The sequence below is a fragment of the Ambystoma mexicanum genome, chromosome 8 (assembly GCF_040938575.1).
Source record: "Ambystoma mexicanum isolate Mex_15411 chromosome 8, UKY_AmexF1_1, whole genome shotgun sequence".
Classification (NCBI taxonomy): domain Eukaryota; kingdom Metazoa; phylum Chordata; class Amphibia; order Caudata; family Ambystomatidae; genus Ambystoma; species Ambystoma mexicanum.
This window is the reverse complement of record NC_090929.1, coordinates 233409006-233481094: the sequence shown is the minus strand read 5'-3', so window position 1 is coordinate 233481094 and position 72089 is coordinate 233409006.

Below are 72089 nucleotides of genomic sequence, written 5' to 3'. Positions count from 1 at the left end.
CAACAGCTACTAGCAAATTTAGCACACACTCCTCCTTCTATAGCAGTTAAAAGGTCCAGAACATGACGGTTCTGGAGAGCCACCAAACGTAGTGCCCTCAACTCTTTTTGTATTGCATTTAGGCCTTTTGCTTTTGAATTGCCGAATTGCAGCAACCCATAACGTGTGAGCTGAAGCCACTTCACATTGGCTGCAGCCTGCACACCTGGAAGCAGCAGGGAGGTACAGAATGTGGCAACCTTGGAAAACAGCTGAAATTCATCAGGGATAATGGCCACATTTTCAGCACTCTTTTCAGTCCAGTAGTTATTGCTTATTCTCTTTCTGCCTAGCAATTTTCGCTTTTCATTTTGCTGCACCACTATCTCCCTTAGCGCAAGTTCCACGGCAGTGCTGTATTGAGCCACCACTAGGACAGGGCTGTGCACTCCAATCAGACGGAAGCTGGGCGTAGGCCTTCGATCCACAGGCACACCACACGTCCATTATGGCAGCTGTCCCCTGCATCAGCACCACACTCCTCATCACCTTGGCACATCCGGTATTAGTCCCCAGATGGGTAGACCCACTGGACCTGAAACACAGAGGGGATCTTGAAAAGCTCTTTATGTCAACTGGTTGGTGTCTTTCATTTAACAAGGTCAATGCATGTACATATTTTCCATAAATTGCCTTACAACTGCCATTCACTTTGGCTGCCATGCTTTTTTCATATTCCACCAACACTTCAGCATGAGATTGCATTTTTCCCCCCTCCCATTTGCCACCATGCCATACTGCCTCTTTCATTCTCATTAATGGTCTTGTGTGACACCAGGGAATGCTTTGCCCATTTTTATTTATGCACTGCAATCTTTTGTGTTCACTCATTTTTAGCTCCCCCCTTTTAGAATCTTCTGTTATATATTCAACTATCATATGTTTTGTCTCTCTATTTTCAGCCATTCTATTTAATTTCACATAACTATCAGCATAGACATTTCCCCTTTATCCACCCACTGGACTGTGCCATTCCCTCCTTAGAATAAACCCCTAGGTGCATTAGGCATCCTGCTTCCTCATAAAACACACCATGAGGCAGGAAGAGCTTGGGCACCCCTATTACGTAAGGGATGAGTGAACAGACGTAGCATGTGTCGTTCACCCTTTCTCTTTCGACACATAACATTTCATTGTACCAGACATTTCCAGATGATACACTTTGCCCTTTTTCATGATGAAAAGCCTCTTCATCAAATTAAATTCCTTTTTCCTCTATTCACATTGTCATTTAACCGTGTACCACTTTTTTCTTTCAAAACCAAATAAAACAAAAATCTGATTTCTATACTGATGCATGTTAATATCATTTCACTCTGCTAAAAAATGACTCCCCATAATGCTGCTCTGTGCTTCTTTTCTCAATGGGAGGTGGTGCTCTTGTCCATGCGCACGTCAGTGATGTGAACCCATCCCCGGCGACCTTAAATTTTCAATGCGTTGGGTGTTGCGTAAGTCACTTTATGATGACCTGTGAAGGGCTCCTCTTTCCACTTTCTGATGTAGTTTTTTACACACACACTGTCCCCTGGATAGAGAAGTGCCACTTGCGGAAACTGCTCTCCTTGACCACTTGTTTGCTCTACCTGAGCTCTTGACCTTGTCTGTAGGGATATATATTGAAGCGATTTTGTACCTTCTGGGAGATACGTATGGAAATCCCCCCCCCCCAGAATGTTAGAAGAAGAATGTGCATCAGAGATTGTACTTGACAAAGGTATAGGCACATGCATTCTATGACCTGTAACAATCTCGTTTGGAGTGAAATAATGATCGCCTCAGGTGAATTGCGCAAAGCAAAAAGTGCAAGAGGCAAGCAATACAATCAAGATTTTCCAAGCGTTTGTGTTAGCTTTGCTAAGCGTTGTTTTTTTAAGCCATTCATCTTATCACCCAAACCATTGGCTTGTGGGTGATGAACCATGCACAATTTGTGCTTCATCCCTAGGAAGTTAGTGACCTCTTTAATCAAATAATTTGCAAACTGCAGACCATTTTGAGAGCAAATTATATCTGGGATCCCCCACCTCGGGAATGCCTCCATCACCAAGAATGTTGCTGCTGAATGGGTGACATTATGAGCACATGGACCAGCCTCAAGCCAACGTGAAAACAGACCCACCACAACAAGCATGTATCTGTGAGAGGTACATCTATGTTGCATATCGACAGAGTCGATATGCAAGTGCCGGAAGGGCCCCTCCGGTCGCAGCAATGTTCCTTGTACTACTCTTAAAGTGTGATCTGGCAGAAATGTCTAGCAAATCATACAGTTGTTCACAAATTCAGAAACATTCTCATATAGGTTTGCCACAAACCAGTCTTCACTTATCCCCACAACCACATGCTCTTTCGATGTGTGGGCAGGGTAGTGGAGCTGTCCTAATGCTATTTTCAACAACTGTTTTGGCATTACCACCTTGCCTGTGCTATCATGCTGCCAAATTAGATCGGTTGGGGACAAAGAACATCATCTTTTCTTCCACAATTCTTTTTCATCATTTGGTTCTTCTCCCTGCAATTCTTTTATTTGTACTATCAGGGTTGCATTATATTTTCTGGTTATTTATCTTTTTCCTTGCTAGTTTTTATCAATGCTATAAGAGGTATTTTTTCTCTTTCGCCAGGGAGCAGCACATGTGTCTCTTCTGGCAGATATGCTGCTTCCTTTACAGCTTTGTCTGCTTTTTCGTTACCCAATGAAATAAAATCTTGCCCTTTTGTGTAGACATTGTATTTTATTAAATCCAATTGTACTGGGGGTGGTAGCACTTCTAATAAATTACTCAACACTGGTGCATGCTGTACTGGTGTGCCATCACTTCTTTTGAACCCTCTCCTTTACCACCTTTCCAGTCCTGAAAGCAAAGTGGATGTTACATATGCCGAGTCTGAAAAATATATCAACTTCTTTTTTCATTTAGTGCCTCAATTAATGCCACCAGTTCTGCTGCTTGCGCAGAGTAGTGTGTTGGCAATCATGTCTGCAAATTCACTATCAACTCCTCTCCCTTGTGTATTCCACGTTTGTGTGCCACTACTGCCGAACCAGAATGTCTTTGGCCTGAATCGTGATCGATACTTGAGCTTCCATCAATAAAGATCATGTCACTCCCCTCAATTACTTCTTTCTTAACTAGGGGATTCCCCTTATTTCTGTCTATGCATGCCACACAGTTGTGTGCATAATCACCTTTCTGAAGTGGTTCAGCTATTAATTCTGCTGGGTTGACCACCCTGCACCTCACCACTTCTATTGCAGGGTTCGTTAGTATGATCTCATACCCTGATACCCTCTTGGTTGTCAGTGTTGATTTGGATCTTTCTAATATTGTGAACAATGCATGTTCCACGTACAAAATTGCTGGGCATCCCATCATAATTGTGGAAGCTTTCTCAATTGCCAATTTAGCAGCAGCAACTGCTTGCTCACATGGGAAGTGTCCCTGCACTGCATTACTGGATCTAGTGATCCACTGTAATAAGCCAGTGGCGTGTGTCCCTGTCCCTTCTTTTGTGTCAGTACAGCTGTCATGACCGTACCATCTCAATGGGAAGACAAGTGAAACTACTCTCTGTAATTGGGAGTAGCCAATACTGGTGCATGTGCTAACTCATGTTTGAGTTTGTCAACATTTTCACCCATTTCAGCTGTCCATTTTATGCTGCTTTTGTTTTTTGAACTTCTTTTAGTGTTTGCAGTAATGGCCTAGTATAAGTGGAGTAATCGAAACCCATACCCTACAATAGTTGCACAGCCCTAGAAACTGTTGCAATTCTTTCATTGTCTTTGGACTGGGTGCTTTATGTATTGCCTGAACTCTCTGAGTTGTTATTTTTCTCCCATCTACTGACACAATCTGGCCCAAGTAAACTTCTTCTTTTTGACAATACTGCAATTTGTCTTCGTCCACTTTGTACCCTTTGTCAGCTAGCAATGTAAGTAGTGTCACTGAATACCTTTTTCATTCCTCTTCTGTTGTGCTACACACTAAAAGGTCATCAACGTATTGTATCACTCCACTTGCAACCTGTAAATTGCTCAACTCCATTTGTATTACTCTGTTAAATATGCTGGGTCCCTCAGAGTTCCCTTGGGGCATTCTTGTGTGTTCAAATCTCATCTGCGATAAGAAAATGGCAGTGATATACCTGGAGTCAGGATGCAGGGCAATAGAAGATAATGCATTTTTCAAATATATAACTGTGAAATAGGGTGCCTTTGGTGTAATGCTGCAAAAAATGGTTGCAGGGTTTACAACTAATGGGTATTTTGCCTCAATAATTTTGTTAAGAGGGCGTAAATCCTGTATGAAATGCCACTCCCCTCCTGTTGATTTTTTGATTGGATAGATAGCCGTATTGCAAGTAAATGTGGATTCCTGTATTATACCTTGCTGCCATAGGGCATGCAATGTCTCATATATGCCCTCATCTGCTTATCCTAATAGGGGATATTGCTTCACTCTTGGTAACAGAGCACCATCTTTTAGTTTAATGTGTACTGCCCCCGCCCCTTTTCGTATGCCCACTTCATGGGGTCCTTTTTGTCCATAGGTCCTTTGGAACTTTTTCCCGATCCTCCTCACCACTGCTTCTTCTAGATATAGCAATGTGTGTGTGCCTGAAGTAACGGTGGAGTGGCACCGTGGTCTGGACAGCAATTCATTGGCCAATCAAAAATACCTTCTCCTCAATTCCTGGAATCCATCCCATCCCTGCAGCATCTGCACCCCATGCAAAAGCACCTCTGTGTGTGTGGACATCCCTCTCGTGCTGTGTGCATAGTATGCCTGTATCAACACTGCTACCCTGGCTGGTAACAGCCCAGGTGTGATGCACACATCCCCTTCTCTGAGAATGAAATTGTGGTGTACAATTTGCTTAGCAAGTCTGTTCCTAGAATGTTGATAGGTGTGTCTTTAGAATACAATAATGGTGCTACAATGTGCTGCACATTTACAGTTAATGGTAAATCTTAAGTCAGAGGAACCTTCAAAATTGTATCTGAAACCCCTTGTGTGTCCAATTGTTTGTTGGATAATGGGAATCCCTCTTCCTTGATCTGTTCGCTCCAGTATCTGTGAGAAAGGAAAATACCCTCTGTCCTATTTGAACTGCTACCTCAGGCTCCTCTTCGGAGGTCTTCAGTTACTGCTAGACAGGACACACTTGCACTTCCTCTGGGCACCCCTATTTGGAAAATGTTTTTGCAGAGGACGTGAATGGATTGCCGCCCACCACTGTCACTCCTGTGTATTGGGTCACTGCATTCTTTCCCAGTATTGTTACTTTTTCTTGTACCTTTGTATATTCTTGAAGTATGCTCACTGTACCTTTGCGTTCCCGCCATCCCTCCTCCTTGCACTGGTACTTGTCCCTGGGTTGGTACCTGTGTTTGTATTTGTGTGGGCAGCAATTGCACTTGCTACTGTGGTATGACCTGCATCTGTTGGGGTGTCTGTGTCTGCATATAAAACTTCTGTTGTTGCACTCCTTCTTGCTGCCCTGTTTGTGGAATCAGTGGGCATGTGTGGGCAAAATGACCAAAGTTGCCACACACAAAATATTGTCCTCCAAAACGTGGCCCTATATCCCTGTACCCAAATCACATTCCCCTTGAATAATATGCTCTCCCTGTTTGATACTGTCCTGTGTATTGGTTTACTCCTCCCATATATGAAAATCCAGGCTGTTATGTATTTACAAATACAGGCTGCTCATGCAACTGAACTTTCCCCCAATGCTGATTATATGATGCTTGCGTGTATCTTCCTTGCTGTGTTACCACTCCTACTGGAAGCCCCCCTTGTTGGGCGGGTGGGACAACAACTGGTCTGTGAGCACTGCTCCTTCCATGCTTATTTTGGCAATTTTTTTCTTCACTAATTTTTCCTGCTTTCACTGCATTGTCTGCTATCTCTTTATCTTTATCCTGCTTCCTTTAACAATAGTGCACAATAGTTGCCTGTACCTCAGGCCATCCTTTCGTTTCTATCCCAACTATTTTTTGTAGGGAAACCTGCACATCCGCGGGGAGTCCCTTCACTAAAATGTGATAAAACAAAGGTATTTTATCGTCCCAGGACTGTTTATTTTCCTGTGTCCACATCTCTTGTATGGACCGTATATACTGTGCGGGGTCCTCATCTGGCTTCATTTGTCATGCTAATATAGACCCCATATGTGACGTATCTGGATACAGCTCTTTCAGAGTTTTCTACATGTGTGCTTGATAATTGTTAAAGGGTGCTCCGTCATGTATGCTATAGTTTAACTTTAACCCACCAAATCCTGCTTGTTGACATATTTTGGCACTTCGTTCCCCCACCAATAGCACCAATAAACTCTTAATGTCTCCTATGCCCAACAGAATCCCTGCTGTTTCCTTCTCAAAAACATAAATCCACTTAGTCGCTCCTGCCATTAGTGAAGGTAAACTGTAGACCAAATTATTCATGTCCATCGTCTGCCAAGGTACGTAATGCACTTCACCTTTTGCTAGGGCATCTATGTTCGTGCTCTGGATTTATTCCCTCGCTGTGGTCTTTTCACTACTGCCATTCTAGCCTTTCTACTACAAAGCCTATTTTCCCAGTCACCCAATGATTCCTCTCTTTCCTCTTCTTCCCCTTCATTATTTTCTCCTCCCCCTGCTCACACTTGTTAGATTGCATGTGTCGAATTTATCATCCCTATGGTCACTATCACTGTGGTCCCCCCAATCTGATAGAGTGCGATCACCCTCTGTTGTATCTAGTTCGCCGTTGTCCAAGTCCTGTCCCCAGTTATCAATGTTAAATGTTATGCATCCCGCTGTCCATCCCTGCTTGTCTGCTGTCTTTCCTTGTTCTTTCCCTTTTTTTTCTATCTCCCTTTGCATTGCTTTTTCTGCTTCTCTGAACGCTGAGTCAAGCTGCTGTTGTCTGCTCTTCTAAATGTCCACTAAAGATTTATTTTTCCCCTTCTCATCCTTATTCACACTCATCCTTCTTTTTGTTTATTGTTTCCTTACCTCAAGATGCTCGCCTAGGATTTGCATATCCTGCAGCTGGTTTCAACAGAGGGTACATTGCATAGGGAGGGGGTGGCGAACTCCCCTTCTTCTCCTCCTGTCTTCATTTGTGGCTTCTGAGTCTCTCGCCCAAGCTCCGGAACCTCCTTCTCTCCCTCGGCTCCGTGGCGGATCTACACTGGCTTCCTGCTTTCGGTTGACTTGCTCCCTGTGCAGGGCACACTCCATCTCCTTTGTCCAGCTGGTTGCCCAAGCTCTGGCTTCTGTCTTCTCCTTGACCATGATAGATCTGTAATGGGATGCCTCTGCCAGCGGGCAAGCGTCCCATTCGTTGCGCTCTTAGCGTCCCAGTCCCACCAGTGTCTCACAAAGCTTCAGGTTCTTCGAGGCAGGAGCTTTCTCTTGGTTCAGATTTTCCTCGTCTATTTCAGGTATGTTCTGACCAATAGAAAGTCTCTGTAGAATAGGCCGCTCGCGATTGTTTCTGAAGGTGATCTTCATTCTTCCTCTTCCCAGTACTGATCTTGTGAACTCCCAGTTGGTCTCTCCTTCAGCTCAATACATAGGGGATACTAGGTCCCTTTTGGAGTCTACACTCTTTCTCGTCCCAGTACTTTCTACATTACAGATATTGCAGGGTACACTAGGGAGGGTGTTACAGGTAAGGGGGTAGGAAGGTGTGTTAGGATTAGGTGGGCTATGGGGATACCATGTTCTCCCCAGGTCATCACTAATCCCATAGGGGGTTTCCCTTCCCATGAAATCCACCCACTGAGTAACACCCCCATGGGTACTATCAGGTAGCGGCCTCAGCTCCCTAGCCTCATGGGAAGGGGCTTCCCTTAAGGGAGAAGTGATGACATCCAAGATTCATCACAGTAGTTATCACTGCTGTGGTATCCTTATGAAATGAATGTGTTTCTAGAACAAAAGGCTGAAGTAATGTATCCATGTATTTGCCGCACGGTTCCAAAACAGACCCACACAAAGATACAATAGGTCTGCCTACGGGGTTATCAGGGTCTTTATGCATCTTGGGCAGTGTGCTGGAGAGGAGCAGGTGGACATGTTTACCCTAGGTCCCGCTTCTCACTGCCATCATATTGGAACAGAAGAAGAAGGTCTATATGTGGGACACCCTGTATTGTTCCTATACCGCATAGAGTGTATGAGAGATGTTATGCACTCAGACAGCCAAAGAGAATGTACCCTCGCACTGAAAGTGTAGAAGGAAGCCGCATGGAAGGATGTCAACACCACCTATGGACATCATGGAATGTTAAAGAGAAAGTGCTCTCAGAAATGTTATTGTCCCGAGCGATCATGCATGTGTTTTTAAGCATAGTGTGATCGATCGTAAAAAACATTTCTATGCATCTTACTTTAGTTTTCCTCACTTTAACACATGTGAAAACAACGGGTTGGGCGCATTCATCTTGTGCTAATCTTATCCGTGGATCCATTGCCCTAAGTTCAAATGCCCTTGTGGGACACTAATTCATATCACCTGCCCCTGAAGCTGACATCACTAGACGCGTACGCCCCTTTCCACAACGTTCATGCATATCTTGTGTCAAGGTTCTCTGCACGCAGGCTACTGATGTGTCTCCATGGCAATGGCCGGACGCCTCTTTACTCAGTAAGTATAAACAGACCCTGTCTCATCAGACAACATCAGAGTTGCTTTCTCGATCATTTCACTGTCTTTTATTGGATCTCCTGTGACTTGTTTGTGCTCTGTTCAGCTATCTTCTTTGCACGAAGCCCTTGCGAACAAATACTTACACTAGTATTGCTATTGATTTCAATCGTTACTTGCATTTTATTTAAAAATGTGTCGTATAATGGCAACAATACAGCCCTACCCTGAGTATTCCAAGGAGGAAGTAATTGAAAGAGAAAGATGCAGAAATGATGGGGAATCGGACGATAGTTAGGAAGATGAATCAGCGGAGCATGAGCCTGAGCCTAGTCGCATGGAAGACGTTTCCACCTGGTGTACCTGCAATCGCTGTGAGGTCATGCCAACCGAGGTGGATAACTGCTGCTGCAAAGAAGACTCTGGATGCTCGACCTACATATCAGAACAAGACACACCACCGCTATGCGTTACCGAGCTGCACGACATCAAGGAAGCCTGCCTCACAAGGTCTGTGTTGAGGATTATGATGGTGCTTATGCACAAACTTAGTGCAACAGTTCGCCCTCACAATCCAGGTAATGAGTAAGTGTACCCAAGATGTGATTTCATTTTGAACACTGATCCGACTAACATTTCATGTTTTTCTCCTACATTGTCATAACTTTGATCGATCACTGACAAATGAATGCCATTTATCCATGAAGTAACCTTTGTACGAGCAACTATGCCATCGAATACAGGGTGAATTTTCAAGTAAGGGTTGTACACTTATCAGGTTAATTTAATGACAGTATGTATGTTTCACTTCCACAGGTGGTACAGGCTAGTGGCCTACCGTTCATTTACATGATGGCTTTATGGGAGGCTTGGATTCTGTGTTCGACGAGTAATACCCGCCTGTGTCGTTGGAGCCATTCGCGCCAAATTCTCCAGTGACAGCAGACCGTATAGGGGATTTTCACACACTGTGATGCAACCTCAAGTATACAATTTGTTTTTTTTTAGCCATCAACATCACCAAACTAAATAAAATCCAAATGATCATATATGAATAGTTGTTTAATTTTTTCAGTACATCAAGAACATGCTCACTCATTTATGAGGGACATAAAAGAATGGTTGGTGCCTTTTTACAGTCACCTCGTCTGCATAAATCCATCCACACTCCATTATGCCCCGCTCTGGTACTGGGATAATGGGAACGGCCAGGGTGCCACACACCATGTACCCTTCAAAAGGGTTCTTCTGTGCGGTCACCATTGTTCTCATGGCCTCACCAGACCCAGTGTCTCCAGGCTCCCCTCTTCAAGACCCCGCCTCTACAATCCACATAAGTGTGTCTCCCTTCAACAGTGTCCCGGGCCTTTTGCGCTCACCTCATGTCCATCCATCCAACCCCTCCCCCCCTGTATCAATGCCATTTCGCACCTGTGGCCATGCGCTCCCAAGGGAGCTGGGTGGGTGTGAACGGCCTAGGTGCCAAACACCATGTACACTTCAAAATGGTTCTTTTGCATGGTCACCATTGTTCTCATGGCCTCCCCAGACCCAGTTTCTCCAGGCTCCCCTTTTCAAGACCCCACTACAAACACACATTCACATACATACCCACTTTTCTTATCCTTTATAGACATGTTGACATTTTACAGGAGAACATCTCTTGAGCTCTGCAAGGTATCTCTTTATCGTGCTACCTGTTCCCCGGCTGCTTGTTCCCCTGCTTGCTGAATCGGCTTGTTTGTTCATCCAGGTAAGGGTAGGTCACCAATTTACTCCTCTATATTCATCGATAGATGATAACAAATTTTAAATCTATTTAAACCTAATGTACCCAGTATTGTAATTTTAATTTATCTCAATGACTTCACCATTGTCCAATGTTTCAAGTATTTTGATCTCGATAAATAGCAGATTGCATCAGTGTCCATTGTAATGGAATGGACCTTTTGTGGTCCATGTTTGTAAGCATGTTCCCTTTTGATGCATGAAAGCGCATTCAGCAGACGAGTAACACGGTACGATTTGCGGTATACCAATCAATTTTGTAACAAAGCTATCGCTGTATTAATTCGACTAGGTTACACATGTTCTCCTTCTTTAACTATCACAAATATTGTCTAGAAAGCTGTGATGTAATTCCATCAATCACATGCATACAGTATTTTTTTTATTATTATTTTTTTTCATACAGATCTTACAGACTTTTCAAGAATGCCTGCTTGTATGGCTTTTGGTTGCCCTTCGAGGAGCCATGCCAAAAGTCCTGGCACAGTCCTGCATACATTCCCAAAGGATATTGATTTAGTAAGAAGATGGATTAATTATTGTGGTTTTGCAGTGGACGAGATTGAAAGTAGAGCACAGAATGTCTTCAAGGACGTGAGGGTCAATCGATTCGGCAACCTTACATACATTGTTGCATAGACCAATCCACTGCCATTTTGTTCGCTATAATTAGTACTATGCATTTTTACAGGTAGTTCAAGGCATGCCCTACAGATAAGGGGCAGCTAATGATGTGTTAATTAATATATGTTCTATTCTTAGATATGTTGCCTTAACTAATCCCTTCCCTCAAAAGGTTTTATAATTTGCCACTTAGAATGACATCCTAGATGACGCATATTGGGGGTATAAGACCTCTATGTAATCAAGCTACTGTGTGAGTGTGCATGCATCAGTCCGATGCCTATCAGTTCTCCCTGCTTTATTAAATGAGAATAAAGTAGTACATTGCCATATTCCTTGAGTCTGTCCAATTATTTGGTCTGAGATCATTATTTGTAATTCCATCTAGCACAAAAGATGCTTCAAGGGGCTAGAGTACATTTTGGTAGCAGTGTGGATGGTTACAGTCCAATTGACCTAGGAAAGATCAAGATCCCTGGATGCCTGGCTGCTCCCGCCATTAATCAGAAGACCACAGAGCTTCCTGTGGATATTGGTGCGCAGAGTCACGTGCAAGAAGATTCAGTCAGCAGGAGCTGCTTTGATTTAATTCCTGTCCGGTCACCACAGGTGCCCCGTGGATGGAAGGCAAACTGGTCGGTTGAGAGAGAGAGGACCTCGAGCTGAGTCACGGATGTAAGTAGAACAACAAAAGTGGCAAAAATAGGGGGAGGGATTGTGTTGTAAATAATATGTATAAAAAGTAACAGGATTATAAATAGAAGAAGTAGATACCTCGATTCCTGGTTCCAAGGGGGCAGAAGGGTATGCACTAAAGTAAAGACTCCAAAAAGGGGTGTTAAGGAATCCTGAGGCAAGGCCCGCAGAAGAGCCCATATCGAACTCTGAAATGGATTGAAATGGAGAACGGATACATTTAATAAAATAGTAAAGATTTTGTTGTGTTTAGACTAATAAATATAAAATGATAGTAAACAAATTAAGGCGATTGGTGAACATTTGGAATAAGAAATTGACGTCAATCAGGAGGGTAAAAATGAAAGGAAATTAATATACAAATAAAGAAGAGACTCTTAAAATGCTATTAATAAAAGAACAACATAACAAAACTTATACAAAGTGCAAATGAAGGAGCAAACATAATATCATTGCATAGATTTTTAAATAAAAAAGTAAGCAGTTAAAACATTTCTTTTTGGGATTATAAACAGTGATTGATGGTGCCTGCACCAATTGATTGGTGTAGTATATTTGATCAAATAAAGAATTGAATGAAAGAATGGGTAAGTATTGACAGTCGAAATCGACTCGTCATCATGGGGGACACTCCTCTTTTACATCTGTGAAGGACATTGCCAAGATACACAGCAAAGATAAGGAAATATAATTCGGAATGGGTCAGAGTCACGACTAATAAGAAACTCATGCTGTGGCCTCAGGAGGGTACGCTGTCGAAAACTATATTGCGGCATATGACAACTTCTTTGAATGACACATATAAGGGAAAAAAGTTACAGAAAAGGCTGGCCATTTTAGAATTATGAAAGATGTATCAGAGTGAGAAAGAACATCAAGCCAAGAGGGAGTGGATGCTCAATCAGCATAAAGGGGGGGGATAAAAGGCCATCAGCTCCCCTTCCCCCTTCTGAAGATAAGAGCATAGACACAGAGGAGAATGGATTTTACTCTTTAAAGGAATTAAAAGCAGCATCAGGCTTTGTCAATGCAACATATGCGCCCACCGCTTATAGCAGCAAGGATAATGCTGAAGAGAGCAAAAGCAGATAACGCAAAGATATATTAACATGCGATGAAAGTAAACAGCGTGATGAGAGAAAGGAGCAAGACAGACAAATGGAGATAGAGGAAGAAGCAAAGAAACAGAAGGAAAGAAAGGATAAGTCTAAGGGAATAACAATAGCACAGAATGAATGGATGGGAGGACAAATATTGCTTAAGTTAGATGATAAGGGCATTGATGGGGTTTGAGAAAGAGAGGAAAGAGAAGAGTGGGAAAAGAAAGAAAAGGAAGAGGAAAGAGCATACAAAGAACGAAGGGACAAATAATGCAAGCGAAGAAAAGAACGAAGAAGATATGAGGCAAGGAAAGAAAAGGAGAGATTAGAAGCGAAGAAACGAGAAGAAATAGAAGCCCAAAGATTGAAAGCACATAGGTTGCAAAGAAGGCAAGAGGAAGATGAATTGAGGGAGAGGAGGAGAAGAGAAGACGAAATGAACAGGAGTAAGGGATTAAAAGATGACGATGTTATAGGAGCATAGTGCCGATGATGTACGAGAATGATTGGAGGAAGAGAGAGGGTCACAACAGCCCCGTAGGAAGCTGTAAGGAATGCCAAGATCAGCATGGGCTGATGGGCGGGACACAGAAGATATAGCGCAAAGACTTGGGAATTTGTACAGGCAAATAAGGGACAAAGACAGGCATAAAACCTAAGAGAAAGCAGCGGAATCCCCATTAAGGGGAATTGAAGGTAGGTTAGATGACGTCATAACAGACGAGCACAGTATGGTGTCTTAAAACAGGTTAGATTGCGATGATTTGGAGAGGGATAACAGCCATACGAGTTGGGGCATAATGATGTCAGATGAAAAAATGGAGGAGAATGAGAGGGCGCAAAGAGAGGGTGCATGCAGGTTTTCAAAACAATGAAGTGCAGAAAAGGGGATAAAATGGTCAGACATGGAGGACCCTAAAAAACAAACAGAACCAACACTATATACTGAGTGACCACAAGCACGACTGGGCAGTACAGAGGATATATTCCTGCCATATGTAAGAAGATTAAGATAACTGCCAGGAAGGAGCAAATTGACGAAAGTAACCCACCTGGAAGACGAGGAGTGTAGACAAGTATGATTATGGACCGGGATATTCACAATTCCCATTATTAGAGAGGGGGGAGGACGAACACAATATATACCTTGGCCACAGATGGACAAAGACAATTTAAGATATAAATTGCTGAGTTTGAATTTTGGTGCAGGAAAATGGATTTATGAGTTAGAGAGAATCAGGAATTACGCTAGCTATAGGTTACGTAAAAGGCTTACTAGCAGCTATTATAGGGTAGAGAGTTGACGACATTTGGAAATGAGCAGAATAAGCAGTTGTGACTGTGCAAAACATGACACACGATTGAGAGACATTTAATAATTGCAGAGCAGAAGTATGGTGGGTGCTCAAAGGGCAATACCCTATATATCAGAATCTGTATAATTGATTGAATTTATAAAACCAAATGGGAGATTTGATTGAATGTCGACTATACAAACATTTGTTTTATTTTGTATAGCCGAAAATGTCAATCAAGTCTCCCATTCAGTGCCAATACAGTGAACAAGGGGAGCAGGGGTTGCAGGGTTGTCCCCTGCACCCTTGTTAACTGTAGTGGCTTAGGTGGTTGTAGGGGTGTCCCCCGCTTCCCGAAAAATAAAGTTGTCAAAAAAAGAAAAAAAAGGGGTCCCTACGGCGCCGGTTCCCAATCACCAGCAACATCCTGTTCTTCTTGCCCCCCTCCTGGAGAGAAGCGACTGCTTCTGCTCCAGCATTTCAACATTTGAACTTCCTGGGCTTCGTTCGAGTACGGCACGCTTCTGCTTTGAGATCTTTTTTTTTCAGTTCTTGCTTTCTTCTTTATACTGTTGACTTCACCCTCGTGTAACGTCAATACCATCTTGGAAAGACTCTGACAATCCTCATGCCTACAGTGAGTCACCTTGTTACAGTACTTTGGTGGTTTTGCATATGGTTATTCAATATGCTTCTCATGTTCGTCTTTGTCCCAGTATGTGTTACATTTGTCACAGTCATGGATTTACAATAACACATGGTTTCACTATCAATTGTGGACAAAAAGAGTGACCATGATGGTAGGGGGTTATGTATGGCTTTAAGGAGGCTTTTCACCAGATGGATGTCCTTATCCCCAGGAGGGAAGGCCGTCTCTATGAGGTCCTCCGGCTTATTGGGGTAATGGGTTCACCTCCCTAGCTTCATAGGTAAAGGCTCTTCTGAGGGGAGAAGTGACCAGACCTGGCAAACTGTCACCACCCAACACCCATTGCGAGCGCATGACCCAAGTGAGAAATGGCTTTGATAAGGGAGGTTATGGGTTAGTAAGATGCACGCAGAATAAGACCTGCATCTTGTGAAAGGACACATACATTGTTGATTGAAGGGACATGGTATTCAAAGGGGAGTATGGAGACACCTTCTCCGGGGTGGACAAGTGTCAATAGATACAAGAAAACATTGGGTTGTACATTGACTTAGGCTCCGGTGGATCTGCTGGCCCAAAACACCCCCAAAATAAGAAGGCATGGACAAAGTGAATTGATAAGGGAGAAGTGTTTGGCTAGATCGAGTCTGATTAATATTGGTAACATATTCATGGCAGTCCCAATAACATTTGTTGATCTGGCTGGTATAGTATACTATTTTAATTAGTAGACGGATATGTATTGCTGGTATATGACGTTGGTGACTTGGACAAACCCTTCCATTCACTTGTCATCATATTACTTCATTACTATCACTTCATATGACTGTCAAAGTGTAAGGATTGTTAGCATTTAATAATTTAATAAAAGACTTGTGTATTCATAAATACAAACCAACGAAATTTAGGGTACGTGAAACAAAGACTTAACATGTTAAGAAATAATAAGAATAAGAAATGCAATCCCCCTTAGAATTCAAGTACGGAATATTTGGTAATGTGGTTTTAGGGTTTGTTCCTTGTTATATGTTGTTGGGGAACATATCAAACAACTTGAAAGTCGTTAGTAAAACTAAAAACTTTAAATGAAATGAAGTAACTTGAAATAATTAGAAAGTAAACAATTCCAAGATATTAGAGACATATATTTTATATTGAAAGTAATGAAAACTGCATGTTTAAAAAAATGTTTTAAGGTAAAAACAAACTACACATTATATAGTCCTGGTAGTGGTACTCTCTGTATAAATTCAGTGTATTTTCTGGAGAACCTGGGAAATTGTTCACGGATTACTCGAACAACACAGCCAGGTATGACACAGCAAATGCTGAATCCCAGTCTTCCATGAACCCACCACATAAAGGGTCTATAGACCACAAGCCACATCGAGGGGCTCAGGAAGGACTTTCCCAGCGCAGGCAGGCGCAGTAGGTTTTGATGACGGACGCTATCCCTCCACATTGGCCATGGGAAGCACAAATGCTTTGGTGTCCATTGCCCAGCCTGCCTCCCTGCCCCTTCAGCATCCCTTGATCCCTCCCTCAGCCCTGTCCCATGATTCGTTTGTTTCCTTGGTCAGCTGACCCAGGCACACATATTCCGGGTCCCCGCCGGCGGATTCCCTTTCTCTCCTCCACATTGAGGGGCTCAGGAAGGACTTTGCCAGTGTAGGCAGGCGCTGTAAGTTTTGATCAGGAATACTGCTGCCCCTCCATGCTGGCAATGAGCCACATGAACGCTTCGGTGTCCATTGCCCAGCCCTGCCTCTCCTTCCCTTTGGCATCCCTCGATCCCTCCCTCAAACCGTCCCCCAGCCCTGTGATTTGTTAGTTGCCTGGATAAGCTGACCCAGGCACGCATACTCTTAAGTGTATCCCTCTCGGTAGCCTTGCCCGGGGAGCCGGCTAAGGGCTCAGGCAACAGGCACTTCCTTTGAGTGCCTACCTGACTGGCAGAGGTGGAGGCGTTGGACACCTACTCTCTTCCTGCCTCAATGCCTCACAAATCTCCAATGCCACATCCTCTCCTAGTGCTTTTGAATTCACCATCTCTACTATTGCTCTGCCTCTGTCAGTTCGCAAAATCTCCATCTATCGCCCTCCTACTCCCACTGGGCCATTCTTTGATGACCTTGGGCAACTCCTTGATTCTCTTTCCACTAAACAACACCTACTTCTCTTAGGTGATTTTAACCTTCCCTCTCCAACCACCTCTCAGAAGTCTTTTCGTAGTGACCACACTCTCCACTCTGTCCGCACCCTACCTACCCACAAAGGGGGTAACTCTTTGGATTTCTTATTCTTCTCCACCTCCCTCTCAGCCACTAATACTACTGTCACACCATCCATATATAATCACTCAATTGTTTCCACCACCATCTCCTTTCCACCCTCTGACCCTCTGACTTGTTTCACCTATTACGAAAAGGAAATGTAAACCTTCTGCCATTCCCCCCTTTCTCTCCAACCTACAGTTCTCACTCTGCTCCTTCACACCCAATGCCATTCCACCAGCACTGCCTTCTCCAGCTTCCAATCCCTACTATATGACTCATTTTCCTTTCACTTCCCACTGCTATCTTTCACCCTTATGTCTCAGCATCCTCAACCATGGGTCACTCCATGCATACACTCATTTCACATTGAGATGCATCAGCTGCTGTGCAAATGGAGGCATACCCACTCGCATGAGGAGCTGGAACTCTACTTCTCTGCCCTGAACTGTCTGAAGTCCACTCTTGATAGCGCTAAAAGGGAACTCTACCTAACCCTCATTGACTCTCACTCTAACCATCCTTGCCGGCTGCATGGCCCCCTAAACTCACTCTTCACTCCTACTAAGTCCATGACTGTCAACTCCACTCTCACAGCTAATGACCTAGCTAAATACCTCACGCAAAATTACCAAAATTAGAGACTCTCTCCTGACCCTACTCACACTCCCTCCTCCTACATTTTACACTCTGCCGACTCAATCATCATACTCTGCCTCCATCTCCAACTTTAGTCACTCTAAAACTGATGAAGTGCTATCTTTATTGATGTAAGCTAATCCCTCTGTGCCCCATCAGACCCTCTTGCTCCACAGCCTATTGCCCCATTGGTGGACTCTCACTTTGCTGAAATATTCAACCTGTCCTTTGACTCTGCTTTCTTTCCCTCTGTTTTCAAAACAGCCACGGTCATTCCACTCCTAAAAAAGCAAGGGGCTGACTGGAACATACCAGCTAACTTTCGCCCTGTTTCTCTCCTTCCGCACCACTAAGTGCTCAAAAGGGTTGTGTTCAAGACGTTGTTTCTAAGACATCCACAACCTTTGAGACCTCCTACAAGCAGGATTCCGCTCCTGTCACTACCCAGAAACTGCTCTCATGAATGTGTGCAACTTCATTGCCTCTGCTAAGCATTCAACTCCATCATCTATCCTAATTTTCCTTGACCTGTCTGCTGCCTTTGACACTGTCAATCACTCTGATCTGCTTAATACTATCTTTCTTCTTGGGATTCACAGTCGAGCTCTTGTCTGGATTGAATACTACCTTGCACCTCACCAATTCTCTGTCTCCTGGAGCAAAAACACCTCTCGCCTCACTCCTCTAACTGTTGGTGTTCCACAAAGTTCTGTCTTGGGTCTGCGCCTCTTTACACTCTACACTTCTTCCTTTGGGTTCTCGTACCAACTCTTCATGGATGACACCCAATGCTTCTTCTCTTTTCCCAAACTCTCCTCTGATCTCTCTATCAAAAGGTCCAACTGTCTCTCTGCCATTAAATATTGGATGGCTTTGCACTCTCTGATGTTAAACTCTACCAAAACAGAGGAACTCTTCTTCCCTGCCAAACGCTCTCTTGCATCTCTTCCTCTGCCTATCCAGTTCGCACCTGTCACTCTCCCCTACTGTTCTTCAGCTAGAAATCTCAGTGTCATCTATAGCCCTTCTGACACCTTCTGTACTTTCATTTCCAAAACTGGAACAGCAGCTATCCTCAACCTCCTAAATATTGGGAAAATCAAGCACCTCCTCACTTTCAACACCACCCAGCATCTCTTAATCACTCTTGTCTTCTCTAAACTGGACTATTGTGCCAGCATCCTCTTTGGTCTCCCCAACTATGCTTTCTGTCCTCTTGACATGATCATTAACTTTGCTGCCAGGACTCTCTTTGAACTCCCTCACTCCAAACCTACTTCCTCCTACCATCACCAGCCGGGATGGGTGATGATGCAAAACAGGGGAAGATTTTAATTTCTTCTCCTGGTTCACAAATCTATCCATGGTAAGGCACCACTGTATCTATCCTCCTCTATCCAAATCTACAAGCCTTCTCGTAAGAAACAGTCCACACGGGTGTGTTCAAAACCAAGCTAAAAGCCTACCTCCTAGTCTCTGAGTTACCCTCTTAACCTACCTCTCATCTGCCTGCTAGCTAAAATAATGTCTTCACTTCTAACCTCCATCGCTCACTTCCTCTGCCTCCATTCTAGCACTTCACCCATCATGGTCATGTCCCGAGCATAGCTGGCCATACCGCCTACCTGCACTGAAACATGTCTAATGTTGGTTGTCCTTAATCTACGTATTATCCCTGGTGACTGTTCCATTTACTCCCCTCCACAACCTGGTCAGAATGTCCCTCAAACTCACCTCATTGTAAGAAGCTCTCTGCTTCCCTTCAAATCTGATTTCTTATCTATTGTATTTTCTTTTGTGATCAAAAGAACATTGTTCCCCTGTATATAAATTAATAAATAAATTAAGGGTTGTAAAAAGTAATTAAGACCTTGCCTGTTCACCCTGGCGCCCCAGCTTTGCAGGATGCTACGCTAACCATCTACTGCTACTTCCAGTTAAGGGATGTCTTCAAAGAACCATGCTACTGTCTGTATGCTATCAGTTTTTATTAGTGCAACTTAACCATTACGTCCCTTTAACAAAGTTTTTTCATTGAATTTCATGTGTTTTTATTAGTCCAATTTAACCATAACGTCCCTTTAACAAAGTTTTTTCAGTGAATTTCATAGGTTTTTATTAGTGCAACTTAACCATAATGTCCCCTTAACAAAGTTATTTCGTTGAATTTCATAGGTTTTTATTAGTGCAACTTAACCATAACGTCCCCTTAACAAAGTTTTTTCATTGAATATATACATATATATATATATATATATATATATATATATATATATATATATATATATATATATTACATGGCTTGCGGTAGTCATGGTTAAGTTGCTCATCTCATAGGAAGCACTTTTTGGGCGGCATATAACTTTGCTTCCCCTGGACGGATCCACACCAAACTTTGCAAAAGTATATGGCCCACTCTGAATATTTTTGCAAAGTTTGGTGAGGTTTGGTCCGGCGGGGCAAAGTTATAGGGTGGTCCCAAAATTTCTTTTTTTGCCGTAGACTGAATGTGGAAGAAACTTTGCTCATGCCTACAGCCCAAACCGCTGGACGGATTTTCACCAAATTGGCGGCAGGAGTAGTGGCTTGGTCCTGAAAACGTGTTTTTGTAAATTCGGTGAAAATCCGTCGAGTCATTTTCTTTAAAACAACCAAAAAGTAGGTCACAAAAAATCTGTGATATCTATGTCCGCTCCGCGGACACACTTCCCTGTTCGATTGGTTAATCGGCTTGCGTCATGTCCGCAGACATGCGACATGTTCGCTGATTGGATGGTGAAGAGCGTGAAGTGCGTCAGATTTTTGGAAACGCCTGCCTCTTGGATTCGCGGACATCGGCCGGTGTCCGCGGACATCACGGTAAAAACATTAGAAAACACAACATTGCACTTGTCAAACTTATCAAATAATCTCTGGGGAGGTGAGGGGTGATGAGGATGGGATGGGATATGGCTGCAAGAAGCAAAAAAACTGGTGTTTTGCCACGAAAGTCTGCGAACAGGCCGGATGTTCGCAAACAGTCCTGTAAAGTTCGCAAACACCTCAGCATTACAGTGTTGGTGAAATGCATTTCTTGGATGGCTTATAACTTTGGCGCCACTTAATGGAACTGCATGTAGTTGTGAAAGTATATTTCTGACCTGATTCTGAGTGAGTTTGCAAAGTTTGGTGTGATTCTGTCATGAGGGGGCAAAAATTAGAGGGGGCGTCCCAAAATAATGTAAAGTCTTATAAATAAGGTGCCATTTGACGGATCAACACTTAGTTTGGGAAACGGATAATACGTTTAGATATAAATGTTTTTACAAAGTTTGGTGGGATTTCGTCAAGAGGGGGGAAAATTAGAGGGGGGGTCCCAAAATAAAGTAAAGGCTTATAAATGAGGTGCCATTTGACGAATCTACACTTCATTTGGCAAACTGATAATAGATCTAGATATACATGTTTTTGCGAAGTGTGGTGGGATTCTGTCAAGAGGGAGCACAATTAGAGGGGGGTCACAAAATATTGTAAAGGCTTATAAATGTGGTGCCATTTGACAAATCTACACAAAGGTTTGCAAAAAGATTATAGATCTAGATATAGATGTTTTCGTAAAGTCTGAATGGATTTTGTCAAGTGGGGGCTAGGTTATATGACCATTGTATGTGAATACATTTGACACTTTTGAAAAAATAAAACATGGGTGGATTTCCAGCAAACCTGCGTAAGGAGCATTGGCAAGGGCCTACAAGCATGGTTTTGCAAATGTGCCAGTGTTTTATTATTTGACAATCTGGCTACTGGCCATGACCACAAGGGACAAAACATAGGATTGAAGTGGCAATGTCCACCTGGGACTGGATTTGTGGTAAAGTTATTCAGAATTAGGATAAATCTGAAAGGGAAGAAAAATGTGCTAGTGGTAATATGTTCATAGGGCTCTCTTTTTGCCTACTGCAGGCTGCCATGTAAAGCGAAGAGGGGCCCTGTATGGAACCCTCACCTTCCCTTTCCATGGTGGCCATCTTGGCAAAGGATTTTCCTTCCTAAACCGGGACTGAAGAAAAATCCTCTTTTTTAGCACCCCGGGTTCCCGCTTTGGGATCCTAGGGTGCTAATGGCCTTCATCCCCCATTTCAGGGGCTGGAATGGGAGGATAATGGTCCAGAGACCTTGGTATCCACTCTCGCATCTCTTGGGCTGATAACTTGGGCTGCTGGGCCGGTATGAACGCCACAATATTCCCATTAGCATAACACAAAATGCAAATGGAAATGTTGGAAAATCTTATTGAGTCTATGTACTTTACTGAGAAATATAAAGTAGATGGAGTCTATACATTTTTTTAGTTCTATTTTTTAACTGTGAAAGGTGGTTCCTAAAGCAATATCTTTTGTTGTTTTTGGATGTATTTTTTTGGCAGGAGAGCTAAAAACGAAAGGTGGGGAGGGAAATGAGGGAAGAGGAACCAAACACTAATATGGAGGGGTAGGTGGACAAGGGAAAATGTTTCACGTGTGTTATTTCTAAGGTAGGGGCAGTGTTTCTCATGCTCCTTGATTACAGCAGTAGTGGTGGCTCTTGGGGAGGAGGAATGGCATTAGCTGATGCCATATTAAGATAAATAGCAGTTTTGCTAAAAGTATGTATTGTGTACTAGATTGTTAATGGATAATGAGTAGGAATAGGCGTTGGAGCTGTGCAAGGGAAATTTTGAAGTTGAAAGTTCCCAGATCAGTAGAAACTGCAGTTCTGAACTGTCTGCGAAGCAGAGATCTTACCGTGAAGTGCGGACGGGTTCTCGGACACGTCATCATGCCGGGCGCCAGCATATGGTCATGTGGTACTGTCCAGAAGGTCCGCTATGAAGTCAGATGTTTGTAAATGTCTACGGATGCAAAACTAGTTGAAATAGTTGCAAAAAGTGTATACAAGTGTTAAAAATGATTCCATAAGGTGGGAATTGGCAGAGTTGTAAGGTGACACTTTGTAAATTGGACACAAACATTGCTATATTGGGTAAGTATAATATTAGTAAGTTGTAGGAAAATAGCATGCACTGATAAAAACCCATGAAGTCACTGAAAAAACTTTGTTAAAGGGGCGTTATGGTTAAGTTGGACTAATAACAACCTATGAAATTCCATGAAAAAACTTTGTTAAAGGGACGTTATGGTTAAGTTGCACTAATAAAAACCTATGAAATTCAATGAAAAAACTTTGTTAAAGGGATTTTATGGTTAAGTTGCACTAGTAAAAACCTTACAAATTCACTGCAAAAACTTTGTTAAAGGGACGTTATGGTTTCAAGAAAACCCCCAGAAATTCGCCAGTTATGGTAAGCTAAACAACCATAACTCGCCCAACCACCGTGCACTGCTAAGACTAACACCCAGGACATCAAAGATGACATTACAAATGTCATTGATGACATCACTGATGACATCACATATCTGGGCCACTTGTTTTTGTTTATTGACATATATAGGGCAGGTGGTTTTGTTCACTGGCAGTCAGAATAATAAAATTGAAAAAGGTGCTACATAAATCTAGACGTTAACCTTGTCATATGTTCTTTAAGTACTTTCCTGAGGGTTTGGTCTCAGCTCATGGTGCACATACATGGGGAAATGAGCAGGCCTCAAACACACAATTCATTTGTATACATGAAGATAAACTTCAATGTCATTAACATTTTCTGATGATGCAGTTTCTTTCTTCCTTACTTTAGTCTCCCTGTATGTGCCTCTGATTTGTATGCATTGTGGTTCTTCATATGTATTGTTTGTACCAGCAAAAGTGCTGTAAGTCTTGAATTGTTAGCTAGTTATTACATGTTCAACATTACTCAAAACTCTGATACGGTAGCATTCATTATTGTACTATCCAAAATTGCAAGATTATAAATAGTGTACTTCTATGGTGCATGCTGCAGTCATTGCCTATGTTTATATATGATTAGGTTTCTGTATTAATGACAACACTCCAATACGATATTAGATGAGTACATTCTTTAATAGATTAAGTAGTTCATGATAAGTCTCCCGATCACCCCCGACATCTTGTTACCAACAATATAAACACAACTCCTTGTAGGGACTTTTCATCAAAATGTATTTCACATGTGATGTCATCAGTGATATCATCAATGACATTTGTGATGTCATCTTTGATGTCCTGGGTGTTAGTCTTAGCAGTGCACGGTGGTGGTGCGAGTTATGGTTGTTTAGCTTACCATAACTGGCGAATTTCTGGTGTTTTTCGATTTTACTTGAAACCATAACGTCCCTTTAACAAAGTTTTTTCAGTGAAAAAAAAAAAATATATATATATATATGTTTCAAAGGAACTGGCTAACCGTCAGTTATTCGAGGAGCACTCTCCTTCATACCATGCTTGAAAAATCAGACCGTCACCAGCATATCCGTAATGGCCTCTTTATTAGTTAAAATACATCTTTCAGTCTTCCCAAGAAAGTCGATGCGTTTCGCGGCGTTACTTGCCGCTTGCTCATATATATATATTACATGACCACGGTAGTGGCCATGTAGTTATGGTTAAATTGCTGTTTCCGTAGGAAGAGCACTTTTTGGGTGGCTTATAACTCCGCTCCCCCTGGACAAATCCTCACCAAACCTTGCAAAAGAAGTATATGGCCCACTCTGAAAAACTTTGTGCATGGCTACAGAGGAAACCGCTGGATGGATTTTCACCAAATTTGCGGCAGGAGCAGCGGTTTGGTCCCGAAAGTGTGCTTTTGTAAATTTGGTGAAAATCCATCCAGTAGTATTTTTTAAACAATCAAAAAGTAGGTCTCAAAAAATTTGTGATATCTATGTCCGCTCTGCGGACACACTTCTCTGTTCGCTCTGCGGGCAGGACACCGATTGGGTAATCGGCGCTTCATGTCCGCAGACATGTGACACATTCGCTCATTGGATGGTGGAGAGCATGAAGAGCGTCAGATTGTTTCGATGCGCCCGCCATCTTTGATCCGTGTTTTGGTGTCCGCGGACATCGCTGCAAAAACATATAAAAAACACAAAATTGCACTTGTTAAAGTTATCAAATACTGTCTGGGGAGGTGAGGGTTGATGAGGATGGGACAGGATGTGGCAGCAAGAAGCAAAAAAGTGGTGTTTTTTTGTCATGAAAGTCACACGGTATATTTAGAGCTAGGGTGGGCAACTGTCCCATTATTTGCAGGATTGTCCCACAATTGGCGCCTGTGTCCCGCAGTTTGCTGAGTGGCTCTGCGGGACGCGGGTTGTCCTGACTTGCGCTGTTCAAGCACAATTTGTGATCTAACAGAGTAAGTCAGGAGTCACAATTAGTCATACTGGGTGTTGGGGCCGGGCGGGGAGGGGGTCATATACATAAATTTCCCACAAATGGAAATAACAGTGGCTGGCAAGTGGCAGCTACTCTGTAAATAAGAGTCTTATTGCATTGCATTGCAACCGCAGCTACTGACGTGACAGGCTTGCAGGCCGGTCATGTCAGTAGCTTCGGGTGCAATGCATTGATTGTGCCAGGTGAATGACGCTGTGACGTCATCAACACCTTTTGTCCCGCAAAGGGATGTGACAAAGTTAGCCACCCCATTTGGAGGTATTCCTCAATATATTGTGCGTAAAGTACCAGCGAAGGAGTAATGTGTCTGTGTCACAATGTATTAAAAAAAATATTGGAGTCAGATTGGCGCCCCCTAGAGTTTGGCATCTGAGGCAGCCTCTTGCAGTGTTTGATGGAAACAGCGGCCATGCACGTATATGACAATATGAGTTTGCATGGGTGCGTTGAGCCGTGTTGTTGCAAAGTGAGAATGTATTTAGATTCTGAGTGAAGGTCACTACCTTTGATTTTTTGGTTGCGAGCTAAGGCAGCCCACACATGGGACAGAAAGTAGAAGGGTCAATTGTTTCTTGACCTTGAGAGAAAGGGATTTTTCTGTAAAGAGTCAGTGAGAGGAGGTTTGTAATAATAAACATTTGATAAGGTTATGCATTCCAAAAGTCTGTACGGAACATGTAAATTCAGTTCATGAAGATTCTTTGATGCGAGCGGATTGAGCATTTTGGACTGAATTACGGGAAGAGAATGGAGACAGTGAATATTATGTAAGTTTGCTTTTGACGACTGTATACCGGAACGAGCTTTAACCTATTATTACCTGAAGATTAATTTTGGCAATGTAACTCAAGTACTATTTTTCTGTGTGGTTGTCTTTTTTATGTGGTTATGGGGAGTGCAAAATGTAGGTGTATGTCGACTATAACTAGATTCACTCAGGTTCAACGCTAATATTTCTTTAAAATGTCATGTATGACCATATGGAATTGTGTATCAGTTTCTAGGTTCTTTTTGTCTTTTTTGAGATTGTTTGATGTGTGTGCTAATCGTTAGTTTAACCTCTATGCCGAATTAAGAAAAGTATACATATATTGTAATAAATGTAGGGTATTGATACATATTTTCTGTTATGTTTTCCAAATAGCTACATGATGCCTTACTGCGATTGCCATCGATTCCAGATGCCAACTGATGGGTTCTTCAATAGGCAGGTGCACGTTGTCGTCAACGGCTGGATCACCGTCACTGTTTTGTGGGACGATCGCCCAGGGCCCATTTGTCCGTACGCTGCCCTAGCGATTAGGAGTAACATAACATCTTTTATGGGGGTGTAGGCGCAAGTTGATGCAGACGCTCTGGAATTCACTGTGGGACCCAAGTGGTTCCTTTATCGAAAATTAACACTTTGTGTATGAAAAAAGAAGATCGTGTGCCTCATGATTAACATTTTCAATCACGAGCAAAGAAAACAAATTGAAATTTGATTGAATTTGGGAACAGTCGGATGTTCTTGGAGAGTTCATTGGGAAATAAAAGTACTTTAATAATGATGTACTGTTAATCTTTTCTTTTAAAGACTGGTTTAATAATTTGAATTGTGACGTGGTATGTTGTTAGTCGATGTGTGTTGATTTTTTGGGTTCTGCTTCGCGTCACATAGGTGATTATGGGCGCATTTGGCTACGCTGAAGATGAACGTCACTGAGAAAGGTGTTCATTATAACTAGGCTTGGTTATGCGAGTGTCAGGGGCAGGCATATGATTTAGTGACGTCAGGCCAGTTTACCGTCAGCCGATGCAGCAATGGTTAACAATAGTACAAGATGGACGCGCTCTGTTACCACATTTCGTATGTTTCTCAAAGAGGAGAAATTAGGGTGGCCAAGTGTTCCGGATTTCACGGGATTGTCCTGCAATTAGGGACTCCATCCCGCGGTTTTCAAGAGTGGCTGTGCGGGAGGTAGGTTGTCCCGACTTGCGTCAGACAACCTGCCTCCAGCACAAGCACTCTGCAAACTGAAGTGGCCATCTGCTCAGCACGGCGCTGCCGCCTGATGCTTTCTTTCTCTGGGTGGCTCTGCAGCCTTGGCTCCTTTTGAGCCTACAGGTCGAGCTGTAACGCTCGGACACGTGCCTTAATTCAAATGCTGATGCTTTGCTCCTGGGGTCGTGATGGTCATGTTTGCAGTTAAAAAACGTGAACATCACCTCCCCAGGACAAACCATTTGTATTTAAATTAAGCCAGGCATTAAGAGCCATCATTTTTTTTTTTAAAAGAGGCGGGCCAAACGTGAATGACGTGACGTCATCACCGCCTTGTGGTTAAGTGTCCCGCAACAGACTATCAAAGAGTTGACAACCCTAGGTGGCAGTGTTTCTCATGCTCATTTATTACAGCAGTGGTGGTGTCTCATGGGGAGGAGGGATGGCGTTAGCTAATGTCATTTTAACGTAAATAGCCGTTTTGCCAAAAGTATGTACTGTGTACTAGACTGTTAATGGATGAGTACGAATAGGTGTTGGAGCTGTGCAAGGGAAATGTTGAAGTTGCAAGTTCCTACATTAGTAGAAAATGTAGTTCCAAACTGTGCATGAACCATAGATGTTATTGTTAAGTGCGTATGGGTTCTCGCACACGTCATCATTCTGTGCGCCAGGATATAGTCATGTGGTATTTTCCGGAAGGTGTGCAATGAAGTCAGATGTTCGTAGACATTATGGTTCAGTTACGCTAATAAAAACCTATGAAAATCATTAAAAAAAGTTTGTTAAAGGGACGTTATGGTTAAGTTGCGCTACTGAAAACCTATGAAATTCAGTAAAAAAAACTTTGTTAAAGGGACGTTATGGTTAAGTTGTGCTACTAAAAACCTATGAAATTCAGTTAAAAAACTTTGTTAAAGGGACGTTATGGTTCAAAGTAAAACCGAAATCCCCCTGAAATTCGCTAGTTATGGTAAGCTAAGGAACCATAACTCGCGCCACCACCGTGCATTGCTAAGACTAACACCCAGGACATAAAAGATGATATCACAAATGTCATTGATGAAAGGTCTGCACAAGTTTATCCTCGCTCTCTCATCTTGGCTGGCTTTCCTTTAATTCCCAACTCAAATTCCACTTCCTCTGTCTTGTCTTTAAATCTCTTCACGATCTTGCTCCCCCATATCTCTCCTCTCTCATCTCATTCTACACTCCCTCCCGCTCTCTCCGATCTGCAGACCTCTTCCTTCTCTCTGTTCCCCCATCCCCATGCGCCTCCTCTCGTTTTTGCTCCTTTCAGCTCCTTGCCCCCCCCGACTGGAACTGCCTGCCTCTCTCTATCCGTTCCATCCCCACCTATTCCTCCTTTCATGTCTCCTTGAAATATCTTCTTCTCCACTCCCCCCGATACCCTTATCCCCTCTTCCACCTTCCCCTTTCCCCCCTTTTTTACCATCCTCCTCTTACCTCTCTCTACCTGCTCCGTTCCTCTTAAGTCCCCTCTCCTCCTCTCTCGCCCTCAACTTATTCCACTTCCTGTTTCCCACTTCCTTCCCCTTCTCCACCCCATCTTCCCTCATTTATCTTCACTGGCAAATTGTTCTACTTGCTGTATTACTGGTTTGATTCATATTTTGTAATTGCTTCTACTGTTTTTATTGTATCCTTGTTGTTATAATGTAAAGCGCTTTGGCGTAAAGCGCTATATAAACACAATGAACATAAACATAAACATTCCACCAGAATGTGAGAAGGAAAGCCTTTTCACAGAAGACAGCACAGCACTAGACATTGAGACGATTTATCGAGGATAACTGTATCGCCTGGTGGCAAAACTAGGATATGACCCTCAGTACTTTGCTTCCACACAACACCTGAGCACAATTATGACTAATTCTGTCCTCATTTAATGTCACAGATCCTGAATTTTGGTTCCCAGTGTGCACTGCAGAAATGTCTCGATTGTGTTAGCATTAACATGTACATTTGTGTACCTCTGAAACAGTAGAATGGTTACTCTTTCCGAGCACACTGGCAAACATGTGCCATGCACTAACAAACTATACTGGGGTTTGGTCAGTCATTTTGGGACTAGAGGTTGCATATATGTTACAGGGCCTGCGGTAGTGGCCCTGTAGTTATGGCTAGGTTGCTTACCTCATCGAAAAACACTTTATGAGTGGCTTATAACTTTGCCCCCCAGGACGAATCTTCACCAAACTTTGCAGGAAATGAATATGCTCCTCTCAGAATTATTTTGCAAAATCTGTTGTGGTTTCGTCCAGGGGACAAAGTAATATGTGGTCCCAAAATGTGTGGAAATCCTCATAGATGAAATGGAAAATAAATGTTGCTCGCGCCTACAGCTCAAACCACTGGATGGATTTTCATCAAATGTGCACCACGAATGGCGGCCTAGACCCGAAAAAGGTGCTTTTGTAAATTTGGTGTAAACCTGTTGAGTAGTTTTTTCCAAAAACGGGCAAAAACTAGGTAAAAAAACAATAGTGACATCTGGGTCCGGTCCGTGGACTTACTTCCCGATTCGTGGTCCACGGATGCCTCTGGACCAATCAGAGGGTGGCGTGACATCAATAGACTTCCAACGTGCCCGGTAATTGGTTAATGAAAAGCATGAGGTGGGTCAGATATTTTCAAACAGTCGCCATGTTGGATCTGCAGACATCCGCCGCTAACCGCGGACAGTGCAGTGTGCAAAACGTCTGGAAAACACATTTGTGGTTATTTGTGGGCCGAAAGAAAGACTGAAAGGGCTGGAGGAGTGGAATAGAATTGACATGGAACTGTTTTTATAGGTGAAAATAGGGCATGAAGTCGCCGCTCTGTCCGCTGACATTACTGGTGACCGCAAAAAGAGTGCCTGAAAAGCGTGGGGCAGTGGAATAAAGTTGATATGGAGCTGTTTTTATAGGTAGAAAAGGGTTTGCAGGTGCTGCTGAGTCCGCAGTAAATTTTAATGTCCACGGACATCATTTCGGTGGCAGGGGGTTCTGGGTGAATCTTGGTATTTGAAGGTGTTTGCATTGTATGTATTTGTTATATGGTTTAATTATATTGTGGTGACTGTTGTCACTGGCAACACACACTATAGTAATATGTGTATAGTAATTATAGGTACTGTAGGGGGAGTATACCGTACTTGTAATATGGTGGAATTATATAATTGAAAAATATGTGGTATTTATGATTGTAGTACAATTAAGGATAGTGCTCCTTGATCTTTTCTCCGCCTTTGACACAATCAACCATTCTATCCTCATTAAACGGCTACATGATACCTTCAGCATCACAGACTGGGCACTGGACTGGCTGACTTGTTTCCCTCACTAACAACCTTTCCGAGCTGAAACAGGACCGTTTCTCCTCCACCACCTCACTGTCTACCTGCAGTGTCCTCCAGGGTTGTATCCTATCGCCGTGGCTGTTCAATATGTATCTCGTCATTCTGACTCACCTGATCTCCTTCTTCTCTCCTCTTGTCAAAAAGGCCCACTTTCAGCTTCACCTCCTTACAGGCATTCTACCTTTACTCACCTTCTCCCAGAAGCTCAACATCTCTAGAGCCCTGGTCCTGTCTAGACTGGACTACTGCAAAAGTCTTTTTATCATCCTCCCCCTTTGTTCTTGACGTCCCATTCAGCTAATCCAGAATAGGGCTTGAAGACTTATCCTTGGACTCAAGCTCAAGGATCATATCTCTGCAACCCTAGAATCTCTACATTGGCTCCTGCATGCTGAAGGATGAAAATTAAGGTCCTCTGTATCTTTGACAAGGCTTTCTGGGCCTAGGAGCATGCTATCTGTAACTTTCTCTCCCTACTTACTCCTCTGTTAGAGACCTACGCTCCTCCAACTCCTATTCTCTGCTTGTCAAACGTTTCTCCAAACAGAGAGGGGTCTCTCTCTTCGGCTGGTGCCTCTCTTTGGAAGTGCTTCCCTGCCCCTCTCAGAGTTGTGCCAGAATTTATTAAGTTTTGGAAATTTCTGAAAACTCGCCTTTTCTTTTCATCTTTCCCTCTATCCCTTCCCTGCTAACTCATAGCACTGCCACTGAGGCTGCTGGCTTAGTCCCTCATAAACCTCACAGGTTCCTCCCCCTTTCAGCACTGCCCTTGCAGGTCTACCGCCTGGTGGCTGGCACTCCACCCTTGGGACTCCGCCGCCACAGCAGTTGGCTAGTGACATTCCATCTTGGCATCCCTTGGAACTTGTGTCCTGGAGTCCCATCAGCACTTGCCCATTCTTAATCTCCCTTCCATTCATGCACTTCTGTTACTGCAGAATGCATATGTGCATTTATAGCAGCACTGTCTACTATTTCTCGGGATAAGTAAGGGAAATGCAGATGCAAACGATTTGTAGAACATTGTGAAGTTGCAGTTGGTGTGTGGAAGTTGAATATGTTGATAGGGTTATATGTAGAGTTTTTGGAATTGATTGGCGGTTGGATGTGTGACTGTTCGAAAGCAGGCCACGACGGAGTGTTACAAACATACAAGTAAAAAGTGTAGAAGGGCTGTCCTGTGCAATGGTGTGCATGTGCCATGCGGCTCTTGCTGGAAAGGGGAGTGCGGAGACCACGGATAGTCATGAAGGTCCATGGATTATGAACCTTATTGTATGCTAGAGAAAATAATTTGGGACAAAAATTAGTTTCTGTATTTTTATTTATTTCTCTAGTGTACAATTGTCCATTATTCCCATTAGCATAGCAAAGAATGCTAATGGAAATGTTGGAGAATGCTAACTACTTTACTGAAAAATGTAAATTAGATGGAGTCTATAAGAACATTTATTTTAGTTCTATTTTCTAAACAACGTTATTACATTGAATTTCATAGGTTTTTATTGGTGCAACTTAACCATAACGTCCCGTTTACATTTTTTCATTGAATTTCATAGGTTTTTATTAGTGCAACTGAACCATAACGTCCCGTTTACATTTTTTCATTGAATTTCATAGGTTTTTATTAGTGCAACTGAACCATAATGTCCCTTTAACAAAGATTTTCCATTTAATTTTATAGGTTTTTATTTGTGCAACTTATCCATAACGTCCCTTTAACAAAGATTTTTTCAGTGAATTGTATAGCTTTTTTTTCAGAGAATTCCATGGGTTTTTACCAGTGCATGCTATTTTCCTACAATTTACTAATATCATACTTACCCCAATATGGCAAGGTTTTTGTCCAATTTACGTTTCACCTTAAAACTATGCCATTTCCCATCTTCTGGCATCATTTTTAACACTTCTATACTTGTTCTATTATTTTTGCTTCCGTCCACGTCCACGAACATCTGACATCATTGTGGACCTTCCAGACAGTGCCACGTGACTATGCGCATGCGCGCAGCATGATGACTTGTCCATGAATGCATTTGCACTTCGCGTTCGGGTCCTTGCTTCGAGGACAGTTTGGAACTGCATTTTCTACTGATCTAGGAACTTTCAAGCTCAAAATTTACCTTTGCACAGCTCCTACACTTATTCTTACTCATATCCATTAACAATCTAGTACAAAGTACATATTGAGAAGAAAAGTAGCAAAACCTTTATTTATCTTAAAAATGGCATCAGCTATTGCCATCCCTCCTCCCCAAGAGCCACCACCACCGCCAGTTGAAGGACCCACACAACAAAAAAAGCACAGTATTTGCAAAGCCAATGAAGAGGACCAAGAAGTTGAGGTATAGGAAGTGCCTACCTCTAGCACCCAGAGAGAATCATGGGTGTGGCAGTTCTTTACCACTGTTGGGAATGTACCAAAGGCTAAAGCTACAAAAGTGAAATGCACTGAGTGCAACTGTATATTCACTCGCGGACTACCTGGACATTACTACTACAGGACCACCTCCATGCGCCGGCACACCAAATTGAACTACCGCAATGCTCTCAGAAAGATTGTTCCTTTCTTAGCAAGTAGTAGGCTGTCTTCCTCCACATCATCTTCCTCAACCAATACTGTAAGCACACAGCCTATTTCTGTGGGACACACAATCCCACCAGCTACCTTGCAAGCAATAAAGGAGACTGTTAATCCATATCTTTGGAAGACAACAGTCCTCTGTATATACTGCAACATACCACTTTGCAAGGGGAAGCAATTTCGACATGCGTTTGAAGCTGTAATCAAGGAGCATGAGAAACACTGCCCACTACCTTAGAAGTAACACACGCACACGTGCAACATCTTCCCCTGTCCACCTGACCCTCCAGATTAGTGCTTGGTGCCTCTTTTCTCATTTGCCTCCTCAATTTAAGTTCTAATCTCTCCTGCGCATTTTCTTTTTAAAACAACGAAAGAAAAGTTCCTTTAGGAACCACCTTTCAAAGTTAAAAAATAATTTTATAGACTCCATCTACTTCACATTTCTCAGTAAAGTACATAGACTAATACGTTTTTCCAACATTTCCATTAGCATTTTGTTTTATGCTAATGGAAATAATGTGACATACATCCCCCGTTCCAGGGAACGGAACGGGGGATAACGGCCGGGCAGCCCAAGTAATCGGCCCAAACGAAGTGTGTCTGTGTGAGCCTTGATGCCTGAGGGCTTGTTATAAATAAATAAATTAAAGAGGGCTCCAGACCATTATCCTCCATTGCATCCCCTGCAATGGGGGATAAAGGCCATTAGCACCCCTGGTTCCCAAAGCGGGAACCCGGGGTGCTAATAAATAGATTTTCTTTTCTACAGCGGGGCGGCTTTGGCGTCCCGCTGTAGGAAGGAAAATCATTTTCCAAGATGGGCACCATGGAAAGAGAAGGCAGGGCTCTGTACAGAATCCCTCTTCCCTTTCCATGGCAGCGAAAGCTGGCATTCCCCACAATAATAGCAAAATTACCAATTAAAAGACACTAATGGACACACCCCAGTAGGGAATGAGACCAGGACCAAGTGCAAGTGAGGTAAAAGAAGAGTCTTTATATAAAGTTAAAATGGGGCGCACAGAGGACTCTTCTACTCCGAGAGCGCTCTGCCCAAAACAACAGAAAACACATGTTATATTACAAAAACACATCATCTATGACATGTACCACAGGGGATACATTAAGTCATGATCATTGAACAAAGGGGATAGAACAGTATCGGGTGCTCCCGGATTGGTTGGTGCAGAACTGGTAACTTGGTGGGGCACGCGGGTCAGCTGGGCTCATCTGGGAGGGGTGCTGGGTCAGACAATGTCCAGTTTGCTGTGATTCATGCTAACATTTGCCCTTGTGGTCACACACTATTTAATACCATACATACATTTAAAGGCTTATTGTACATACAATATTAAGCAGTTGGCCTGAACAATCAAGAGTGAGGGTACATTGGCCCAGGTGTCTTATCGGACACTGTATTTCCAAACGTTCATTAATCAACCATCTCTTTGAATCTTGATGCGGGTCTCTTACTTTGTTAGTACAAGAAGAATATATGGCTACATGGGATAAGTGTCATGGTGTGAACTGGAGTGGCACATTGGCGAATGGCATGCAACTGTTACATCAAACAAGGGGTGAGGTTAGGGTGCTTATGGTCTATATTTCTTTAGAAGGCGTCTGCTGGTGCAGAGGCAGGTTTGTGGAGACTGATGTTTTTTTTCCAGGACCAGGCTTCGGCCTAGTCAACACACAGGGCAGTGATGTAAAGGGAAGAAGAGAGATACAGTGTTTAGCTGTTACTTTTCGCACCCATGCTTCCATGAGAACAGGACAGCCACGGAGACGGCATAGGGGAGGTGGTGGGGGTTGCCATGCTTGCTGTGCGCGGAGAATGAAGGGGAGAGGTGCAGGGCTGTATTCACTGTTTTCGTGCGGCCTACTAGAAAAATTTAGTTGGTAGCTGACAAAATGGAGGCTCATAGGCTATGCACAGTCATGGGTCATTCAAGGTTGGCCCCACACCTTAGCAAGAGTTGCGCTGCCAACCATGGAATAAGCATATCATGTGCGTGGTTAGGAATGAAGGGGGGTCTGGGAGACACTTCCTCCCTTACAGCAGCCTGCAGAAGGCGAAGTCGGAACCCAAGGGCCATATTACCATAAGCAATTTCTTTTTCTCTTTCAAACCTATTGTACTTTCGAATAACTTTACCACATAGCCGTTCCCAGGTGGGCATCGCCACTTTAACACCATTTCTCGTCCCTCACGGTCATGGCCAGAAGCCAGATTGTCCAGTTCATTACCTTATACCATGACCCGGAAAATCGGCCCACTGCCCATGGCCACAGGCTATACCTCAGTCACCAAAGGTGTATCACTATTTTTTGTACCTACATTATGAAACTTGTCAAAAAATAAAACACAGGCACATTTGCAAAACCATGCTTTAAGGTCCTTGCCACACGTGTTTGCTTGAAATCCACCCCCACTTCACAAAATCCATACAAACATCAATGCTTGGGTCTATAATCTTTCTGAAAACAATCAGCAACAAAGTTATAAGCCATCTAAAAATGTTGAGACCCCCCCTTGAGAAAATCCCACCAAACTTTACAAAAACGTGTATATCTAGATTTAAAATTGTTTTGCAAACTTTTGTGCAAATTCGACAAATGGCACCACATTCATCAGCCTTTACAGTATTTTGGGACCCCCCTCTAAATGTGTTCCCTCTTGACAAAACAGTGCCACACTTTCCAAAGCCATTGAGAATCAAGTCTAGAATAAAATTCCAATATTTCATGCAGTTTCATTGAGTGGCACCAAAGTTATAAGCCATCCAAGAACTGCTTTTCACCAACCCTGTTATGCAGGAAATAGGCATACATGCCCCTGAACATCTGAAGTGTTTGCGAACATCACAGGACTGTCCCTGAACATCTGGAGCGTTCGCAGACTTCAGGTGTGAAAAATACCATTTTTTTTGGCTTCTTACAGCCATATCCCATCCCATCCTCATCATCCCTCACGTCCCTAGAGATTGTTAGATAAATTTGAAAAGTGTAAAGTTGTGTTTATTAATATGTTTCTACTGCAATGTCCGCGGACACCAGCGGATGTCCAAGAATTGAACATGGCGGGTGTTTCCAAAAATCGGACGCACTTCACGCTTTTCACCATCCAATATGATAATGATATGATATGATAAAGCATATGTAACGCGCCTATACACAAGTGTTTCAAGGTGCGACGAGGCGGGGGGGGACAAGGGGAGACAGACAACGATCTTACTAGGCCAGGTGTCATTCAGATCGCGCAAGGGTAGAGGGGAAGGGAAAAGTGCATGGGGGAAAGGGAGAGGGGAAGTGCAGTACAGGGTTATTAGCATACAGCATATAGGATAAATAACAAGGGCCAGCTGGTGGCAAGTGCGAGGTAAGTGCAGACATGTGCTGGGAAGGGGGACTGTATGGATACAGACACAGTCCCGTAGTGCAGGGGTTGCCGTGGAGGCAGTGCAGGGGAGAGTGGCTGGGCCGAGAACGGTGAATGGCCCAGTTGCAGATTCAGTGCAGTTTCAGTAGTATTAGCAGGGGAGAGGGGGAGAGAAAGCGGAGGCAAAGAGGAAGGTTTTGAGGTGCTTCTGGAACCGGAGGTGGTTCTCCTCAAGTTTCAGGGAGGCAGGAAGGCTGTTCCAGAGGGAGGCCCCTGCAGTGGAAAGAGATCTGCCCCCAACTCGTTGTTTGGAGAAGCGGCTGACCCTGAGGGAGTTGGAGGCGGATGAGCGAAGAGCTCGAGAAGGAAGATATTTAGGAAGAGAGAGTTGAAGGTATTTTGGCCCAAGGCCCCAGACGGCCTTGTGGACAATGCAGAGGGTTTTGAACTTGATCCTCGCAGTCACAGGGAGCCAGTGTAGTGATTTCAGTCCTGGAGAGATATGGTCCCTGGGCTTGAGGCCAAGGACAAGTCTTGCAGTCCTGTTCTGGATGAGTTGCAAAGGGCGGAGAGTAGAGGCGGGCAGATTTAGATAGAGGCTGTTACAGTAGTCCAGCTTAGAGAGAACCAGGGCTCTAGAGACAGTGAGCTTCTGGGGGAAGGAGAGGAAAGGAAGGATACCTCTGAGGAGGTGTAGCTGGTAGTGTGACTTCTTAGATACGTTGGATATGTGAGGAGAGAAGGAGAGTGTGGAGTCGAAGATGACCCCAAGGTTTTTTGCCTTGCAGGTAGGAGCAGGAAGAGGGCCCAGAGAGGCCGGCCAGAGAGCAGCAGGGAAGGAGGGAGTGGGAGTGCCGATAAGTAGAATCTCAGTCTTACTGGCATTAAGGCAGAGGTCGTTGGCGGCACACCATTCCTGGATAGCAGAAAGACAGTCAGAGATGAGGGAAGGAGAAGAGGAGGCCGAGGGTAGCCTGACAATGAGCTGGGTATCATCCGCATAGCACTGAAAGTAGGGGCAGAGAGCGGCGATGTGGTGGGCGAGAAGTGCCAGATACTGGTTGAACAGCCAGGGAGAGAGGTTAGATCCCTGGGGGACACCACAGGTAGAGAAGAAGATGTCAGAGAGGAAAGACCCCAGTTGGACCTGGGAGGGTCGATTTGAGAGGAAAGAGGTCAGCCACGCCAGAGCCTGACCAGTGATACCGAGGTTATCACGGAGACGGTTGAGCAGGATGGTATGGTTGACAGTATCAAAGGCAGAAGAGAGATCAAGCAAAATGAGAACACATGGAATGTTAGAGTCAAGGTTCGAGAGCAGGTCGTCACGGATGTTCAGGAGAGTAGTTCCCGTGCTTCTGGCAGCTCTGAAGCCAGACTGATGGTCATGAAGACTACCAACACATTCAGCATGGAGATTAAGCTGGGAGATGGCCAGTTTCTCCAGGAGCTTGCCCGGGAAGGGAGTGATAGAGATTGGGCGATAGTTAGCTGGGCAGGAAGAGTCGGAAGAGGGTTTCTTAAGAAGGGGGTGCACAAGGGAGTGCTTGAGAGGGGATGGGAAGACTCCAGAGGCGAAGGAGTGATTGCAGAAGTCAGCAAGGGCAGGAGCCAAGGAGTCAATGTGGTCCTTGATAGTTTTGGAGGAACAGGGGTGGACCTGTTTTGACGAGATTTTCATAGATCGGACTTGTCTTGAAACCTCGTCAGCAGAAAAAAGGGGAAAGGAAGAGAAGGAGAGAGGAGGGGTGGCTGCAGAAGAGCCAGAGGAAGGGCAGGGAATAGAGGGGGGGAGGTTATAGGAGGAGAGTGAGGACAATCAGTGGGCGCGTCCGATGTCCGCTGACATCACGGCACCCTCTAGGCCAATTGGATGCCTGTCCGCGGACCGAACAGGGAAATGGGTCCGCGGACCGAATCCAGATAGCACTCCTTTTTTTTTACCTACTTTTTGGTTGTTTTTTTAAAAACTACTGCACTGATTTAAACCAAATGTACAAAAACACGCTTTCGGGACCAAGCTGCCGCTCGTGGCGATAATTTTGTGAAACTCTGTCCATTATGTCTTTGGAAAAAAAATATTGGGATCCCCCCTATAACTTTGCCCCTCCTCGACAAAACCTCACCAAACTTGCTGGATAAATTCAGACCGGCCCATATACTTATTTTTTGCAAAATCTGGTAAGGATTTGTCAAAGGGGAGCAAAATTATAAGCTGCCCAAAAAGTGCTGTTCCTATGAGTTGAGCAACCATAACTACATGGCCGCTACCGCATGCCGTGTAATATATATTTATATATATAACTATATATAGTGAAAAGTAGGAAAATCCATTTGAGCTGAATCACACACTCCACAGTGCCCCTAGTAGCCATCGCTGGAAGTTCACCTCCAGTTCTTAACCACAACGACAAGGCATTTTGGGTATGCAAATTAGCCCACATGCTAACCTTTTCTCCAGGAAATTGTCTTTGTCTAAGAGGGCCGTGCTATTTTATACATAGCTTAATCAACTCAAGACAGACATTTTACAAGCTGACAGGACTACATACCTGGCGTCACCCTTATTAGGAATCATTAGTGCAGTTTAGTCCTGACACAGATTTCAGTTTTTTTTTTCAAACCTTTTTAAACCCACCATAACTTTCTTGGTGTTGAGAAAACATGGCCAAATTCTCCAACCACAAGGGTGTCAGGACTATACTGCACTGATGATCCCTAATTAGGGTGAAACAAGGTATGTAGTTGTCCTGACAGCCTTGCATCATGTCTGTCTTGGGTTGATTAAGCTATGGATATGCACTGCTCTCTTTGACAAAGACAATTTCCTAGAGAAAAGGTTTGCATTTGGGCTTATTTGCATACCCACAATGCTTTGTCGGTTTAACTCAGAAAGGTGAAAAAAGCAAACAGGGTCAGTGCTTCAACCAGGACATTCTAGGCCCAGCCCTGCTCGGTCACAGCAAGAAGAAGGGCGCCAAGAGAGTCCATTTTGGTCCTAAAAAGTGACACTTTGATTGGCACCCCATAAATCCCTGCGCCGTGGGTAAATATTTCTGAGAACGATAAAGAGAACTTTCGAGAAAGTGTTCCCAGCCGTCGCTTACCACCTTCGCTTAGGCGTTCTGCAATGCTTGCTGATGTTGAATATTCATAGCCCGTTTGCTGAAATGCTCATCAAGGGCGGTAATTCCTGATCCCGCTGCACTCCAAATGTGTTCAGAATGCACGCCTAGCTCTCTCCTACCCTGTGGGTGGCCGGCACAATCAGGAAGTAATTACTGACGCTGGAGGTTATTTGCCGGGCTGCCTCAGTCTGCCGTCTGGGGAATGTCTTGCTCCATGTACGCTGCAGACCTGGGAAGTTCATACACATTCCTGCAGCTAAACCAAAAGCTGTCTGAATTGCTCGACCTATAATTATGCCATCAATATCCATTTTAAAACAATGACCACATCAAGGATCTTTTCCTGAATATAAATGTTTCATCCCTGGGTTGAAAGCAAGTTTTGAACTCGTTCCAGCCCCACTCGGACTGTTTCTTCATTTTGTGATATTGAAGTTATAGCTCATTGTGCACCGATGGATGTATATTTTTTGCATAAACACGTCTTAAACTTAAATGTTGCATCGAGCCAGCATGGCCTCATTGACAAGTGTTGCCTTCCAGCAAGGTATCGCGTCGGCCAATAATAACCCTGGCCTTTCTGGAGGTTAGTAGTGCTGCCTTTGCAGACACATTACAATTAAACCACAGTGAGACTCATTGCAATTTTACCTGTGCGGTACATTTTGGGCGGTAGTACAAATGTTTACAAAATGCTAATGTCACGCTGAGTAATGTAATTGCGTCACTGACGCCACGCGCGTGTAGCATCATTGCGCTGATGATGTCACACGTGACCTACCCGACACAACCTTCATATACGCGAGTGGGACTCCAGTAGAAATGGCTTCTGCCCTTGCCGCCCGAGTTCCCGCTCGCATCAACCTTGTTGAGTTAGCAGGTAAGAAATATTCGAACACAGGTTTCTATTAACGAAACAACACCAAGCATGAAGAAATCAAGATCTTAACACTATCTTGTAACAATTGTCTTGCAAGGAACACCTCACCATTCACTGGCTGTCAGCCAGCAGTCGTGAAGCACAGGTAAATCGATTTCCTTGGGAAGCCATTATTTTGATGCAGTTTCAGTTATAAACACATGGTGACATTTAAATACAGTTTTATTTTATTTTATCCCATTCATTTACAGTGCGCCTGTCGGGAAGAATCACAAAGGTAGAAATTAATGATGAAAATTAATTATGACATATGTAGTAAATTGCCTCATTAAGTGAAGACAGGAGCCGTAATTTACTTGCACCAGTGGTTTATTTAAGATGGATTGCAGTGATAAACTGAAGCTGCAATATCAATGGCCAACGGGCCTAACAGTGCTGAGGCTCAGGATTCCTCAGGCTGCATAAACACGATGCTTTTCGGTCCCGTGCTCGGAGGAGCCGGGGAGACGCTTCTCCTCGCGTCTTGAGCTTGTCCCGTAATGCGCGCGTAGCGGAGCCGTGGTAGCGCGCGAGGTCTCGCGAGAGCGGGGCTCTTGCGATCGCACTACACACCTCTCTTTTTTCAAAGCAGAACGAGTTCATTGTAATACATAGTCATTGTATCTCACCGGTCTTCTGTGTTCCCTTCTGGGTCTCTCACCGATTCCAGGGCAAGGTCCCAGCTGCTCAGGTTCTGGGTTTAGATAGAGTTCTTCAGGTTCTGTCTCGGTTTCTTCTCTTTCTCCGTCGTTTCCTTCGGGTTCTCGTTCGTCGTTTCCCCCATAGTCCTTTTCGGTTTCCACACGTGGTGTCTCTGGGGTTCTCGCCTTTTCTTGCCACCGCTGGTATAATGCTACTCTTTCAAAGTTCCATGCGCGCCCGTCTTCTGTACGGACATGATTGGTCCCTTTGTGAGTTACTTTTATGGGCTGACTATACCGGGATCCTGTGGTTTGATCTTTTCTTGGTAGTTTTATTTTCACCCAGTCCCCTTTTCCTATGTCGGGCGCTTGCTTCGTCCGCCTTCTTTCGTCGCTCCACGATTTCATGCGTGACTTGTTTTTCTCAATGCGCCATACTACATCAGCCATGTTCACTGCTTCATCTTCCCTTACTTTCGACAGCCATGGTGGGATGAGCGTAGATGCAGCACTCCTCCCTCTCAACATTTTGAACGGGGATACTTGTGTAATTCCGTTTGGCGTGAGCCTGTGGGCCGCTATGGCTTCTTTGGTGGTTTTGAGCGGGTCCATGCCGGAAGCCGTGGCCAGTTGGATGGCGCCCTTTATGAATCTATTTGCCCTCTCGACGAGTCCATTGGCTTGGGGGTGGTATAGTGCCGCTTTCTTTTGTTTGATGTGGTTCCTTTTTAAAAATTCTTCCATGTCTTTGGAAACTAGTTGTACACCATTGTCTGTGACGACCTCTTTGGGGAGGCCCTCCCTTTGAAAAATTTCTGTGAGTACTTCTATGACTGTCTCAGTAGTTATGTTTGGTACAAACTCTGCTTCCACCCACTTGGATAGATAGTCGACAAGTACTATGCCGTATCTGTGTTCAGTCGTCATCGCCTCCAGGGGCCCTATGAAGTCGATGCCCACTTTGGACCATACTGCTTCTGGTATCTCTGTGGGTATGAGGGGTGCCTGGCGAACCTTAAGTCTTTTGTCGCTATTCAGGCATTCGTGGCAGCGTTCTATCATAGCATGAATTTCTTGATCCATAGACGGCCACCAGTAGGCTTCTCTCACCGTGCGACGTGTCATCGTGTTCCCCAAATGTCCCGCATGGGCCCTACAGAGGATGATGCGTCTCATTCCTGTAGGGGGGATGATTTGGTCTGTCTTTAAGATTATCCCTTCTGTTTCCGACAACTCATCTTGCACTTTCCAATATGGTCTCATGCCTTCGGGCAGCGATTTTTCATCGGGCCACCCTTCCCTGATCCATCCGCGAATCTTTGCCATGGTGGAGTCTTTCCCATCTTCTTCTTCCCAATGCCTTTCGCTGAGTTCCAGGTACTCTGGTGCCGTTAGGTCTGTGATGGATGCAACTATGCATTCCCCATGTAGAAACGTGGTAGCCTCCTCTTTGCCCTCCGGCAGCCTCGACATGCAGTCGGCTTGGGAGTTTTTCCAGCCTGAGATGTGCTGGATTTCAAATGTGTACTCCTGTAGTTTAGCTGCGATGCGGGCTAGTCTGGGCGTGGATGCCTTGGTGCCTCCTGGACTGAGCATGTGGATGAGCGGCTTGTGATCTGTCACCAGCTTAAACTTTGTGCCCCACACGTATGTTCGGAAATGTTCTACTGCCCATGCGCATGCGAGCATTTCTTTTTCAATGGTGGAATAGTTCTGTTCCGCCTCTGACAGTGCCTTTGAGGCAAAGGCCACTACATGTTCGGTGTCACCTCTCTTCTGCGTTAGCACTGCCCCTAGTCCGTACGCACTGGCGTCTGTTGTGATTACTGTTTCCCACTCTGGGTTAAAAGGTTGAAGACATGGGGCTCTCACTATGTGCTGTTATATGGTTTCCGTCGCCCTCTTCTGGGGCTCTCGCCACGTGAATTCTGACCCTTTCTTGAGCAGATCTCGGAGAGGTGTGGTGATTTCTGAAAACCTGGGTATGAATTTCGCATAGTATTCGGCCAATCCTAAAAATGACCTCACCTCTTCTTTAGTGGTGGGTTCCGGAGCTTGGGTGATGGCCTGCAGGAGGTTCCGTTTGGGACTGATCCCCTTTTCCGATATCTTGTACCCTAAGTATTCGACTTCTTTCACCCCGAATGAACATTTTTCGTGGCGTAGGCGCACTCCAGCTTCTTGTAACTTGTTGAGAACTACTTTGAGCGTGGCATTGTGCGTCTGTTCATCTCTAGCATATACCAGGATGTCATCCTGGAAATATACAACGTTTTTAACTTTCCGTAGCAGGACGTCCATCATGCGTTGGAAGGCAGATGCAGCTGACGACAGCCCGAAAGGCATTTTGGTGAATTGGTATGTACCAAAAGGAGTGATGAATGCCGTAAGGGGTTTTGATTCTTCGTGCAGCTGTATTTGGTGGTATGCATTTCTCATGTCCAGTTTAGAGAATATTTTGGCTTCTTTCATTAGTAATATGAGTTCATTAATGCTCGGGAGCGGGTAGTTGTCCGTGATGACTTCTAGGTTTAAACTGCGCAGGTCTATGCACACCCTTAATTCTTGTGATTGAGGTTTCTTAATGAGGACGACTGGGCTCAGCCATTCGGACGCTTCAATTTCTTCTATTACCCCTTCCGTTTTCATTTTGTCCAGCTGTTGTTTTAGGGTGTCTCTTGCTGTGGCTGGTACTGGTCTCACCCGGTGTTTGACTGGGACTGCATTTCTTTTGAGCACAATTTTGTGAAGAAAATTTTTGATGTGCCCCGGCTCCTCCGAGAACAGTGTTGGATAATCGCTCTTGACAATTGACCCGTTCCTTGCACTGACAGACAGGACCTGATCTTCTGTACTGGGGTCTAGTTTGATTTTTAACTTGTCTTGGTCGTCCCAGCCCAAGACCGCTGGACCTTCGTGACTGAAATAGACTCGGGTGGTGGTTTCTCTCCCTTTGAATTCGACTTTTCCATTGATGTAACCCAACAGTTCAACTGACGCCCCTCCAAACACAGTGGGCTTGTGTCGCGTGGTGAGAACCTGCACTTTCTCCTTTCCCACCATTTCTTTGTATGTGCGCAGGGGTAAAATGGTGAGATCTGATCCAGAGTCTGCCATGACCCTTGTCTCTTTTCCATCGATTTTGATTAGGCAATGGGGCTTCTCTCTCCTGGCCCGTGTGCTGTTCACCATAATGACTGTGGGTCTTCCTTCATCTTCTGAGGAGGATTCTCTTACCGCCGTTCGATCTGTGGTGAGGCTGGTGACTTTCTTGTTTCTCCATCGACACACTATGGAGAAGTGCCCGATGCGTTTGCAGATGGAGCACTCCTTGTCTCTGGCTGGGCACTCTCGGTCAAACGCCAAGTGCTTCGTGCTGGTGCACCTGTGGCACTTGAGTGGTTCTTTCTTGTTTCCTCTCACCTCTCTCGTGTCCGCTGTCGACCTATCTTTTCTTATGTGGAAGCCCACCGCTTGAATTTCCGCGTGACCCTGGGCCCCTGCAAATTCCTTTCTTCTTCCCGCCGTTTCTTCTACCGCTCTGGCGATCTCGACGGCTTTCTCTAACTGTAGCTCCTTTTCGAGGATAAATTTATCTTGGACCTTACGAGTGTTAGTGTGTACGACCAACATATCGCATATACGGTTCTCTGCGTTGGTGCCGAAGTTACATAAGGCTGCTAATTCCCTCAATTTGGTGACATAGTCATCGACGGGTTCAGACTGTTCCTGTTTCCGAGTGTAAAACCGTATTCTGTGGAGCACTGTGTTCTCCTTGCTGGCGAATCTCTTAATGATTCTCCTGACCGCCTCTTTGAACACATCATCATTGTCATCGTTCACTGGAATCGGGGTAAGGCCCTCGAATATTCTTTGCCCCTCCACTCCTAGGGCATTGAGTAACATGGCCCTGCGTCTTGCCGCCGAAAACCCTGCTCCGCCCATAGCCTCCACGTATGTCATAAACAGGGGCTGCCATTGTGGCCATGGAATAGCAGGCCTACCTGGCGTTTGCAGAAAGGGTGGCGGTGGCGTGGCTCCTTGCATGCTTCTGTGCGGGTTCTGGTGGTGATCCTCGTCGCCAATTTATGTAGTAAATTGCCTCATTAAGTGAAGACAGGAGCCATAATTTACTTGCACCAGTGGTTTATTTAAGATGGATTGCAGTGATAAACTGAAGCTGCAATATCAATGGCCAACGGGCCTAACAGTGCTGAGGCTCAGGATTCCTCAGGCTGCATAAACACGATGCTTTTCGGTCCCGTGCTCGGAGGAGCCGGGGAGACGCTTCTCCTCGCGTCTTGAGCTTGTCCCGTAATGCGCGCGTAGCGGAGCCGTGTTAGCGCGCGAGGTCTCGCGAGAGCGGGGCTCTCGCGATCGCACTACAACATACAACTTAATCATTTATATACATGAACTCAGTGGTCGAAGTGAGCGGGAGCGGTGCTCCTGTACTTTTTTAAACTACCTTTTACAGCTCCTATACTTTTATTTTAATAAGAAACCGTTCCGAAATGGTTTCGTTTTAAGATAAAAGTATAGGAAGAAGTTGAAACTTGCACTTTCAGTGCACTGCACTGAACATTCAATTAAACAGCAGTTGCAAGTGTTTGGGGGGGTGTATTGTGTGTGGGAGGGGACGTGGTGATGTGGTTTGTGGGGAGTGGGTGCAGGCCAGCAGGGAACATAGTTCACTACTTCTTTTCGTACACTACCACCACTGCATGAACTATGAAACCAACATGTACTGATCACATTATTTTGTTTTCTTTTTCCCCGTTTCTTTCCCCACTTATTACTTTTAATTATTTTTGTGCATGTATTTATGGGTCTAGTCCTGATGACGGACGCAGTCCGAAATGCATTGGCCAAGATAGACCTTGTATAGACGCAGCTTCATTAAAAATGCATGTTTATCTCACAATTCTGATGAACATGGTCTAGATTATGAGTATCATGGAAAGAATTTTCTGAAGATGTTATAAAGAAAATAATGACTTTTTAGCTCTTATTTGAGCCAAGCATGAGCACGTGGTTTTTCCAAAGGCGACTTTAGAATTTGGATTGGTAATATGTACTCTGGTGCACAGAGCAACACCATTGTGTTCTAAAAAATGCTTTGACAAATGTTGTTTAAACACTTGCGAAATTGAGAAGAAGATTTTTGAAAGTATCAAGTGGTGCTCAACGATAACATATACATTGTGATTAACCCATAGACACACCATAGGCGGAGGCACACCATATAATATGTTCTTTGGAGGGATAGAATCAATGACCAGCAAGAGAGCAAAAACATTAGGTTTCTCATATGAGGAGGTAGATGCAAATTTAAATTTAATTAGGGACACTACACAGATAACCTCGAAACTAATTAAACAACTAAAATATATGATTTGCAAAGAAATTAACAGAAAGCTTCATGCCATAACATTAGCAAGATACTACAAGAATCAGAGGATCCCAAGAGGCCTAAGAATCCAATTAAGACCTACATTATGTAAAGAAAGCAAAGAATTTGTAAAGAAATGGGAATCAATTCTAAATAAATGTTAATTGGATTGGATCCTTTTGACTATACAGGAATTAGAAAAAAATCTAGATTCAATCACTAACGACATACAGGAGATAGAGACATAATTGAGCTATCTACTGGGTCAAGAAGAACTAGACACAATTCTATCAGACATAAACCAAATATATATAATATATATATACACATGACTGGGAGTGATTTGCAAGTGTCCTTTACTCTGTGTGCTCATTGAGGTCTTTCAGTCACCTTCAACCCCCCTGAGACCTAGTCTTGACCGCCTCCAGTGCTACCTTGATTGCTCTCGCTTGTCCAGAAGTTTGGGTAAGTCACAAGAGATTACACAGGGTAGTGGAGGTTACCCTCCTAAACAAAACTCTGGTTACAATAAGCCTCCCTGGTTACAATAAGCCTCCCTATGTCCCAAGACCCAGTGGATCTTGTGTGGCATGAGGAGCAAGAGACCATGTGAAGGGGGACCCCAGATGTAAGGTTAGACCTTGAGGTCCACTCTGCGAATCTGGCCCTCTGCTCTTATGAGGAGGAAGAGAACACAGGGGCATCCTTCTCCTCAGACTCCTTCCCCATTGGGATAGATTCTGAGGTAGTCTTAGTTTCCCTGGGTTCCTGGGAGCCTAAAGTCTCAGAGTCTTATGCTAGGATTCCTGATAATACCAAGCACTATTTTTAAAGACAGTGTGCTAGTTAATGGAGTAGTTACTCCTGCCCTTAGAGATAGTGGGTGCAGGAGAACTGTAGTGGATTGTACCTTGGTAGACCCATGGGAAGTTGCCAGAGATCCTCTGTTGCACACCAAGTTGGCTGATGGCCCACCTCTCAAGTTCCCAGTTATGCCTGTAAATCTTATTATAAAGGGTACAGTGGTCAGGATTCCAGTAAGCATTCAGGAAGATATCACCAGAAAGGTCCTGTTGGGGAATGATCTCAGAGCTCTAGGGCTTGTGGGTGACACAGCAGAGAGACCATGCACAATGTCACAAACAAGGGCTGCATTGGCCAAGTCCAATGCCAAGCCTAAGCCAAAGGGGAAACCCAAGGCTAAAGGAGTCAAAACAGACAAAAGAGGGAAAGAGAATATTCCCCATAACTCACCTACCACTGAGGTGGAGGTAGTTGGTCAAACACCTGAACCTGACAAGGAAGAGGTGTTACCTGAAATCATTGATCTCAATGACCATCCTGAACTACAAGGCTTGTTAGTAGAAGGTGGTCCTGACTGAATTGAGTTCAGTAAGGGCCAGTGTGAGTGGCCATTTTTGGAAGGCCTAAGGTGACAGGTCTGATCCCAGCTTGAGGGTGAACCTCCTGGGAAGCATAGGATTTATTGGGAAGGTGGGCTCCTCTACAGTGAGCCTATAGACTCTACCGAAGGAGACCATACGTGGTCCAATCATGGACCATGGTGGTCCCAGGCATTCACAGCACACCAGACTCTCTGGCACCCAGTATGTGTATTGGAACCATACAGTCCAACCCACATCCTGAAAGCACACACACAAGGCATGCAGAAGCCTGCGAAAGCTTGACGTTTTGCAGGAGAATGCATGCCCAAATAGGGACTGACCCGGGTTGGCTCCACCTGGGAAAGGTGAAGGGGCAAGTTGACCAAAAGACAGGACAAAGAACCTTGTGTCATGGCCATTTTGGAGCCAGGCCACCTATTTGTGCCAAACGCGGTAAATGCGATTTACCTGCCAGGAAAGGATTAAAAATACATTAAAAGATAAGATGTCACCAGCCCTGTCCAAGACACATCTGCACTTCTCCTTAAAATTCCTTCGAGAGTATCTAGGGCCTTTAGAAATGACAGGAAGACCCAAGTGCACTATGGCCCTAAAATAAAGGCTAGAAACTCACGGTGCGTTTGAGTGATCGCCATCTTACATCAGTATGTAAGAAGGACTCGATTTCTATACGAGTCCCTCCGCAGGTTAGTGCAGCGACCCTTACCTTACTTTTGGTGATGTGAAAAAATATTGAAAGCATTTCTCTCAACTTAATATTATTTACTTTTATCACAATTTCAGAACGAATATTCCAGATATCCATACCTGAAGAAGGGCTTTACACCCAAAACGCATAGTAGAAGATAGGTGGACAATTCTAGTTCTTACTTAGACAGACATCTCCTGTCAAGATATCAGGATATACTCTCCTGGACTTAATTTTGAAAACTAAGGAAATTCAATATTTGCCTATATAATTTTCCTTTGGAAATCAATGTAACTGATATTTTGGTACTTGATTGTATTCAATTATTAAGGTATACTAATTTTTGCTTGATTGTGTGATGTACATTTGTAAAATTATACCACATTATATTTTGCTTTGTGAATACATTATTTCAAAAGTACCTGAGTTTTTCTTGTTTGGAAATCCTTACAAATAATTTTACAACTGTTTAGTTGTCTATGCTGTGCCCTTGTTTGTATCTCAAGGTGTTCGAGGTACCATTCCTTTGTTCAAGGTTTCCATTAGACCCTAAACTGCCTCCTTTTTGCTATATGTATATCAATGAATTGAGCTCACCATTGATCTAATTTTATCAGTCATGTTCACGGCTGCTGGCAGAAATGATCTCCATTCTCCTGGAAAGTTGGGCTCTTGCCCCAGTGGACGGGAGATTATGATGATGCGTATGGAGGTATAAGTATTTGGTCGCAGTTTAGGACCAGGTACTCAAAAGTAATGAACTCCTACAATACAACCGTGTGGCATTTATAGGCTTTCCGATAGATCCTGGCAAGGCCGACTCTTTCTTTGTGGCAGTTCTTTATCAGAATTTTGAAGATGTTGAAGATGATGTCAATGATGGTGGTGTGCTTGTTTGTAAATTAGGTTGCTGACATAGCCAACATTTCTATCTTCTACTCTTCCACAATAGATTTAAGGTTAGCTGGATTTTATAGGAAGTAGCCTGTGCCCATTATTCGTGAAATGGTGTAGAAAGGAAGCTGTGTGGATCCTATTGTTTTATGTGGCTACTATGCTCCATTAATTGTGTTTTCTCTTTTCTCCTGGTTATGATCAAATAGTCCCTCTTCCATGGTATGTGATCATTTACATGACTATTTTACTCTCACAACTTGTGAATTTATTTTGCATTCCTATTTCGGGCTAGACCTATCCCTACCTCCGTGGGTCACTGTCATGGGCGCTACTCCCGAGGGGCCAGGACTGGCCCAGCGCCCTCGGAAGCAGACCCGTCTTCCACTACTCTGGACCCAGCAGACCCCTACAGGGGCCCTTTGGACCGTGTCCTGGCTCCTTTGGCGCCAGGCTCATGAAGGGTTTCAGTCCCGGCGCCATAGGTGCCGGGCTCATATTGATAAACAGTGTAATAATGCTTGGGTGGACTTACCTGAGGCAGACCATGCTGCATATTTACCCAGAACAATCCAGTCTGGTTGAAGTCCCCAGCCATCAGGGCTGGGAGGAACTATTCCCTCCATTCAGGAACTCTTTTCTTAACTGGGTGGAACCGGTGGAAGAACACACACTGGAAGCACTTCTCTGCTATTTAAACCACGCCCGATGGAAAATACGTGCTTCGCGTTATTCTGCAGCAGCAGCAGGACGCTCACCGAGTCGGCTCCTGCATTCCAGGTCCAGAGTCATCTTCAGCTTCCGCGCAGCAACCTGTGGATGAAGAAAGACACAGAACAATACTTACCAGATCCCGGAATCCAGTCACCGGCAAAACCTGCAAAGAATAAACATAAGGTTAGAAAAGTGCAACTCGCTCGCAGCCGCGCCCGCTTACCTGATCCATCCGTGATTGCAACGGAGCTAACCGCGGCCTTCTCTTCGGCAGCTTCTCTGCACCTGAAAGGCAAAGGACATAATTAAAAAGGGTTTCGGGTGAAGGCAGTCGCATTCATCTTAACTTACCAGTTTTTGCACGCGCAGAAGCGGCCGCATCAACCGCAGCATCCCGGCACCTGAAAACTAGAAAAAGGACATTATTAGAGGTGCCATTAAAAGCGGCCAACGATCATTATACTTGCGTGCAGCGGCAACGGAAAACTACGCCCACAGCATCCCGAGGCCTGAAACAAAGGAAAAGGGACATTATTGAGGTGCCCATCTTTTAAAGCCTAAAGACTACAGTATACTTTTCAGGCATCCGCTCGTGCAGTAACGGCAGCATCGCTCTTCGACATCCCAGCACCAGTGCCACAACTAAGGCCGCAAAAGACTTGAGCCTCAACACTGAACTCATCCAGTGACGTAACTGGAATCCACGCACCCCTGCACCAGACGCAGGATGGAGAGCTCAGCATTTATACGCCTAAGGTGAGAGCTCGCCGAGACAAGTAGAAAGCTAGGCTGTGGGAGAAACTGGCGATTGGTGGGAGAAGGAATCCCATCAAACGGTGATTAACCCCCTTTTCTTCCACCTGCAGAAAACTTACCCTGCAAGTCAGACATTCGATAAGAGGAAGCCCAGTCCTGAGAGTCGTCCGAGCTCTACGCTTCTCCATTGAAGAAACGATAGCAGCCCAACCGGGATCAGCGCCTCCGTGGGAATCAGGTGAGCGTTACAGAATGCGAAGCCCACAAATAACCTCCTACCCAGGCGCTATGGAAACTTCCGACACAGACCAACTGGGCCAGTTATTAGGGGAATTAAGAGCTGAAGTTCATGCTGCCCGCCATGGAAACGAATGCCCTTAGGAGGGAATTGATAATATCAAAAGAACGAACTGATGATCTCGCCAGACAGTTATTACAGACACAAGCGGGGCAAACCCTGCTACCTAATTCAGGAGGGAGCTATATCCCAGCGGCTTCAGCCAATCCTGTTCAAATCAACCTACCCGGAAATGTGCCATTGGCACCGCCTGAACGCTTCTCTGGTGACCCTAAAAGGTTTGCGGTGTTTATAAATGAATGCCGATTGCACTTTCTTTGTAGACCTGCAGCCTTTCCGACTGACCAGACTAAGGTAGCCTTTGTGCTTTCGTATCTTAGCGGCAGTGCCGCTGATTGGTCGATCCCTCTGGTTACACAGGATGACCCGATCCTTCGTGATTTCCCGACCTTCCAGGCAAATATGGAAAGACTTTTTGCAAGGCATTCCCAGGGGAAGGCCCTGGACAACAAACTCCTTTCCCTACGACAGGGCAATCAAGATCTTTTGGCCTACATTGCATCATTCAATAGGCTAATCGTGGAAACCAGATGGCCTGAGGACAAAAGAATCACGCTTTTTCACAGGGGTTTGCGTGGCGAACTCAAAGACGTCCTTGCCCAGGTAGTGAATCCTCCTCAGGATTGTTCAGAGTACATTGATTTGGTGGTCCAATTGGATCACAGACTACAAAACAGAAAGGCGGATCGATCCAGGTTTGAAACACGAGTGTTCCCTAAGCCTCAAAGTCACACCAAAGGAGTTGAAGCCGTCGAACCTATGCAAATTGGGGTTGTAAAGGGTCCCCTAACCCAGAAAGAACGCGACAGGAGACGACAAATGCAACTATGTCTCTATTGTGGAAATTCAGGACATTTTCTTCGAGATTGCCCGGTGAAACCACCTAGGAAGACAGTGGGAGCTTCTGATAAGAGTTCTGAAAAGCCTGAGCCGGAAAACGACCTCGCCCGACAAGTGTAGAGGTCCGCTTGCCGAGCGTAAAAACCAGTTCTTTGACCTCGCACTTCATAATGCCAATGGTCCTCGTAAACCCAGAGCAACCGGATCGTTTGCATGCAATTAAGGCATACATTGATAGCGGAGCAGTTGGAAATTATGTGGACCGCAAATTGGCTTCCAGGATGAACTTACCTCTTTGTCCAAAGGTGGTGAAAGACGTCATTACCACGGTGGATGGGACGGAAATCGCCTCCGGACCAGTGACCCATACCACTATTGAAGTGACGATACTAGGCCAAGACGGGCATCAGGAGGTAATTGTGTTCGACGTGATCAAGGCTCCTCAATTCCATGTAATTCTAGGGATTCCTTGGTTGGAGAAACACAATCCTCAGATTGATTGGCGAGCAAAGACGATAAAGTTCCCTGAGTTCACACCAACTTGTTATCCACGACCCAACATTGGCCTAGCATCAGTAACGGCTGACGGTCCACAATTACCTCTAGAGTATCGAGAGTTCCAAGATGTTTTTCAAAAGGAACAGGCTAACACCTTGCCACGCCACAGATCATACGATTGTCAGATAGATTTGCTACCCGTGCAACTCCCCCTTGCAGTAGGATTTACGCCCTTACCGAGCCTGAGAACCTTCATCTGCGACAGTATTTAGACCAGTACCTGGCCAATGGCTTTATCCATCCGTCGAAGTCCCCTGCATCCTCGGCTCTGTTCTTCGTACCAAAAAAAGAAGGTGACCTCAGAACCTGTATAGATTATCGTGCTCTGAACCAGATAACAGTAAAAAACCAGTACCCCTTACCTCTGATCCCGGAACTCCTTGACCAGGTAAACACGCCTGTATTTATACTAAGCTTGATCTCCGGGGAGCTTATCACTTGGTACGGGTCAAGGAAGGAGATGAATGGAAGACGGCCTTTCGCACTAAGTATGGGCTATTTGAATACCAAGTGATGCCCTTTGGACTATGCAATGCACCGGCCGCCTTCCAATATTTTATGAATGATGTCCTCAGAGAGCTCATTGATGTCTGCGTTGTCGTCTACATAGATGACATTCTTGTGTACTCATCTTCAGAAGCTGACCATCGAAATCATGTTAGGGCGGTCCTTGAAAAACTTCGCCAACATAAACTTTTTGCCAAGCTCGAAAAATGTGTTTTTCATGTCACTGAGGTTGAATTTTTGGGATTTATTCTGACACCCAAAGTAGTCCACATGGACTCGAGAAAAGTAGACGCTATCCTCAAATGGCTGTCTCCTACTTCCGTGAAAGGCGTTCAAAGCATGCTAGGCTTTGCCAATTTTTACCGTAGATTTATTCCAGAGTTTTCACGAGTGGTACAACCCATCACCGCCCTCTTAAGAAAAAATAAACGCTTTGAATGGTCCGCAGAAGCAGAACAAGCCTTCCAAGAGCTAAAGGCTAAATTCACCTCGGCGCCAATACTGAAACACCCACGCCCGGACCTCCCTTACATCGTTGAAACCGACGCCTCCAGCTTAGCAATGGGAGCAGTCCTATCACAAAGAGATCCAGAGACTAACCAACTGCATCCTGTGGCATTCTGGTCTCGGAAGTTCTCAGCGCCTGAGATCAACTACACCATCACAGACAAAGACCTTCTAGCGATTAAATCAGCCTTTAAGGCATGGTGGCATTATCTCCTCGTGGCCAGACACACCGTCACAGTGATCACCGATCATCGAAATCTGCTGTATCTGAAAAGCGCCAAGGCTCAATCCTTCAGACAGCTTCGCTGGGCTCTATTCTTTGCTGAATTTGACGTTGTGATCACTTATCGCCCCGGCAACAAGAACGGCAAAGCGGATGCTCTTTCCCGAATTGGAATGGGAGATAACTTTGCCAGTCCAGAACCTGTACCAATAATTCCTGAACAAAGGATCGTGGGTCTGATTTCTTCACAATCCATTGAGGATATTGAAGAAAAAACTAAACAACTTGTAACCTCACCAGACTTACTGAACTGGTTACAAAAAGGAAAAGATTTCACCGTAAGCAATGACTTGCCTTATTTCCAAGGACGATTGTTCCTACCACACGCCGATTTACAAAGACAGGTAATCTCCTGCTATCATGATTCATTAATTGAGGGTCACCCTGGCATTGCCAAAACCACAGAAAAGGTGAAGAGACACTTCTGGTGGCCTTCGTGGAGAAAAGACATAGAGGAATTTGTGATGTCCTGCGGTGTGTGCGCTCAAAACAAGGGTCAGAAGAAGAGCCCGGCTGGTCTTCTGCAACCATTAGACATCCCACCGTGTCCCTGGCATACCCTTTCCATGGACGTCATCACAGACTTACCCTCCTGTTCCGGGTACAACACCATTCTTGTTATTGTGGACCTGTTTTCTAAAATGGCCCACTTCATTCCGCTAAAAGGCTTACCTTCAGCATCAGTCCTAGCCAAAGTATTTCTTGAAAACATCGTCCGGCTACACGGCTTCCCGTCAGTACTAATCTCAGATAGGGGGAGCCAGTTTATTTCCCACTTTTGGCGTAGCTGTTGTCGATTAGCTCAAATCGATGTAAGACTTTCGACCAGCCATCATCCCCAGACCGACGGGCAAACCGAGAGAACAAACCAGACGCTCGAGCAATATTTACGATGCATGCTACAACAGTCGGAGAGTAACTGGAAGGACATCCTTTGGATAGCTGAATATGCTTACAACAATTCAGTTCATTCGGGTACCGGGAAGAGTCCCTTCTACATCTTGTATGGGATTCATCCTTGAACCTCCAACCTTGATCCACCTCAAGATCTTGGAACACCCACCGTGGATCAATTGCACACCGTTATTACCCAAGCTTTTAAGGAAGCGACTGCACATCTACAACAAGCTAAAGAGAGGTACAAAAAAGGAGCAGATCAACACCGAAGCAATGCCCCTCAATACCAGGTTGGGGATCAAGTCTGGCTGTCCACCAAACATTTATCGCTTAAAGGGCCTCGCACCTTCAACCCCAAATACCTGGGACCATATCCAATTACGGCCATAATTAATCCAGTGGCCGTTAAATTAGAATTGCCAACCCATATGAGAATACATCCTGTATTTCACGTATCTCTTTTGAAACCCATGCAACCTGGAACCAGATTGACCAATCCTCCAGAGCCCATTCAAGTGAATGGGGAGCCCGAATTTGAAGTAAAAGACATTTTGGACTCTAAAATCATCAGATCGAAGCTATTCTACCTAATCGACTGGAAAGGCTACGGACCTCAGGAAAGGTCATGGGAACCCTATGACCTCGTCCATGCTCCTCGTCTAGTCCAGAAATTTCACCAAACCTTTCCCGATAAACCAAAAGCCCCGGGGAGGACAAGTTTGGGAGGGGCCTTGAGGGGGGGTGCTGTCATGGGCGCTACTCCCGAGGGGCCAGGACTGGCCCAGCGCCCTCGGAAGCAGACCCGTCTTCCACTACTCCGGACCCAGCAGACCCCTACAGGGGCCCTTTGGACCGTGTCCTGGCGCCTTTGGCGCCAGGCTCATGAAGGGTTTCAGTCCCGGCGCCATAGGCGCCGGGCTCATATTGATAAACAGTGTAATAATGCTTGGGTGGACTTACCTGAGGCAGACCATGCTGCATATTTACCCAGAACAATCCAGTCTGGTTGAAGTCCCCAGCCATCAGGGCTGGGAGGAACTATTCCCTCCATTCAGGAACTCTTTTCTTACCTGGGTGGAACCGGTGGAAGAACACACAGTGGAAGCACTTCTCTGCTATTTAAACCACGCCCGATGGAAAACACGTGCTTCGCGTTATTCTGCAGCAGCAGCAGGACGCTCACCGAGTCGGCTCCTGCATTCCAGGTCCAGAGTCATCTTCAGCTTGGCGCAGAAACCTGTGGATGAAGAAAGACACAGAACAATACTTACCAGATCCCGGAATCCAGTCACCGGCAAAACCTGCAAAGAATAAACATAAGGTTAGAAAAGTGCAACTCGCTCGCAGCCACGCCCGCTTACCTGATCCATCCGTGATTGCAACGGAGCTAACCGCGGCCTTCTCTTCGGCAGCTTCTCTGCACCTGAAAGGCAAAGGACATAATTAAAAAGGGGTTCGGGTGAAGGCAGTCGCATTCATCTTAACTTACCAGTTTTTGCACGCGCAGAAGCGGCTGCATCAACCGCAGCATCCCGGCACCTGAAAACTAGAAAAAGGACATTATTAGAGGTGCCATTAAAAGCGGCCAACGATCATTATACTTACGTGCATCGGCACGTGCAGTGGCAACGGATATAAAGCCCGCAGCATCCCGGCACCTGAAAACTAGAAAAAGGACATTATTAGAGGTGCCATTAAAAGCGGCCAACGAACATTATACTTACGTGCATCGGCATGTGCAGCGGCAACAGAAAACTACGCCCACAGCATCCCGAGGCCTGAAACAAAGGAAAAGGGACATTATTGAGGTGCCCATCTTTTAAAGCCTAAAGACTACAGTATACTTACAGGCATCCGCTCGTGCAGTAACGGCGGCATCGCTCTTCGGCATCCCAGCACCAGTGCCACAACTAAGGCCGCAAAAGACTTGAGCCTCAACACTGAACTCATCCAGTGACGTAACTGGAATCCACGCACCCCTGCACCAGACGCAGGATGGAGAGCTCAGCATTTATACGCCTAAGGTGAGAGCTCGCCGAGACAAGTAGAAAGCTAGGCTGAGGGAGAAACTGGCGATTGGTGGGAGAAGGAATCCCATCAAACGGTGATTAACCCCCTTTTCTTCCACCTGCAGAAAACTTACCCTGCAAGTCAGACATTCGATAAGAGGAAGCCCAGTCCTGAGAGTCGTCCGAAGAAGTCTCCATTGAAGAAACGATAGCAGCCCAGCCGGGATCAGCGCCCCCGTGGGAATCAGGTGAGCGTTACAGTCATGCAGTGATAAGACAGGCCCTGTGATGTCCACAAGGTGCATGTCTCCAAATAGGTTGTAGTCCCCATTTCCATCCAAGACAAAGAGAATGGATGAAGTATAACTTGAAAACTACCTAATGGTTAATTCATTGAATGGATAAGAGCACTAGAGGAGACAATCGATGAACCAGAAACAGTTTTATGTACCCACAATTGATAGCTAGCTTTGCTCTCTTGTTAATATGCAGCTGCTCTGTGAATTTCAAGCAGAACAGGCGTGTGAGATTTTTAGAGCAATCAATTTGAAATACTAAGAAAGATGTCTGCTTTAAAATAGGAAAGGCAATTACAAAAATGGACTAATACCTCTGTAAGAAATATAGTGAAATAAGTCTACATAACTCATTATTAGGTTGTATTTTGACACAGATTCGAAGATTACGAGTGACTATACAGAATAAATTCTCCTGTATGAATGACATTGTACTATGTGTGTCCTGATTCAACAACTGGAGATATATCAGTTGGGGGGTAATGTAACCCAGCCACCTGTCTAAGTATTATAACTAAGCCATGTTATTTTGTGGGCTAATGTAACCTAGCTGCCCATTTTTTATGTATTGTAACTAAGCCGTTATCCTGTAACAGCGCCTCGATGCCCCTGGACTGTGTATATAAATAAATTACCTCGTAACATTTTACCGGCACCTGACTTCCCGGTGCCACCGGGAGATTACAAGTCCGGCTCCCTGGGAGGTCAGGCGCCGGTAAAGTGTAAGTCCCTATTCCCAGAGAGTCCCAAATGACCCTATGGGAGTGGGGACTCTGGAAGGGTCAGACCTGTCGGGCGATAGCAGCCACGGTAGACATACATGTAGTTTACCAATCTGGGTGTCTGTGAGCTTACCGGCACTCTTGTTTTCAGACCGGAAAACGTGTAATGAGGCCCATAGTGTAAATGCATGAACATTGATTTCCACTAAAAAAAAGTCCAGACAATGGAGGTTGAGAACTGAAACATGTGAAGAGAAAAAGAAATTGCATACTAATGATGTGTTCTATGGCATAATCAGGCCCAGTAATAATGAAGTGTGATGTGGTCACACGAGAAAGGCTAGTGGATGAGGACTTTGAGAACCTTGAATTCAATTGGGCCCAGAGGTGGTATAGAGTGAATTCCCATCCTATCACTAGCCTCGTATGTCGGGTATCTTGCAATACCATGAGATCCCCGCATCCATTGTGTCCCAGGAAGTATGCCATGTAGTCAAAAAAGGGAAACCTGAGAAATTCACAGCATGCCGCACATGGGACAGTGTGATGCAGTGCAAATGATGCCCGCATTGCACTGCAGGGAGCTCACAGGGGAAATTAGAGCCCATATCACCGGAGGAATTTGGTGTCAGTCTATCCCAATCATCCCATTAAAGTGTCGAGTGGCCAGGTGGGAGGCCCCGCCTGACTCCAAGATGGCAGACAGTGATTATATAACCTTGGTGATCAGAGCCGCGGGGTAGTCTGCTGCATAAGCCCACATGGGGAACTATACTATATCAGGGTACACTCCAATCACAAAGCATGCTCCAGACCATCACACCTGCCATGCATCACACACCCATAAATCCAATTGCAATCCTGGCTAGCATGTAAAAGAAGAGCTAACAAGAGGGGAAGAGTGGGAGCTAGGAGAAGGTTGAAAAGTGCGAAGGGAAATGAGCAGAATGAAAGGCAGAGCAGAGCAGCGAGTGGACGGAGATGTCAGACAACAGAAGTGAGAAGAAGTGGCAGGGAGAAGGATGAATGTGTAAAAAGAGAGATCGGTGCAAGTGGAGGATGAACATCAATGGAAGGAGGTAGGTAGGGGGGTAGTAGGTGCGGAGTGAGGCAGGGATGTAGAGCGGGAGAATGACCATCAGAACGGAGAGAAGGGGGGAGAGAAGAGGGTAAGGAATAAGTGAAGCGAGGAAAAGACAGAGATGAGAACCAACAACTGGAGGAGGTTAAAGAACATTTTAAGGAGGAGAGACAGGTAACAAGGCTTGTAGGGAAGGTCAAGAGGTGCAAGCTCAATAAGATCTGGGTCAGTGGGTGCTACTAAGATGGTGTAGAGAGGCCCATCTAAGGCCAGATTTAAGCTGGAGATCAGATTCTAGTGACAAGGGACCCCTAGTACAGCGATTGGCTGATGTTATTTTAAGAACACACAACATGGGAAAGCCCGAAGTAACCTGGTTCCTGCTGGTCATGCCTTATCTGACTTCTGACCCCCATTGAATGATCTATGGGTGCCAGGTGGTATTGCCTGTTAGCAGTGTGCAAGAGGTCTGATGCGTGAGTCGGATGACCCCTGCATCAGCGGGACAAAGCAGTTGGCGGTGCTGGCTAGAGATTCCTTCGATTCGAATATCTTAATCAATGGAGCGTTGCGGCTCTGGTCGTCAATGACACAGCGTCAAGTGGTACCCGCTTCTGGGCAACACAGCTTCGACGGGCCTCCAGCGGTTATAGCAAACCTGCAAACCCTGGTCGACAACGGTGGACGGAATGTCCGGTGCTTCTCTTCATTCTCCTCAGCGATCCCCGTCTCTGATCGGCAGCCTGTCGAGGGTCTGACTTCCAGGGAGCTTCGGTGAAGGTTAACAGTGCGGGATGGTCCCTTGGAGCTCAGGAAGAGGGCGCCTAAGCAGGTCCTCTCTCGGATCAGTCCTCGATGACCTCGACAGCTTTCGGAACGGGTCGAAACAAATGCAGTAGCAAATCTTCTTCTTCCAGCTGGGCTTCAAGGAAAAGCTTCAAGTATCAACTTCAGCTTCTGAATGAATTCTAGCAGTGAGTGGCCCCCAGATATACTGTTCTGTCTCTCATTCATTATGCTGGGTCACACTCAGACAACCAATCACTCAGAAGGGCATTCAGGCAGTCAGGCAGCCAATCAGGCATACAGTGCATTCATGCCATACTCCTCCCTCTCAGACACTCGCAACAAGGAATGTGTATTGAGACAAGTACCCAGCCATTCAGCACTACATACTGCATTCATACCAGTTTCAGGCAGGGTTGTCTCAGCCATTGTGTTTCATACCAGAAACCAGACATCCACAACAAGAAGTGCACATTGGTCACACACTCCATTCACCCAGGTCCCACCCACAGGGTGTACCCAAAACATACAGGCACTGGGAAGGCTCCAGCCAGTCTGTCCTAGACTTCCCCACAATACCATATATAGAGCTTCCACCCAACAGCCAGTCGTGGGGAAGGGACAGAGTCAGGGCTTCCCAGGTCTTTGGGAAAACAAGGTAACAGGCAATAGAAAGCAACAGGCCACAGGAGCCATCTTGTTACCTATCAGGAATCAACTGATTCCAATGGCAAGGCCTGGGTATCCACAAAATGGAGGATACTCAGAGCACCTGTCAAATTCAGCATGGATCTGCCACCAGCCCATACCCAGCTGTGTGGGCCCCACACAGGTGCCCAAAAACATAAATTAGGGGCACAGGGTTGTACCCCCAACCATGGGTGCCATAAGGGTATCCCATGGGTCTGTACACCAAACCAAAAATAGGAATAGCTGCACTGACAGGAGTCCCACATGGACTCCTGGGCAGAAAACAATACAGAACACAAATGAAAAAGGACTACAGGACAAGGACGGGGGGCACTGTCCCTTCAATGCATTTCCAGCATCACAGGAAGCAACCCCTTATTCCAAGATGGTGGACGGCCACTACATAACCTTGTTGCATTGCGCAGCATGGTATTGTGCCACAAAAATTCTTGTGGGAAAATTGTAGTCTTCCTAAGTACACACACGTGACAAAGCGAGCTTCTAAACCAACCCACAGATGTCACGCATCTCACACCCACAAGGGCAGTTTCAATCACTCCTTTAATATAAAATGAGGGCTAGCCAAAGGAGAAGTGTGGGAGTTATTAGGTGGGTGGAGAGCACAGCGGGTGAGGAATAAAAGGCTGGGACAAGAGGAGAGAGAATTCAGAACAGAGGAAGGTGTGAAAGTGGAGGCAAGGAGGAAATACTTATATAGAGAGTAGATAGATAGATGATAGAGGCGGAGAAGGCACATGAACATCAAAGTAGGGTGGAAGGGAAAGAGAATGATGATCAGAAAAGGAATAGAGAAGAGGACAAGGAATGAGTGGGAAAAGGGAGAAACGGAGAGGTGGAAGACCAACAATTGGAAGAGGATCGAGAAGAGCTTAAGGGAGAGAGTCCTGTTTGATAACTGACCACATCAGACAACCTTAGTGTGCTGGGTGGTGGCCCCTGTTAAGAGTCCTAGAGGGCCAGCACAAAAGCCTGACAACCCCTTGCACCAGACAAGAAAGACAGAGTCAAGAAAGAAGTGCTGCCACACTATTCAATTTCAGAGTCTTTGAGTGACTGTTTGGACCACTTGGGAGCAGGACTTGCACTAAAGGAAACAGGGAAGGATTGGGGCTTCAGTCCAAAAGGAAGTTAAAGATCCAGTTGTGGGCAGGACTGATTATTATACCGTATCCAATCACTGCACGGTTACTTCCGGCAAGCCTAATCCCATTTTATAAGCATAAAGCAAGTACAGAAAGACGAGTTGTTTTCGAGTTAAATGTTGATTGTTCTTAGAAGTAGAGACAGAAAGAGTACAAGTATAGACACTTTGCTAATAACTGGAGTACTTGAAAGGAAGAATGGTCTTTTCCCGGTTTTATAAAGTGGATATAAATTGCATGTTATGATGAGTTTTTCCAAATATTTCATAGCAAAATGTAAAATGCATGTATATGTTATAAGTGAAGCACGTGATTAAAAACATCTATTTTATTTCTTTAAATTGTGGCACCTATGCGGCCAGACAATCCGTGGAGGGTAAAAAGTTTGAGCATTGAGCTCAGGTTCAATGGGCACAGATAGTGATCATGAAAGCTAGATTTGACTTCATTAAGCACTTGCTACATAGAGGAGCAACAATGATGTCAGACCTTTAAATGTCAGAGGGATACAGGTGTTTAGCACAAGGTTTTGTAAGGTTTTGCTGTGCTTGTGGCTACTAGCCGAGTATTTTAGGTAATCTATGCTCTCAAATGCGGAATCATTTTGGCAGCATACTGGGTATTTTGGTTAAAAATTATTATTTTCTAGTTCAATCAGTGATTGGTTGCAGTCAAGCTTTTGCCTATATTGCGTCTGCTAAAGAGCTTTTGAATGAATGTGTAATCTCTAGAGTGTACGTTCCAGTAATTGCCGACATATTTTTCAAACTTTTTGTGTTTATGTATTGATAACATGTGTGAGGTTTAAATGTAAAAAAATGAATTGATGACATAATATCCATCTTTGTGTGTTTTTTATTTTTTTTATTTTATTAAAGTTATCTTTTTAGCTAAGAGGAGATGGACAACATATTCCCCATCAATGTAAATAGCTTGTTTGCATGGTATGCCAAATCAACCTTGCTTATTTCCCATTAAAAAAAGATGTTAACAAACCTCTGGCGATATTCCTATTAATAAGCAATATGTCTTATGTTATCTTAAAATTAAACCAACTTTTAATTCACAACAATGACTTCAAAATTGTAGATCTTACGTTTTGTAATAGGTTCATCCCTTATTCTCCAGTATTGTCACAATCTATGTCATCTTTTTTATGTGGGTCATGAAGATGCAATCTATGCAATCTATGCCATAATTTTTATGTGGGTCATGGACATGCACATATCCTACACAATGGTCCTGACTATCAACATTTTGTCAGTTAACACAACTATATAGATGTTTCTGATTATATTCCGATTGAGGGGACAGAAATAAAATACATTGTAAATATTCTTTGAACTTATTGAAAACCTTCTTACGCCCTTAAAGGCATGGTCTAGTAAAAAATTTTATTGTCCCTACGGGTCGGCCATGTTTTTCTTAAGCCTAAGTGGCTCGATTTTAGAAAACTTTCCAATGGACCTTACCCGAGTTTTCGTCCATTAAACGCACGTGAAAACAAGCACCAGGGAGCTGCCATTTTCTGATAATCCTATCTTTTCCCCGATCGCCCTGGCTGACCTGCTTTAGCGGCACTAAATCAATTCCCCCGCCCCTGAGCCTGTCATCAGCAGACTCGTACCGCCCATTTCCCAACGCCAAAGCACGTCTCGTGTCAACATTCGCTGCGCTTCAGCTAATGACAGGTCGCCATGGAAATGGCAGGACGCCTCTTTCCTCAATAAGTATTAACAGACCGTTTCACAACACACAGCAGTAGATTTTCGATTCCATTCCTCTCTCTGTGTTACTTTGAGTATTCTGTGACTCGTTTCAGTGCTCTGGTCAGCTACCTTCGCCGCTTGTATCCCGTGTGAACAGATACCAGCACCACCGCTATAAATTATTTTAGTTTGTTTAACACACAATGGCTACAATAATGCCCTACATGTACGAGCCCGAGTATACCGAGGAGGAACTACTGGAAAGGGAAGCACGCGAAAACGATGGGGATTCGGACGGCAGTTGGCAGGACGAATCAACAGATGAAGAGCCTGGGCCTAGTCGAATGGACGGCGTCTCCACCTGGTGCACATGCAATCAGTGCGAGCTAATGCCAACTGAGGACGAGAACTGCTGCTGCCGAGAAAACTCGGGATGCCTGGCCTACATTTCGGAAGGCGGGACACCACCGCAATGCATCACCGAGCTGCCAGACTTCAGGGCAGCCTGCCTCACACGGGCCGTGTTGAGAATAATGATGGTGCTTATGCACGAACTTCGCGCAACTGTTCGTCCTCGTAATCCGAGTAACGAGTAAGTATACTCTGCTTGTCATGCCATTCCTATTCCATGTTCTTCTACTATATCCAAAATTACATCTACATATTATTGTAACGCATGTAAGTCGTTCAATAGTGTGCATTGTCTATATAGCATTTGTCCGTGTAAAATGCCATTAGTTACAAGAATTGTCATTGACAACAAACGTTTATTAAACTTATCTTGGTCATTTAAAAAAAGTTTGTTTCATTCCTTTTCACAGGTGGTACAGGCTGGTGGCCTATCGTTCCTTTACATGGTGGCTTCACGGGAGGCTTGGACACCGCGTTCGAAGAGTGATACCCGCCTGTGCCGTTCGTGCCATTAGAGAAACGTTCCCGAGTGACAGCGGTCAGTAGAGGGGATTTTCTCTCACTGTGCTGCAACCTGACCTGTATAATATTTAAAGTCTTGTATTTTTTGTCATGAAAATAAGATACAAAATAAAACACCACATATATTTTAACAACGGTTGTCTTGATTTTTTTAAATGAAGTGTGTCTTTTAAGTGTGTCTCCATTCAAGGATGGACGTCAGACATCTGTGCTCCGAATGGGTGAAGGTCTGGTCGCTGTGAAGCAGGGTGGTCACTATCTATCTAAGCTAACATAACATATTCTCGATAATGCATGCACTAAATAACACTTGTTCAAAGTCTTTCAGTAGGTTATGTCTCTATAAAAGTCACACATATATCTATACTAACAATTACCATTGGATTATACAGGCCTTAGGGTCTTGACCACTATAATACACCGGTTGAAGTGTGGGTCTGTGCTCACAAGAATCTCTGGTATGTGGCATTTGTTATTGATAAGCACGATATACTATCATTGATATAAAGGCGATATACTATATATTGATATAAAGGCGGTTCGCCCCAGTGGATGCGTGCTGGCATGGGGGGCTGTCAGGGGCGCAAACAGCCAAGGTGCCAAACTACATGTGCACTTCAAAAGGTGTCCCACGCCAAGGGGCCATAGGTCACATGGCCTCCTCAGACCCCGTGTCTCCAGCCAGGCCTCCCCTTGAAGCAGGCCGCCCCCCTGCAATCCACATAAGTGTGTCTCCCTTCAGCAGCCTTCCTATGCCTTATCTGCACGCCCCAGGCCCATCCATCCCACCCCCTGTATCAAAGGCGGTTTGCGCCGGTGGATGCCCGCTGGCATGGGGGGCTGTCGGGGGCGCAAACGGCCAAGGTGCCAAACTACATGTGCACTTCAAAAGGTGTCCCACGCCCAGGGGTCATCGGTCACATGGCCTCCTCAGACCCCGTGTCTCCAGCCAGGCCTCCCCTTGAAGCAGGCCGCCCTCCTGCAATCCACATAAGTGTGTCTCCTTTCAGCAGCCTTCTTGTGCCTTATCTGCACGCCCCAGGCCCATCCATCCCACCCCCCTGTATCAAAGGCGGTTCGCGCCGGTTGATGCCCGCTGGCATGGGGGGCTGTCAGGGGCGCAAACGGCCAAGGTGCCAAACTACATGTGCACTTCAAAAGGTGTCCCACGCCCAGGGGCCATCGGTCACATGGCCTCCTCAGATCCTGTGTCTCCAGCCAGGCCTCCCCTTGAAGCAGGCCGCCCCCCTAAGACAACGACATACATACGTCATTCATTCACAAACACACCCCTGTTTCTAATACTTTATAAACCACTTGATATGTCTCATGAGAACATCTTTGTGCTTTGCAAGTCAACTCATGAACGTGTTACCTGGCAACCAATGAGATCTACGCTAATCTGCTCGTCGTCGTGCTATCCGTGAACTTCTGTGACCGCTTAGAGCAAACCCATCAGTGTGCTACCCGTGGCCACCCTCCTATTCTCCTGCAACATACTGCTCTGCTTGCTGAATCCAACTGTTTGTTGGTCAAGGTAAGGCCATGTATCCTGGTCATATTTCGCAGATTTTTAAATTTCTATCTATTTACGAGTTGAGTACACAATAGTGCTAGGTTCATTGGTCTCATTGCTATTGACTTGAGTTTCCATTGCTATGCTATCAATAGATCTATTTATTTTCATCTGTGTCTATTGTCATCGAATTGCACCCTTCGGCGGTCCAGTCTATAATGTAAGCATGTTTCCTTCTCGTGCAATACAGAACATCCAAGGGATGAGTCACATGTTCAGTTTTTAGTCACATCATTTATACATTTCTGCAATTTATGCAAATACTAAGCCTCACATAATGAACTGGTATAGTTCCTGCGACCAAAACAAACCTTGCATTGATCATTGTATGATTCATTTACTTTTGTATCAAATCTTTATTCTTGAAGATTGTATAATAATGTCGATATTTACTTTTCAGATTTATCAACAATGCCTGCCTGTTCGATTAGCAGTTGCCCTTCGAAGACCCATGCTAAATCTGAAGGCACTACAATGCATGTATTCCCGAAAACTGTTGATAGAATAAGAGAATGGGTCAGACATTGCGGATATCCACTGGATGAGCTGGAAAGTAGAGTCCAACAAGTCTTACAGGACAAGAGGGTTGATCGATACCGTATCTGCAGCCGGCACTTTTCCTTGGACATGTACACAACATCTTGGGTAACAAAGAAGAATAAACGGCGAACGACATGGAAATTGCGCGAAAACGCTATTCCCACTCTATTCGTCCACATTCCGCCACCAGTGAGTCAAGTGTCAAGATTTAGCTCGAGGCCTTGCGGTAGTGTGTAGGTAGCCGAATGGGTTAATTGATATTGTAGGTGTTCTATCCCTTGTAATAATTTTGATATTGATATGAGTGTATAGTTTTTTGAATAATGACATTTATCAATATATTCTTTTTCTATTTCATAACCCACAAATGCAATGTATATATATATGGGGACAGGGAACTGTGCTGTATTGAGTATTTTTCAAGTATTCGGTCGCCTTACATGGCTATTTTTAATATTGGCATTTCATTATCAATCATTAATTGACCTTTACAACTTCTTGACTATCCCTTGAATCTGAAGCAAGAACATTCTACATCCTTGACGTGGTCGCAGTTATCAACCACTTCTAGCGCGTATCGGGTAATCTTACTAGGCTAATCCGCTACATACTTGTTTTATGCATGTCAAGTAATAGTTTTATTCTAGCGTGTAATTATTTTACCGAATGTTTGGTTACTGCTTTCCAATTGATATACACCTTAGTTATCGTCCACTGGTGTTTGTTTTCAGTTATAATTAGTGTTATCCATACTAATGCAAGTACTGTCTTTCAGGGAGATGCTGAAGTGTCCGCCACATCTACAACATTTCTAGATGTTCTTCAACAGCAGGAGGTATGGATACTGACAGCTCCATCGAGCGTCATCATCAGAGCTGGAATTCTTGTCGTTTGATTGTTCTACACAATGTTTCATTCCTGGTTAGCCGTTGATATGTACCTGTGCTGTCGACCCCAGGTGTGTGTTATGTTTTCACAATTGTAATCCTCACTAATTCAAGTACTATGTTTCAGGCAGTTGATGGAGCGTCAACCCCTGCACTTGATGCAGAGCCTGACATTCAAGTATACGAATCGGCGCATCAGCTTTCGGAGGTGCGCACTACATTTGCAACATCCATAGATATTCTTCAGCAGCACGAGGTATGGATAATGACAGCTCCATCATGCGTGATCATATAACGTGATTCCATTTGCTATACTTTCTTCCCTATTAACGCAAGTGCTGTGTTTCAAGGAGACGACGAAGCTTCCACTACAATCACAACATCCAATTTAGTTGATGCAGATGTAAATAATTTGTTGAAAAAAGTCGATGAAATGTGATCATATTTAGATTTTCCTTGATTCTTTTGGACAATGCATCATTTGCGGTTATCTCTTTATATGTACCTGTGCGTTCGACCCCAAGTGTGTGTTGTGTTTCCAATATTGAAAAGCATACTAATGCAAGTACTGTGTTTCAGGGAGATGCGGATGCCTCCTCTCCAATACAACCATTCATGGCAGTCCATGCAGAGCCAGAAGTATGGATACTGACAGTTCCATCGAAATAGATCATCACTGGTCGAATACTTGTCGTTTGTTGCACACAATGTTTAAATCGTGTTTGGCTATTGAGATTTACCTGTGTGTTCGTCCTCACATGTGTTTTATGCTAACAATATTTTGATGCATAGTAATGAAAGTACTATGTTTCAGGGAGACGATGGAGCCTCATTCCGTGCTGTCTATGCGGATACAGAAAATATAGTCGTTGCAGCGCAAGAGGAAGGGAGGACATGCGGAAATGAATCGGAGCTACAGCGTGCAGATGTTGAAGGTCGAGTTAAAAAAGTTGCAAAGAAAAAAAAACAAAAAAAGGTTAGTTACAAACAGTTCATAACTTTAAAATTTTTTTTGTGCTGGGGACTATTTTATGTTTTTTTCCAGTCAATTCTACTACACTTCATCTTGTGTTTAAACTGACATCCCTTTTCCAATCTCTCTTCCAGTTACCCGTGGGTGTCAGAACTATACACACACAGACAGTGAAGCGAATGAGAGATGTGGCTTGCCAGACCGTGTACACTATGGAGGAACTATTAATTGAGCGGAGGCGTGTTCAGGCACGAGATGCTCATGTCCAATGGCCAGAACATGAATTAACTGTGTTTGGAGACTACAGCAAAAGTTGCATTGGACCATAGCTACCGTGCGACCGCACCACCACAAGAAGATGTTATTGAATGTATTGAAGATAGCTCTGAAGTAGTTGCAGATCAATTTACACAATCTACACCCGCCAAAAATTTGCCACCAAAAAACCTGTCGACATTGTTGTGTTCTCCCATCAATGTTGAAGTAATAGATGTTGAAATGACAGAGAATGAACCAGCCGCAGCATCCATAGACGCATCAGAACTTGATATCAGCGAAATTACTTTCCAATGTGTTGAAATCTCCACAACGTCAAAGGCCGAAACAACGTTGACGCAGGATGACAGTCTAATGAAAGAGAGCAAATACATTGTATTCCCCAGTTGTTTGATGGAAATTATAAGTATGCTGAAATGTGTGCATTCCATTAGAGGGAAAGTATGTGGGAAGCCATTGATTAATGTGACTCGTCAAATAAAAGGCAGTAACGTCAAAATAAATGCTGCCTGTAGATTAAATCATAGGTTCTCATGGTCTGCACAACCGATGCTGGGGAAACTGCCAGCAGGCAATCTACTGTGTGCAGCTGCATCACTTTTTAGTGGCTCCAGTTTTAGAACGTTAGAGGCTTTCTTTCAGTTTGTGGGACTCCATTTCATTTCTAAAGCGCTGTACTACATATACCAACGTGATTATCTGTTTCCGGCCATTAGTGATGCTTGGAAAATTGAACAATTGTCTCTAGCAAGTACATTCGAAGGCAAACGATTCAGGCTAGCCGGCGATGGACAGTGCGACAGCCCTGGATTTTCTGCCAAGTACAGCACCTACCACTTTCAGGACATGGATAGTAAAAAAATTGTGAGTTCGGTGATCGTGCAGGTAACACAATGTACATCCTCAGTGGCCATGGAGAAACTAGGTTTTATAAAATCAGTGGAATATCTACAATCGAGGGGAATGCACATCGACCTCATAGCCACGGATAGACACGTTTCAATTGCCAAGACAATGAGAGAGCAGTTCCCACATATTAAACATCAATTTCACGTATGGCATCTTGCTAAATCAATAAGAAAATCTCGGCTGCAGGGAATAAAAAAGGTTTTGAAAGTATTTTGCAGTGGTCACATTCTATCACCAACCATCTTTGGTGGAGCTCAAAAACTTGCGAGGGGTCAGTGGAAATACTACTTGAAAAATGGCAGTCACTGATGCACCACTGTACCAACGTTCACCCCTGGACAGCAAATGAACATTTCCACCAATGTGAACATGGACCTTTGTCCCCAGAGGAGGCACGGAAGAAGAAGTGGTTGATTCCATCTTCACCGACACACAAAGCCATTGAGAAGATTGTTTTTGACAAAACTCTATCAAGAGATTTGAGAGGACTGACAGAATTCTGTCACACAGGAGATTTGGAGGTGTTCCACAATATGTGCCTAAAGTACAGGCCAAAGCGCTTGCATTTTAGCTTTCGGGGCATGAAACATCGCACTCTACTAGCGGTCTTGGCCCATAACAGCAATGTCGGACGTGAAAAATCTAGGACTAGGGGTAAAGTAAGGATGCCTCGCTACACTAAGGTGTTTTCAAAACGAAGTAAGCAATGGGTGATCAAACCAGTCTATGATGAAATGCAGTTCGACTTTGTGAAAGGCCTTATTGTTGCTGTGTTAGAGAAGCACAGATATGGAATTTTGGACGTTTCTGTGCAGAGCAGTGATCCATTGCCACCGAACATTGCGACTGTGCCATGCCCACCCGAAGCACAGCTGATTGTGAAGTACAAATCCCGGTTTAAATAATTTCAATACGATTGTCTTTTTGTAAATAAATGTTATTGTACAGTGTACCTGTAAACCTAACCCCTACCTTCACCATCATGGGTGGCGAACAAGCTGGGTGTCATCTTTGAATTCTCTCTATTCACCTCACATATGTGTATGTATATATTTTTCTCATGTCTCATCTCATGCAAATGTAAATGCTGCGCACTGTTAATGGAGGGGAGGCTTGCGTATTGCAAATAATAAAACAAACAAACAAACAAACAATAAATCTCACTTTTAACTCAACTCCTGTGGTACTTTATACTTTCCCTGACCTTCCGCCAAAAATTAAATGTCTCAATTTGGGCTGCAAAGCTCGCAGACAGCGGGGACAAAATTGGGGCACTTAGAACGCGCCAGCCAAGCGGGCCGTGGCATTTGGGAGAGAAGCCAGTTCGCATTTGCACATTGAGGCGCACTACATAGACGGATTCTAAAATTCAAGTTCTCACAGAGGCCTATACTACGTGATGTTGCAAATAAAGAATGCGAAGGACAGCGCCCAGATGAGGCCCACAAGTCGCACTGGAAGTATAAGGGTCTATTGTTTTTTGACCTTGAGACAGGGACCATGCCGAAAGAACTACATTTGAAGGGAGTGCGCAATAACGTAAGAGACGATAAGGCAGAAAATTCAGAAACTAGACCGAGTTTCATTTTAGGTCAGTATACGAAAAATCGTTGTCAAGAGCACGGTCCGTTTTACAGACTGCATTACGTAGAGACACAATGGAAATTTCAAATATAATGTAAGTAAATCTTTACACGCTTTTATACCGGAATGAAGATTTAATGAATGGATGCATGAATAAATGAATGAATGAAGAGCTAGGAAAAGCAAGTAAAACTGTTCGTAGTGGGCACATGGGCATGCAGGTCCACTGGTCTCACTGATCTCGGTCCTTGGCCCAGCCACTTTTCCCTGCACTGCCTACCTGCACTACGGGACTGTCTCTGTATACTTCAGCCCCTTCTCCCGGCATTTACCTTGCACTTGCCACCAGCTGGCCCTATTATTTAATTTGTATTCAACTAACCATGTACAGTCCTTCCCCATGCGCGATCAGAAAGACACCTGGCCTAGTAGGATCGTTGTCTGTCTGCCCTTGTTCCCCACCTGCCTCGTCACGCCTAGAAACACTTGAGTATAGGCGCGTTACAAATGCCATATCATATATCATATCATTCCTCACGCATGTAGACTAACTGTTGTTTATCATTGTGTGTTGGCCTCGATTTATCTCGTTACTTTTCGCATTGATTTTAGAGACGAACATACTCCATTGAACTATCCCTGCAAGCAAATAGTTTCTGATTGGCCGTAATAAATAAAATGAGTAATATTAATGAAGTTCGGCTAGCGAGACTAATTATCATTTTTTTGTTTTCATAACAGGTATTTGATCCCATTCTGCCACTGCCATCTGTTTGAGACACCGGCGGATGGATTCTTCAGCAGACACCTGCAGCTTTGTGTCAACAACTGGAGCATGATCACCATATTATGGGACGATCGCCAAGGGCCCACATGCCCTTACGCTGTACTAGTGGCTAGAAACAACATAACAACCTTTAGGCTGGACTAGTGCCTAGTTGATGGAACAGCCTTGCGGTTCACCATGCTTCCAAAGTGATTCTTTTTACGAAAATAAAATGAACACCCTGTGTACCATAAAGGAACAGCGCGTGACTCAAGATGAAACGGAACAGTTATTG